We start from the raw sequence: 63772 nt of genomic DNA on the forward strand, positions 1-63772 counted from the left end.
TTGAGGGAAAATGTGCTTCACATATCAGTGGTCCAGTTTACAAAAAGCACAGATTTGAATTTCCCATCCATACTGCCAACATGGTTGACTCTTAACTGCCCTCTGAAATGGCTTAGGGATGAGCAATTAAATGTGGACTTACCAGCGACACACACATCCTGAGGATGAATTTTAAAAAGTGCAAATCCATTGCAGTGCATTGACAAGTGTGCATCTAAGGTTTTGGTAATGTAATGGGGGAGAAAAAAGGTTGAACTTCTTGTAGTTTAACGGTTTAAGAACATAAGAGCATAAGAATTAGGAGCAGCAGTAGGCCGTAAGGCCCTTTGAGTCTGCTCCTCCATTTAATAAGACCGTGGCTGATCTTCGACCTCAACTATACTTTCCCGCCCGATCTCCATATGCCTTGATTCCCTATGTTGCTGAACCTATGTTGCTGTTGGTCTAATGAAGAGCAGGAAATATATCAAAATTGTTGAAGGAAGTAAGCAGCCTACTGATTGGTACAGTACAGAAAGCAACTCTGTGAAGCAGCACACAGCCACAATCTTCCATCTCCTCCTCTGTCTCCTTAATCCCAAAGGGATTCTGCTCATCCTTATTATATTGTGCCCTCCTTTTCCGCAGATCCATCACACCAATGAGGGCCGGATGATAAGGATGAGGAGGGAGATGATGATAGTCAAGAAGAGAAAGAGCAGGAGGAGGTGGAACAAGAGAGAAGGGAAATCATCCTCATTGACCATGATGATGAAGAAGATGCCAAAGAGAATGATGATGAGCGAGACAATGAGAAGGTCAAACTTAACCCTGAGTCCTTTGTGATAAATCCAGAAAGTGGAACAAGGAACTCAAAGAGGCTAGATGTTAGAATTAACACGAGTACTTTATTAACAACTGGGAAACATGTTTACAGACAGCCTGCATCAGCATCCTGGCATTCCACCTTGTGCTGACCTATACAGGAAGCAAACCTCTGACCTTAGCAGGAAGCAAACCTCTGACCTTAGTAGCAGCATTGGCTACAGCACCACCTGGTGGATAACCTTAATCATAACATCCCAGATTACTATATCCCTCCCCCCTTAAGATTTCAGTATGAATTTCTTAACAAACAACCATTCCTGAGGGTCACATAAGGAGTCTCCATTCATCATGTTCCATACTTGATGAATCTAACAGTTCAGTATCAATCTCTCTGGTGGCTGGCGAGTCCTTTGTGAATGTCTAACAGTAAAGTCCCTGCTTGTTTGTGGTGAAGCCACCAGCTGCTCCTGAGCAGTGCTCAGAGTATCTGACTCTGCAACGATGGTTTCCTCTTGACGGACAGGTTCCTGTGGAATTATCTCTGTCCCTGGTGGTGGCACCACAGATGCACTTGGATAACTGGGGGCAACCCTGTCTTCAGTCATTGCATCTGGAACCTTCATTTCAATTTCCCCTTGTCTGGGAAGTATCTGATCTACATGTACAAAACGCTGGTGAGGCCACAGCTGGAGTACTGTGTGCAGTTCTGGTCGCCTCACTATAGGAAGGATGTGATTGCTTTGGAGAGGGTGCAGAGGAGATTCACCAGGATGTTACCTGGGATGGAGCGCCTCAGCTATGAAGAGAGGCTGGACAGGCTGGGGTTGTTTTCCTTGGAGCAGAGAAGGCTGAGGGGGGACCTGATTGAGGTGTACAAAATGATGAGGGGCATAGATAGGGTAGATAAAGAGGAACTTTTCCCCTTAGTGGGGGGGTCAATAACAAGGGGGCATAGATTCAGGGTAAGGGGCAGGAGATTTAGAGGGGATTTGAGGAGGAACTTCTTCACCCAGAGGGTGGTTGGAATGTGGAATTCAATGCCTGAAAGGGTGGTAGAGGCAGGAACCCTCACAACATTCAAGAAGCATTTGGATGAGCACTTGAAATGCCATTGCATACAAGGCTATGGACCAAATGCTGGAAAATGGGATTAGACTGGACAGGGATGGATGGGCAGCGCAGACACGATGGGCCGAAGGGCCTCTTCCTGTGCTGTAAAACTCTATGACTCTATGACTCTATGTCTGCGTACTACCCTACCATCTCCCAACATGACCTTGTATGATACTGGACCTGTCATTGAGTCTATGAAGCCAGGAATCCACTTTGGTCCATAACTGAAATTCCTGGTAAGGATCACATCTCCTTCTCCAAAACTTCGGCTCTTTGTTCTTTTGTCATGGTTCTCTTTTTGTTTGTTTTGTCTGTTTTCCATTTTCCTTTTTAGGTCTGGGTGGACAAGGTCAAGAGTGGAGTGTAGGCTATGACCTAATAACATCTCAGCAGGAGAGAGTCCTGTGGTGGATTGAGGTGTTATTCTGTAGCTGAACAGAACCCATGACACTTTGGCTGCTAAACTCCCTTCTGCACTTTTTTTCATCATCTCCTTAAATGATTGTACGGCTCTCTCCGCAAGTCCATTCGAGGATGGATGATATGGAGCAGAGATCACCTGCACTATGCCATTTTTTCTCAAGAACTCTTTTGTCTCTGTACTCACAAAACAAGTGGCATTGTCACTCACCATGATCTCCGGTAGCCCTTGATTACTGAAGCTCCGACGCAGGCAGTCTATAGTAGTAGTGGCGGAAGCAGAATTTACAGGATAAACATCCATCCATTTGGAATGTGCATCAATGATTATGAGGAACATCTTCCCCATGAATGGACCCGCATAATCTAAGTGCAATCTTCTCCATGGTTTATCCGGCCACTCCCAGGGGTGGAGAGGAGCCACTGCTGGTGCCGTGCGGTGTTCCTGACAAGTGCTGCATGTCTTGACTAGATTTTCTATCTCCTCATCTAGCTTTGGCCACCACAAGTAACTCCTAGCCAAGGCTTTCATACGCGAGACCCCAAGATGACACTGATGTAGTTGCTCTAGGATAGACTGTCGTGCTGGCTGTGGAATAATCACTCGTGCTCCCCACAACACGCAACCATCCTGCACACTCAGCTCTGTTTTCCTGACACTGTAGGGTGTGAAGTCAGCCCCTTCCGGATGCTGTGGCCATCCCCTCACCACATATTCTCGAACTCTAGACAGTACTGGATCTTTACCTGTCCATGTTCTTACTTGCTCTGCAGTCACAAGTGCCATGTCAGTGTCCTCCAACATCAAAACTCTGTCCTCTGGAGCTGCACGGATAGGTGTGCCTGGCAGTGGAAGATGGCTCAAGGCATCTGCGTTCCCATGGTACTTGCCCGCCTTGTAGACGATGACATACTCATATGCCCTCAACATCACTGCCCACCTCTGGATCCGGGGTGACACCATCTGTGGAACTGCTTTCATTTCATTGAAAAGAGAGAGAAGAGGTTTATGATCGGTGCATATGGTGAACTTCCTGCCATATATGTACTTGTGGAACCTCTGTAACCCAAACATTACTGTTAACCCCTCTTTGTCTAACTGGGAATAGTTTTTTTCCACTGCTGTTAGAGTTCGGGACATAAACCGTATTGGTCTTTCAGTTCCATCTTCCATGCAGTCTGAAGCGTCACAAGAGAGAATGATGTCTTTCTCTGCATTGTAGTGAACCAGCACATCCGACGACAGCATCAGTTTCTTGGACTGTTCAAATGAAACCCCCTGCTCCTCTCCCCACTGCCACTGTGTCTCCTTGTGCAGTAGTTTGTGAAGAGGTGCTAACACAGTTGACAAGTTTGGTAAAAACCTGTTATAATAGTTCAGCAGTCCTAGGTAAGCTTTTAACTCAGCCACATTTGTAGGAGCAGGGGCTTCCTGCAGTGCTTGTACCTTCTCCTTGAGTGGATGGAGCCCGGTGGCATCCACTCTGTGTCCCAGAAACACTGCCTCATTCTCCAGGAAAGTGCACTTACTCCTCTTGAGCCGGAACCCTGCCCTCTCCAATCTCTGTAGTACCTCTCTGAGTGCTCAGATGCTCCTGGTCGGTTCTTCCCGTCACCAGAATGTCATCCAGATAGATGGAAACATGTGGAATCCCTTGCAGTACACCTTCGATTGTCCTCTGGAAGATAGCTGGACTAGATGAGACACCAAACGGTAAGCGGTTATATGTAAACAAGCCCTTGTGTGTATTTATGGTGACATACTTCTTTGATTCGTCATCCAGTGCAATCTGCAAGTAGGCATGACTCATATCCAACTTTGTGAATTTCTTTCCTCCAGCCAGGTTTGCAAAGAGATCCTCTGTTTTGGGAATAGGATACTGCTCTAGTTTGGACACCCAATTGACAGTCAATTTATAGTCTCCACAGAGTCTTACCGAATTGTCTGGTTTTAAAACAGGTACTATGGGAGCTGCCCATTCCGAACATTTCACCGACTCCAGTATGTTCTCTCTCAATAGACGGTCAAGCTCAGCCTCTAGCTTTGGCTTCATGGCATAAGGCACAGGTCGTTGTTTAAAAAACCTTGGCGGTGCCTCCTTGTGTACATAAATCTTAGCTGGGGGGCCATTAAATGTGCCAAGTTCCTCCTTGAGCACACTCTCATGTTCACTCAACACTTCTTGCAAAGTCAACTGTTTGCCCGCATCTATTTGATGTACTGCTCCCCAGTCTAATTTAAGTTCTTTTATCCAGCCCCGACCTAACAGGTTTGGTCCGGTACCCGATACTATAACTACAGGTAGCTGTTCCACTGTGTCCCTGTGTTGCACAGTTACCTTAGCTGTACCTAATGTCACTACTCGTTCACCTGTATATGTTTTAAGATGCAGGGAGCAAGGCTTTAACTCTGGAACTTTTGCACGGTTCCACAATTTTGAGTACTCTGCCTTGTTCATTATGGCCATGCTGCACCCTGTATCCACTTCAAAGTTTACCTTAGAGTCATTTACTGTCAGTTGCAATGTGATAGGAGCCACTTTTGGAATGTTCTCTAACATGCTATACATTATGAACATGTCCTATTCTTCCTCAGCTTCCCCGCTGATGTGGTGTGCTCCATGTTTTTTCACTTCTCTCCCTTGGCTTTGCTGTCCTCCTCCTTTTGGTTTGGATTCCTCCACAGGTGATTTCGCCCTGCAAGCTCGTTTTATGTGTCCATGTTTCCCACACTTGTAGCACTTTTCCTCCAGAAACTGGCATTCACTCGCCAGGTGATCGCCCTTGCATCTATAACATGCCTTCACATGCTCACGTTGTGGTTTCTGATGCATGTTCAACTTGTGCACAACAACCTGACCTACAACTTGCGTAGCATTAGCCCTGTCTGAACCCTGTATTTCTTTTACATCTCGGTTCACTGTCTCTATGGCTTGAGCAAGTTCCAATGCTTTTTCATAAGTAAGCCCAGTCTCGGATAATAATCTACGCTGCATTCGGTTGTCCATAATTCCGCAAACTAGCCTATCTCGCAGCATTTCCTTCAGGTTGTCCCCATAATTGCAATCTTGTGCTAATTTACACAACACTGCTACATAGTCCATTACGCTCTCTTCCTCTTTCCTGTTCCTTGAATTAAACTTGAACTGCTGTACAATCTCACTAGGCTTAGGGTTGAAATGTTCTTTTAGCAAAGCCACTAATACAACAAATAATTTGTCTCCAGGCTTTTCAGGACTAAGGAGATTTTTCATCAAACTGTAGGTTTGGCTTCCCACTGAACTAAGCGGAATGGCTTTCCTTTTTCTGGCATGATTTATTTCATTTGCTTCGAAAAAATAACCCAACACTTCACAGTATTCTTCCCAGGTTTGTGCTTGAATATCAAAAGCGGAAACCGTTCCTACTGTGGCAGCCATGCTCTCTTCCAGCTTGTAGCTAACTTTAGCTCATGATTTTGTTGTTTAAACGTCCCGGCAGACTTTTCTCTTTATGCAGGGTCCTTTAGTTGCCTCGTCGCCAAATGTGATAATTCCAGAAAGTGGGACAAGGAACTCAAAGAGGCTAGATGTTAGAATTAACACGAGTACTTTATTAACAACTGGGAAACACGTTTACAGACAGCCTGCATCAGCATCCTGGCATTCCACCTTGTGCTGACCTATACAGGAAGCAAACCTCTGACCTTAACAGGAAGCAAACTTCTGACCTTAGTAGCAGCATTGGTTACAGCACCACCTGGTGGATAACCTTAATCATAACATCCCAGATTACTATATCTTGGTCCAAGATTCTGCCCTGTGTTAATCTGTCACAACCTCCTTTGCCTCACCCCTCTTGCATCACTTGCCTTTTCACTCACGCACACCAGTTCAGATACTTCCACCCACCGGAAATTGGATAGGGGGAAATTTAAACTTAACCTGCCCGATGGGAAACTGATGGGATTGGATCAGCCACCCATTTTTACACCCTATAATTGACAGCAAAATCCACTACAATGGATTTGCACAGGGTCCCCGCAAGGCAAACACCGTTGCTGCTTCTTAGGAACACAGGAACAGGAGTAGGCCATTTAGCCCCTCGATCCTGTTCCGCCATTCAACAATATCCTGGCTGATTTGTGACCTAACTCCATATACCCGCCTCTGCCCCATATCCTTTAATACCTTTGTTAACAAAAATCTATCAATCCCCAATTTAAAATTAAGAATTGATCTAGCACCAATTGCCATTTGTGGAAGAGAGTTCCAAACTTCTTCTACCCGTTGTGTAGAAGTGTGTTCTAATTTCACTCCTGAAAGGTCTGGCTCTAATTTTTAGTCTATGCTCCCTAGTCCTAGACACCTCAACTAGCGGAAATAGTTTCTCTCTATTTACTCTATCTGTTTCCCTTAATATCTTGAAAATTTCAATCAAATCACCCCTTAACCTTCTAAATTCCAGGGAATACAACCCTAATTTGTTTAATCTCTTCTCATAATTTAACCCTTGGAGTCTGGTTAACATTCTGGTAAATCTACGCTGCACTACCTCCAAGGCCAATATATCCTTCCTAAGGTGTGGTGCCCAGAACTGCGCGCAGTACTCCAGGTGTGGTCTTTGTATAGCTGTAGCATAACTTTTACCCCCTTGTATTCTAGTCCTCTAGATATAAAGGCCAGCATTCGATTAGCCTTTTTGGTTATTTTCTGTATCTATTCATGACATTTTAATAATCTATGTACCTGGACCCCCAAGTCTCTTTGGACTTTGTGGCTTTCTATCCTATCATCTAATTATTAATAAATACAGTGTTGTTACTAGTTACTGTTTACATGTTATATTTCTTAATATTGATAGCAAGTTAAAACAGCTAGGATCATAAACCAACTTCCATGTTCTGTTAAGGAAACTTATACATTCAGTTAAGGGCTATCTCTGCAGGGCCACTTGACTGGTTTCATAGTGGACCTATCTGTTACTTCTAGGCTGGTTAACGGGGCAGTTTCATAACACCAGTGGTGCCAGCTATCTGTTGGTCTGTCTAAGAGGCTGTGGCTTTGCTGTTTCAGGATTCAGTGTTAGCCCTTTGCGATTCCCAGAATTCCGTAACGTGGTTCAAATATGTGGCTGAAGTTCAAGTTTGCGACAGCCTCCTAGAATTTATTACTATGAGTTGGGCAGCACACTCAGGACGAAATTTTCAATGGCGGCGGGGGGATAAAGTGGCTGGTGGCAGATCGGCCGCCTGTGATGCAGCCCACCTGATTTTCCTTTTCATTAACTTTTGCCTGATGCTACAGCTTCTTGTAAAACTAATTAGAATCGGACAATTCTAATTTCTGACAGGTCTATTTATTTGAATGACTCCTTGGAAAGTGATCCAAGTAACTGAATTGTTAGTTATTGGTGAAGTCACTAAAGATGGATTTAAAGTTATATTTTACATCGGACTTTGACAAATTAAATATTTCTCTGAAGGTTCAGGAGGTCTTAAAATGTTTTCGAAAGTTTTCTGAGTTTTGTAGGCTCCAGCTGACCTTCAAAAGTTGAGTGTTTGGGAGATTATAAAGTTACATTGGTTTAAGAAAGACTGCGTTTTTAGATCTAAACTGAAGTACAGACTAGGAAGTACATTATAATGATTAACTTGATAGCTATAATCGGCAACGGTGAAATATTACGCATACAAAATTGGATGTTAGCCTTGGCTCAGTCGGTAGCACTCTCGTCTCCGCATCAGAAGATTAGGGTTTCAACCCCACTCCTGAGCCTGGAGCACATAATCCAGGATGACACTTTAGTGCAGTATTGAGGAAGTGCCGCAATCTCTGAGGTGCCATCTTTCGGATGAGTCGTTAAACCCCATTACATTACCAAAACCGTCTGCCCTCTCAGATGACTGACAAGATTCCTTCTCTTACAATATTACAGACCAGGTCCAATTGCCCCATTACCCATTATATCTACAGTGATTGCCCCTACCTTGCAGGGTCCCGGGTTTACTGGAGTTCAGTCTGGTTGGATTGATGGAAGGCATTTAACTTCAACACCCAACTATATAAACATACCATTAAAAAAGAAAACGCAAGTACTTACGGTTTTAACGGCTCTCTCATACTTTGCACCGATTGGCTGAACAGCGAGTGCTGGAAACAGACATGTAAGAAGAGCTGGGGAGTCCCTCCCAGTGTCCTGGCCAATAGTTATCCCTCAACTAACATCACTAAAACAGATTTACTAGTCATTTTTTTAAATTCATTGATGGGATGTGGGTGTTGCTGGCTGGCTAGGCCTGCATTTAGTGCCCATCCCTAATTGCCCTTGAGAAGATGGTGGTGAGCCGCCTTCTTGAACCGCTGCAGTCCATATGGTATATGGTGTAGGTACACCCACAATGCTGTTAGGAAGGGAGTTCCAGGATTTTGGCCCAGCGACAGTGAAGGAACGGCGATACAGGTCCAAGTCAGGGTGGTGTGTGGCTTGGAGGGGAACTTGTAGGTGGTGATGTTCCCATGCGTCTGCTGCCCTTGTCCTTCTAAGTGGTAGAGGTCGCGGGTTTGGAAGGTGCTGTTGAAGGAGCTTTGGTGAGTTGCTGCAGTGCATCTTGTAGATGGTACACACTGCAGCCACGGTACGCCGGTGGTGGAGGGAGTGAATGTTGAAGGTGGTGGATGGAGTGCCAATCAAGCGGGCTGCTTTATCCTGAATGGTGTCGAGCTTCTTGAGTGTTGTTGGAGCTGCACTCATCCAGGCAAGTGGAGAGTATTCCATCACACTCCTGACTTGTGCCTTGTAGATGGTGGAAAGGCTTTGGGGAGTCAGGAGGTGAGACACTCGCCGCAGAATTCCCAGCCTCTGGCCTGCTCTTGTAGCCACAGTATTTATATGGCTGGTCCAGTTCAGTTTCTGATCAATGGTAACCCCCAGGATGTTGATAGTGGGGGATTCAGCGATGGTAATGCCATTGAATGTCAAGGGGAGATGGTTAGAGTCTCACATTGCTGTTTGTGGGACCTTGCTGTGTGGAAATTATCTGTCACATTTCATACATTCTAACAGTAACTACACTTCAAAAGTACCTTATTGGCTGTAAAGCTCATTGGGACATCCTGAGGTCCTGAAAGGAGATATATAAATGCGAGTCTTTATTTTCTTTTTAGTCCAGTTAACCATTACCACTAGTCACCTGTTGTAGGTATGGGACACATAAATAATCCACGGCATTATTTGTAAAGGACTGTACTCTTGTGAATATGGTGGTGGCTAGATCAGAATCTTTGGGTTTCAGATTGGCTTGCTGTGGTGGGTGTGTCCTTGACATTCGCCTTGTCAATCTAATTCAATTAGCAATCGTTGCCTTTGTGTGATTTGCTGGATATTGGCGTTCGGACCCCGCCTCCCCGGACAGAGGCATAAGAAGACCTGGGCAGCGCCGTTCTAGCTCAATCAGTGGGTTGAGGATGGGGCTTTTTGTGATGTTGACGGTTTTTGCTGCAGGTATCGCTCTGGTGGTATCGGGCGTGTTTAAATGGACACTGTACGAGTGGGAGCTGTAACTGAGGGATAGAAATCTATTTCGGCTCTGCGATGCATATGCAAATATTTTTTATTGTGAGAGGTAGGGGCAATCACTGTAGATATAATGGGTAATGGAGCAATTGGACCTGGTCTGTAATATTGTAAGAGAAGGAATCTTGTCAGTCAGTTCGGGCACATTAGTCATTGGGTTGAGAATGGTGATCTGGGAGATGCAGTCGGTTAGTTTAATGTAGCTCTCACTAAATGGGGTAATGCGCCTTCTAGATTTGGATGGGAGTCTTGCTGACTATATCAGAGGGTCCAATATACATGGAGGGCCTAACTAACGCCTTTGTCTGTTTCCAGCACTCGCTGTTCAGCCAATCGGTGCAACGTATGAGAGAACCGTTAAAACCGTAAGTACTTGCTTTTTCTTTTTTAATGGAATGTTTATATAGTTGGGTGTTGAAGTTAAATGCCTATCATCAATCCAACCAGACTGAACTCTAGTAAGCCCGGGACCCTGCAGTAGGATTAGTGTGACTTCATGCCGAGAAGCGAGTGAGATGGGCTATGGAAGGTATTGCTCATAGAGCTTAAGCTAATGATCTAAATGGTTTTAAAGCTATAAGTTTGGGCCTCTCCCAGTAAAGTAGGAGTAAAGAATGATTAAGGATCTTATACCCACAAGGTTTTTTTGTATGAAGTTAAGGGGGTGAAAGAACAATATAATTTTTAATTAGGCAGTTTAAAAATAAAATCTGGGCTGTTGGAGGATATGTGAAACACAATAGGTGGATTCACATTTGAATGGAACCTTTGCAAACTACCAGTTTTCAATGTGGGGAGTTATCAGACATAGCAATCATAGGTTAGTGGAATGGACCATCTCAAAAAGCAAATACTTGTATTTCCTTTCTATATATGATCACAATCTGGCTCCGCGAATAAGACCCTTCATCCCCTTGATGTCATCCGAGTCCAGTGTTCCTGCCATTCATTCCTAGATGTTAATCACACTCATGTGTAAATAAATACTTGCCCTTCACAACTCTGGCTGTTTTGCTGTGAATCTCTGAGTTTACTTTATGCTGTTCAGCATCTTGTATAGGAACAGGTGTAGGCCATTCAGCACCTCAAGCCTGTTTCACCATTAAGTTAGATTGTGGCTAATCTGTACCTCAACTCCATTTACCCACCTTTGCTCCATATCCCTTGATACCTTTACCTAATAAAAATCTATCAATCTCCATGTGCTTCTTTAGCTTTCCTTGAAGGTGTCTCTTTTTGTGGCTTGAGCTTCTGGTTGTGCCTCCAGCTCCTCCCTCGAATGCTTGGGATCAGCCTCACTAGTGTTGGCTGTGGTTCAGTGGCGGCACTCTCTCCTCTGAGTAAGAAAGTTGTGCGTTTGACTCCATTCCAGAGACTTGCGCACAAAATCCAAGCTGATACTTCAGTGCAGTACTGAAACCCCGTCAACTCTCGGATGGATGTAAAAGATCCCATGATGCTATTTCGCTAAACAGTTCTCTCCCCTGTTCTTCTTTGAAATAGCTGCTGATTAATTTCTGGGTGTTTATTGGCCTATTTTCTGACTTTGGAAAGTTTGGCTGCTGAGAAGATATTGCTGGTGTTGTAATTTTTTTGGCTACCATATAAACCATTTGACTGCAGTCCTGGGTGGTCCTTTAGGGGTAGAAGAGGAGGAGCAGCAAGGAAGACAGGAGAGAGGAGGAGTAGCTGGGTGAAGAGGGAGGAGATAAAGGCACAGGAGACCAAACCTGCAACAGGTCTTTAGGGCGCACATCTCCCACATGACCTTAACATAGAAACATAGAAGATAGGAGCAGGAGTAGGCCATTCAGCCCCTCGAGCCTGCTCCACCATTCAATGAGATCATGGCTGATCATCCAAATTCAGTACCCTGTCCCTGCCTTCTCCCCATATCCCTTGATCCCTTTAGCCTTAAGAAATATATCCAACTCCTTCTTGAATATATTTAATGAATTGGCCTCAACTGCCTTCTGTGGTAGAGAATTCCACAGGTTCACCAATCTCTGGGCGAATAAATTCCTCCTCATCTCTGTCCTAAATGGCTTACCCCTTATCTTTAGACTGTGACCCTTGGTTCTGGACTCCCCCGCCATCAGGAACATCCTTCCTGCATCTAGTCCTGTTAGAATTTTATAAGTTTCAATGAGATCCCCTCTCATACTTCTAAACTCCAGCGAGTATAAGCCCAATCGACCCAATCTCACCTCATATGTCATTCCTGCCATCCCAGGTATCAGTCTGGTGAATCTTCGCTGCACTCCCTCCATGGCAAGAACGTCCTTCCTCAGGTAAGGTGACCAAAACTGCACACAATACTCAAGGTGTGGTCTCGCCCTGTACAACTGCAGCAAGACATCCTTGTTCCTGTACTTGAATCCTCTCACTACGAAGGCCAACATACCATTTGCCTTCTTAACCGCCTGCTGCACCTGCATGCTTACCTTCAGCAACTGGTGCACAAGGACACCCAGGTCTCGTTGCACTTCCCCTTCTCCCAATCTATTGCCATTCAGATAATAATCTGCCTTCCTGTTTTTGCCACCAAAGTGGATAACCTTGCATTTATCCACATTATACTGCATCTGCCATACATCTGCCCAATCACCCAACCTGTCCAAATCATACTGGAGTTTCTCGGCATCCTCCTCACAGCACACACGCCCACCCAGCTTTGTGTCATCTGCAAACTTGGCGATATTACATCTACTTCCCTTGTCTAGATCATTAATATATATTGTGAATAGCTGGGGTCCCAGCACCGATCCCTGTGGTACCCCACTAGTCATTGCCTGCCATTCGGAAAAAGAGCCATTTATTCCAACTCTTTGCTTCCTGACTGCCAGCCAGTTCTCTATCCAAGTCAATACCTTGCCCCCAAACCTATGTGCTTTAACTTTACATGTTAATCTCTTATGCGGGACCTTATCGAAAGCCTTCTGAAAGTCCAAATACACCATATCCACTGGTTCTCCCTTACCTATTCTACCAGTTACATCCTCAAAAATTTCCAGTAGATTAGTCAAGCATGATTTACTTTTTGTAAATCCATGTCGACTTTGTCTGATCCTGTCACTGTTTTCCAAGTGCTCTGCTATTACATCTTTTATAATGGACTCTAGCATTTTCCCCAATACCGATGTCAGGTTTACCGGTCTATAATTCCCTGTTTTCTCTCTACCACCCTTTTTGAATAGTGGGGTTACATTAGCTACCCTCCAATCCATGGGAACTGTTCCAGAATCTATAGAATTTTGGCAGATGACCAGCAATGCATCTACTATTTCTAGGGCCACCTCTTTAAGTACCCTAGGATGTAGTTTATCAGGCCCTGGGGATTTATCGGCCTTCAATCCCATCAATTTCCTTAACACCATTTCCCTACCAATACTGATTTCATTCAGTTCCTCCCTCTCATTATACCCTATGTTCCCTGACATCTCTGGGAGGTTATTTGTGTCCTCCTTTGTGAAGACACAACCAAAGTATGTATTTAATTGGTCTGAGGTGCCTTTGCAAGACCTGGACAAAATTGAGGCTTGGGCTGATGTGTGACGCAAATGTTACTTGCCACTTAAGTGCCAGGCAATGACTATCTCCAACAAGAGAGAGAGTCTAACCACCACCCCTTGACATTTAAAGGTATTACCATTGTCGAATCCACCACCATCAACATCCTGGGGGTCGCCATTAACCAGAAACTTAACTGGACCAGTCACATAAATACTGTGGCAACAGGAGCAGGTCAGAGGCTGAGTATTCTGCACAAGTGTCTCACCTCCTGACTCGCCAAAGCCTTTCCACCATCTACAAGGCACAAGTCAGGAGTGTGATGGAATACCCTCCACTTGCCTGGTTGAGTGCAGCTCCAACAACACAAGAAGCTCAACGCCATCCAGGACAAAGCAGCCCATTTGATTGGCACCCCATTCACCACCTTAAACATTCACTCCCTCCACCACCGGTGCACTGTGGCTGCAGTGTGTACCATCTACAAGATTCACTGCAGCAATTCACCAAGGCTTCTTCGACAGCTCCTCCGAAACCCGTGACCTCTACCACCTAGAAGGACAAAGGCAGCAGGCACATGGGAACACCACCACCTCCAAGTTCCCCTCCAAGTCACACACCACTTGGAAATATATTGCCATTCCTTTATCGTCGCTGGGTCAAAATTCTGGAACTCCCTCAAAGCACCGTGGGAGTACCTTCACCACACGGACTGCAGCGGTTGAAGAAGGCGGCTCACCACCACCTTCTCAAGGGAAGTTAGGGATGGGCAATAAATGCTGGCCTTGCCAGTGACTCCCACATTCCAAGAAGGAATACAATTTTTTTTTTTAATCCATCGCAGTATCAGGGAGGTAAGTGAGGCTTTCTACAGCAGGAGGAACACTTGCACCTCATCCCCCATGGACAGCGTGAAACAGGACAACAGAGCACTAAAAGAAAGACTTGCATTTATATAGTGCCTGTCACGACCTCGGGCCGTCAAAAAGTGCTTTACAGCCAATTTAATTACTTTTGAAGTGTAGCCACAGTTGTAATGTAAGAAACACGGCTGCCAATTTGTCACAGCAAGGTCCCACAAACATCAATGAGATAATGACCAGATAATCTGTTTTTAATGATGCTGATTGAGGGATAAATATTGGCCAGGACGCCACTGCTCTCCTTCGAAATAGTGCCATGGGATCTTTTACATCCACCTGAGAGCAGACGGTGTCTCAATTTAATGTCATTTTCCAAAAGACGGCACCTCCGACACTGCAGCACCTCCTCAGTACTGAGTGTCAGCCTAGATTTTTGTACTCAAGTCTCTGGAGTGGGGCTCGAACACACAACCTACTGACTCCGAGGCAGGAGTGCTACCAACTGAGCTACAGCTGACACTAGGCTTCACTTACATTGTTGGCTTCCTCAGGATTCAAGGCACCATAGACTGCACCCACACTGCTTTGCACCCACACTGCTCTCCCTCACCGGTCTGGTATATTTATCTATCTAAAGGGATTCCACTCCCTCAATGTATAGCTGGTTTGCATCCACAGGCAGCGCAGCATGCAGGTCTCTGCCTGTTTTCCTGGCAGCAGTCATGACTCATTCAACCTTCGCCAATCCTCTGTGCCACCTTTGTTCCAACCAGTTTGTTGGGTTACAGGCTAGCTACTGGGTGACGAGGGCTGTCCCTTTCAGACTTGGCTCATGACTGTGTCAGGTACCTGGGCACGGCTGTAGAGCTGTATTACAATGAGAGTCATGCTGCCACCAGAAACACAATTGGCGTGCTCAAATACCGCGTCCTCTGCCTGAACCATTCGGGAGGAGCTTTGCAGGGCACTCCTGAGCAGGTATCCAGGTTTGTTGCCATCTGTTGCATGCTCCACAACTTAACCATCGTGAGAGACCAACCTTTATCACCACCTGGGCAGCAACAAGTGAAGCAGGAGGAGCATGACTAGCAGGTGCAGCATCAACCACCAGTACCCCTAGCTGTTAGAGTTCTGAGAATAGCTGGTCTAAGAGTGCTTCATGTGAACCATTCCTCCCATCCCCAATACACCAATATTTTGTATCTCTCTTCACAGTAGAAGATACAAAGCTTACCAAAAATGGTGGGGAACAAAGGGTCTAATGAGGATGAGGAACTTAACATCATTAATATAAGCAGAGAAACTAATGGGACTAAAAGCTGACAAATTTCCTGGACCTGACGACCTACATCCTAGGGTTCTAAGAGGTGGCTGAAGAGATAGTGGATGCATTGGTTTTGATCTTCCAAAACTCCCTAGATTCTGGAATGGTCCCAGTGGATTGGAAGGTCGCAAATGTAACACCGCTATTCAAGAAAGGAGAGAGAGGAAGAGAGAGAGAGAGAGAGAGAGAGAGAGAGAGAGCGCGAAACAGGGAACTACAGGCCAGTTAGCCTGACATCAGTCATTGGGAAAATGCTGGAATCCATTGTAAAGGAAGTGGTATCAAGTCATTTAGAAAATCATAACATGATTAGGCAGAGTCAACATGGTTTTATGAAATAGAAATTGTTTTTGACAAATTTATTAATGTTTTGAGGATGTAACAACAGGGTAGATAAAGGGGAACTAGTGGGTGTAGTATATTTGGATTTCCAAAAGGTATTCGATAAGGTGCCACATAAGGTTATTACACAAGATTAGGGCTCATGGGGTTGGGGGTAATAAAGTAGCATGGATAGAGGATTGATTAACAGACAGAAAACAAAGTAGGGATAAACAGATATTTTTCACATTGGCAGGCTGTAACTAGTGGGATGCCGCAAGGATCAGTGTTGGGGCCTCGGCTATTTACAATCTATATTAATGACCTAGATGAAGGGACCGAGTGTAATGTATCCAAGTTTGCTGACTATACAGAGCTAGGTGGGACAGTAAGCTGTGAGGAGGACACGGAGTCTGCAAAGGGTTATAGACAGACTAGGTGAGTGGGCAGTAAGGTGGCAGATGGAGTATAATGTAGGGAAATGTGAGGTTATTCACTTTGGGAGGAAGAATAGAAAAACAGAATGGGGGGAAAAATTCAGTTGATTTGCGCCTCCCGTTCACACCCTAAGATGACATAATCGCCGTGTGCAGCACCCTGGCCATGATCTTTGGTAGCACCCCTGACTTACCGCCAGATGCTATGTCTGACCTGGTCAAGGGGGCCTACCTGCGGCCTGGGCGGCGCAAATTAAAAGGCCCCCTGTTGCTGTCCCTGGCCTCCTGTGAAGCCCCCCCGCGGGGTGCCAGCTGCGCTCCAGGAGCCCGGCACTCCTCTTGAGTGCTGGGCTCTTTTGTCGGCACTCCGATCCCTGGTGGCCCAGCTGGGCCCCGGGTCACACTGTGCTAGGCCCCTCCCCTTTAAGGGGAGGAAGGCCTGCAGTACCGCAGAGCGTGGCGCCGCCATATTCACATATAGCACCCCAAGAGGGAGTCGGGGTGCTTCCAGGAGCACCCCGCCTCCCTCTTGGGGCGCTACCAGTGACTTTCAGGGGCGCTAATTTTTTCAGGGCGCTAAAAGTAATGTCCCGACAAAGTTAGTGCCCCAAAGGGGATGCGACCCAATTTTGCCCCAAATATTTTTTAAATGATGAGAAACTTTCAAATGTTGGTGTTCAGAGAGATTTGGGTGTCTTCGTGCAAGAAACACAGAAAGCTAGCATGCAGGTACAGCAAGCAATAAGGAAGGCAAATGGCATGTTGGCCTTTATTGCAAGGGGGTTGGAGTATAAGAGTAAGGAAGTCTTGCTACAATTGTACAGGGTGTTGGTGAGACCACACCTGGAGTACTGTGCACAGTTTTGGTCTCCTTATCTAAGGAAGGATTATACTTGCCTTGGAGGCGGTGCAATGAAGGTTCACTAGATTGATTCCTGGGATGAGAGGGCTGTCCTATGATGAGAGATTGTGTAGAATGGGCCTATAGTCTCAAGTTTAGAAGAATGAGAGGTGATCTCATTGAAACATACAAGATTCTGAAGGGGATTGACAGGTAAATGCTGAGAGGTTGTTTCCCCTGGCTGGAGTGTCTAGAACTAGGGGGCATAGTCTCAGGATAAGGGGTAAGTCATTGAAGAAATTCCTCCTCATCTCAGTCTTAATTCAGAGGGTTGTGAATCTTTGGAATTCTCTGCTCCAGAGGTCTGTGAATGTTGAGTCTTTGGGCACGATCTTGCCAGTCCAGGGGAGGTGGGTTTGGAGGCGGGACTGCTGGAAAAATGGCAGAATTTGGGGGCGGGTACACAATCCGCCTCCATGCCATCTTGCCAGGAGGCAGGTAGCCGTCCTGCACCGGGTAGTTAACAGGCAGAAAATAGGATTATCCCCTTTTTGCCCACTTGCGGGCTTCCTAAAGGCTCCGAACCCCGCCAGTTCACCGAGGCGAATAGGGGGATTGCGGGGGTCGGAGGTGTCCAAAGGTGTGCTGTGGAGGTGAGTGATGGGTGTAAGTGTGGAGAGGTGAGTATCTGAGGTAAGTGCAAAGTGTTAGAAAAAGTGTACTTCCCTTTGTTTCTTCCTGCAGGCTTCAGTCGGTGTGTATGCAGAGAGTCTCACACCTGCGTGGTAGAGATGACAGATGGCTGTTGCATTCTCCAATGCAACAACCATCTCTATTCTGCAAAAGAAAGCGGTTTGATGAGGTCTTGAATTCAAGACCTCATCAAACTACAGCTTCACAGAGCTGTCAAACGATGACAATTCACCTGTCAAATTTTTGACAGATGAAACATCATATGTTGACATTCTCTGCAACTGGCTTTCCCTTAATTGGCCTGCTAAGCCTGCTGGGCGGGCTTAACCAGGTCAATCAAGGGAAAATAGCGTGGGTTGGCCAGAAGTTAATGGAGGCGGGACTGAAACACGACAAGTGGGAGTCCCGCCTCAAAGCCCCCCATTGAGAAAATCACCCCCTTTGAGTATATTCAAGGCTGAGATAGATGAATTTTTGGACTCCTGGGGAATCGAGGGAGATTGTGCGGGAAAGTGGAGTTGAGGTGGATGATCAGCCATGATCTTATTGAATGGCAGAGCAGACTCGAGGGGCCGTATGGCCCACTCCTACTCCTATTTCTTAGGTGGTCATTGGCACAATGCTGTTTGTGGGATCTTGATGTGTGCAAATTGGCTGCTGCGTTTCCTTTATTACAACAGTGACTATATTTCAAAAGTATTTTTGTTGGCTGTAAAGTGCTTTGGGTCATCCTGAGGTTGTGAAAGGTGCTATATAAATTAAAGTTCTTTTTTGTACCCCAGGAACAGGAAGTGTCTCAACCTATACCTGTGGAGCAATGCACTTGAGACTCTTCTACTCCTACCCAACCCCCACCTGGGCCACTCATAGTGACCTGGGCCACTCATAGTGACCTGGCTTCTCCTGTGATTTATAATCAACCCCTCCTATAATATTGCCAATGCACTCTTTGCTGGTTTTGTAACTATTCTCTCTGCCTCTTTCACTTCAGATGGTCACTAATACATGTCTCACGCTTAATGTACACTAACCTTCCTTTGTAAAGGAGCCCCTCAAATGTTACTTTTTAAAAGGCCTTTTGGAAGTCAAGGTATATTATCCAGTATAGGGCCTGTTAACAAAAACTTTAAACATTTTTTTTTAAAGTTTACTTTGTCCAATAGCTGTGTGAGCAAGTCCATTGATGAGGTGCTTGCTGTATTCCTCATGAAGAGAAGTGGCTTTCACTTTTGCTAAGTTGAAAAACACAGTCTGCACTATATTTTCATGTGACCTCACATATTAAGATTGGTTTAGCTTCCTGAAAAGGCTTTGAGCTTTAAGTAAATTGTGTAGATTTTATTTTAACACCATTTTAGACTTAAGTATTTTTAAAAAAATGATTGTAATGAAAGAAGCTTCCCTTCAGGAATGCAGTGAATGACTGTGAACAAGCCATCTCCAGGCTTGGGTTACTTGCTCACCACCTATGACCATTTATCCTAGTGGAAGCCAAGGAAAATGGTTGGATTGCCACTTGCATGGCCAGAGAATGGTGTATGGTGAGAGCGAGCACCTCAAGAATCTTGTACTTTAGTATAGCCTTTTTCTGAATCATTCACCCTGATTGTTCCTCCGTTGTTTTTGTGCATTCCTATTGCGTGAAACTGCACCGGGGCACTAAATCATGCAGTTTACACTATAGTGCTGTAATGCAACAGGAAGTTAAATCAGAACAATTCAGTAGAAGAATCGGAGTAGCGATAAGAAATGAAGTAAAATGTAATGAAAGCTGCGATAATTAAGAAAAAATGAAGATTAAAGAATGTAATGTGACCAATGTTTAGTACGGTTGCTCTTTGCTAAATAGTGAATAGCCTAAAATGTTTAATATTTGAGTTGTACATCCCTGCTTTTGGTGTAGGATACACCTATGAAAACTATTGGTAAATACACATGGTTCTACCCATACCACCCACTTTTGCCAGTGGCTGCTATGGATTGCAGCAATCTTCAACCTTGCTCAAAAACTTGCTACTTCAGCAAGGAGATGTATCCTGCTATTACAGTGCATGTTTTTTAAATTATGAACGGTATAATTAGGTTCAATTGTAGAAGCAAACTTTGAGACTCTTCTCTTGGCCGAGATTGATACGATGAGGACCGGCCTGATTTTACTCTGTTCTTCTTCCCTTCCCCCTCCTCCAGTCATTATGACCAGAAAATTGGAGCAGGATACACTGACTGCAATGTCCAGTTCTCTGTACGCTTGTTGAATGAGACTTCTTGTTGAATGAAACTTTACTGAAAGCAGAGTCTCTTAAAATGTACAAAATGCAAAATAATAGCAAAAGCTGGAAATACTCAGCGGCATATAGGAACAGTAGTAGGCCAATTAGCCCCTCGAGCCTGCTCCGCCATTCAATGAGATCATGGCTGATCTGCAACCTAACTCGCAGAATGTAAACCTACGCTGCACTCCCTCCAAGGCCAATATATCCTTCCTAAGGTGTGGTGCACAGAACTGCTCACAGTCCTCCAGGTGTGGTCTAACCAGGGCTTTTTATAGCTGCAGCATAGCTTCTACCCCTTGTATTCTAGTCCTCTAGATATAAAGTCTAGCATTCAATTAACCTTTTTGATTATTTTCTACACCTGCTCATGACATTTTAATGATCTATGTACCTGGACCCCCAAGTCTCTTTGTACATCCACTGCTTTTAGCTTTTCACCATTTAGAAAGTACCCTGTTCTATCCTTTTTGGGTCCAAAGTGGATGACCTCACATTTGCCTACATTGAAATCCATTTGCCACAGTTTTGCTCATTCACTTAATCTATCGATATCCCTTTGTAATTTTATGCTTTCATCTACAATGCCGCCTATCTTTGTCATCGGCAAATTTGGAAATATGGCTTTCTGTGCCATCATTTAAGTCATTAATAATCTAAGTCTGAGCGAGCGGACCTGCGGGAGGAATGGCGTCGGAGACCGGGGATACAGGCAGCGCGGTGCAGAGGCCTGGGAGTTTGAGCGAGCGGACTACCTGAGAGGGAGACAGTCGGCAAGCGACACAACGAAGGAGTGACGTCAGAATTCAAAAGTGTCGCGGGAGCTGAGAGGTGAGTATTTGTGGTAAGTTTTTGTTCTGTTTTCAGTATATTTCTGCTAAGTAGTTCATAGCTTATCTAATAGAGGGAAGTGCTGATTGGTGGGTAGCTGTTGAGTGTTTCTTGTTAAGTTTATTTCTGCTAAATTACCTCCATAGTCAGGTAAATAGAGGCAATCTCCGACTGCTCTCATTCAGTATCAGATTGAGGCAATGCAAGCACTGACTGCTGCCATCGTCACTGGTCCGGCCACATTGCCCCAGGGCACTCACGGCGCCGCAGCAGGCCAGCAATCTGTGCTCCAGCAGATTGCTCCGGATGCTGATGTGCTGCCCCGTGAGAGTGCCAGTGTCAGTCGAGCAGGAAGGTACTGTCCTCTCTCAGGATGACAGCATTCCTGCTCCCACCATTGTCACTTCCCCATTGCGCTTGCCACCGCCTGTAACCCAGCCAGCCCAGACTGCTGCCACCCATGCAGAGTTGGTGCAGTCTGCAGCCGGGGCCTCCAGGCCCAGAGCTGGTTGACTGTGTCCTTCAAGGGCATCTGTAGTCTCAGGATCTGATATTCAGCAGCCTTGCTGCAGCCACTGGGGCCCCATTACGGAGGAGCAGTAAGGGGGGGGAAGTGCGCAAGGGATGGAGATCACCCTCGAAGGTCTCAAGAAATGTTGGGAATGTTTTTATTAAAGGCCGAGGTCCGTCTGATAACTTTTGTTTCGTGTTTTGGCCATTATCTCCAGGTTGTGAGAACCAGTTATGTTAATTAATGATTTGTTCTGTTTGTTTCTATTAGTTTGTCATGAATAAATGACACACAGAGTTTGTAAAATAAAAAAGTTGTTGTATTCAAAATGTACATGTTTAGCCTTTGGAATCATTGCTGCCTTGGCTGGCTATAGGAGTTGCGGGTTGCTTTCCATCATGTTATTCTCCATGCCAGAAGCCATGTTCTGAGTAGGGGCCTAGAAGCAGCTTGTTATCAGCCGTTGACGGATGGCCCTTGCAGTTTCAACATTGTGGGCCTCCCTCCCACCTTGGTGCTGCTGCTGATCATCCTCTTCTCCTCCTCCTCCTCCTCCTCCTCCTCCTCCTCTGGTGGTGCACCAAACCCTGGTGGCATTGGCTGGGTCCTGAGGATTGCAAGGTGATGAAGAATGCAGCACACAACTATGAAGAGAGAGACTCGCTCAGAAGAGTACTGCAGGGCTCCTCCTGAGTGGTCCAGACAGCGGAACTGTTGCTTGAGCACGCTGATCGTCTGCTCAATTATGTTCCTGGTAGCGATATGGCTCTCATTGTACCACAGCTCAGCAGGGGTGTTGGGGTTACGGAGCGGTGTCATCAGCCAGGTGCAGAGTGAATAACCCTTGCCCCCGAGGAGCCAACCACTTGGCTGATGCAGTGCCTGCAAAGGTCTGGCACACCAGTCTGGCACAGGATGAAAGCATCGTGGCTGCTGCCAGGACAGCGGGCATTGACGGCGAGTATCAGATACCTGTGGTCACAGACCAACTGGACACTTTAAGGAGTGGAAAACCTCTGCATTCTCATGCGGTGCCTGCAATGCCACATGCGTGCAGTCAATGGCGCCCTGCACTATGGGGAAGCCTGCTATCCTAGCAAAACCAAATGCGCATTCATGCTGTTTGGTCCGGGACATTGGGAAAGAGATGTACTGGCATCTCCTTTTTATAGAGGGTATTTGTCACCTTCCAGATACAGCAATGGACTGCGAACTGGGAGATAGTCGCGATGTCCCCAGTAGCTGCTTGAAAGGAGCCTGTGGCATAAAAATTCAGAACCACTGTGACCTTCACTGCACCGACAGACATCCTGGTCCTCAGTTGAGGCTGCAGATCCGGTTGCAGCAGGTGGCAGAGCTCAGTGACCACCTCCTTGCTGAAGCACAGCCTGCGCAAACACTGCTCCTCTGACAAATGAATGTAGGAGAATTGTTCCCGGAATACCCTGGGAGGATAAGGTCTCCCGTGCAGAGGCCTGTTGGCCCTCCTCCCTCTGGCCATGATTGTCACTCTCTCTCTCTCTGCGATGGGAGGGAAAGTAGTGAGTGAGGTGGACATAAAAAACCTGCAAGGGGACATAGACAGGCTAAGTAAGTGGGCAGAGATTTGGCAGATGGAATACAATACTGGAAAGTGTGAAGTTATGCACTTTGGCAGGAAAAATCGTAGAGCAAGTTATTATCTTAATGGCAAGAAACTGGAAAGTACTGAAGTACAAAGGGATCTGGGGGTCCTGGTGCACGAAACTCAAAAGTTTAGTATGCAGGTGCAGCAAGTGATTAAGAAGGTCAATGGAATGTTGGCTTTCATTGCTAGGGGGATAGAATATAAAAATAGGGAGGTATTGCTTCAGTTGTACAAGGTATTGGTGAGACCGCACCTGGAATACTGCGTACAGTTTTGGTGTCCATACTTAAGAAAGGACATACTTGCTCTCGAGTCAGTACAAAGAAGGTTCACTCGGTTAATCCCGGGGATGAGGGGATGGACATATGAGGAGAGGTTGAGTAGATTGGGACTCTACTCATTGGAGTTCAGAAGAATGAGAGGCGATCTTATTGAAACATATAAGATTGTGAAGGGGTTGGATCGGGTGGATGCGGGGAGGATGTTCCCGATGATGGGTGAAACTAGAACTAGGGGGCATAGTCTTAGAATAAGCGGCTGCTCTTTCAAAACTGAGATGAGGAGGAACTACTTCACTCAGAGGGTGGTAGGTCCATGGAATATGCTGCCCCAAAAAGCTGCAGAAGCTACATCATTACATAAATTTAAAACAGAAATAGACAGTTTCCTAGAAGTAAAGGGTTACGGGGAGCGGGCAGGAATTTGGACATGAGTCTAGGTTTGGATCGGTCATGTCCCTGTGGGTAGCGGAGCGGGCCCAGGGGCCGTGTAGCCTGATCCTGCTCCTATTTCGTGTGTCTAATTCTGTTAGATTCAGGAGATGGTTCTGTGATAGTAGATTGGCGGTTAGGATCAGATCAGCCATGATCTTATTGAATGGCGGAGCAGGCTCGAGGGGCCGATTGGCCTACTCCTGCTCCTATTTCTTATGTTCTTATGACTCTGATGCCTCTGATTCTGCAGGCGCAGGACGACGCCCCGAATCAGTGCAGCCCCCATATAGTCTCTTGTAAATTGATGCAAGCAAGGTCAAATCAAAAAGAACCTGCAAAGTGCTGCACAGTATCTCTCTCCCTCTCTCTCTCTCTCTCTCTCTCTCTCTCTCTCTCAGAATGAGCGGTGCAAAAATGTCTCCTACAAAAAAAGGGCAGGAAGAGGGTGCCTTTAAATAGCGCTCCCCCAGCCCCTTCCCGACTGCAAAACTTTCCACTCTCCGTCGTTGCTTGCAGCAGGCAGAAAGGAAGGGGGCACCACTCAGTATCCGGACCGGGGCATTGCACACTCGACTGACGTCACGATCTGTGGGCGCAGGAGATCGTGGCGGTAGAGTTTAGCGCCGCTGCAAAACCTCTAGTCAATTTTGCGAGCGGCGCAAACATTGCCGCGCCTGGGCACTAGTTGCTTTGCGCCCCATTAGCGCCTTCTTAGGGCACTAACTGGAGGCGCAAAGCAACTGAATTTTTCCCCCATAATATTCAAGGGTACAAGGTGTTCAGAAAAGAATGGGAAGGAAAAAGGGAGGTGGGTTGGCAGTGCTGATTTAAGGAAGACGTTGTAGTGTTAGAAAGGGAGGATGTTCTTGAGGGGACAGGGACAGAATCCATTTGGTTATTGTTGAGGAGCAAAAAGGGTATGATCACGCTACTGGGGGTATTCAAGGCCTCCAATTGGTGAGAGGGAGGTAGAGGAGCAAATCTGCTGGGAAATCTCATAGATATGCAAGAGCTATAGAGTGGTGATATTGGGGGACTTTTAATTACCCAAATATCGATTGGGATAATGCTAGGGTAAAGTGAAAGGAGTGGGAGTAATTTCTGAAATGTGTTCAGGAGCATTTCCTTGACCAATATGTTCTTGGCCCAACTAGGAAGGAGGCATTGCTGGATCTGGTGCTGGGGAATGAGGTGGGTCAGGTCAACCAAGTGTCTGTGGGAGAACACTTTGGTACGAGTGATCATCGTATCATAAGATTCAGATTAGCAATGGAGAGGAGCAAGGAACAATCTAGAGTGTGTAGTGTATGTGCCTTTAAGAGCCCCATGTGTACTGTAATGCCGGTAATGGCCACTCGGGCTATATAAGCCTGTATATTGTGTTGTATCCGTTAGTTCCCCTCCAGACTTTGTTTAGTAAACACCTATGAACCAAACTCCTGTCTTCAGTGTCTCTATCAACACACAGACACAACAGTGGCGACGAAGTGGAAACGGACTTAACTGCAATTCGGCAGCACCTCAAGGACATCGATTCCTCTGGCGTCCAGAAGAATCAAGAAAGTGAAAGAAGCTATGGTTTCACCAGCTGGCCAAGCTGGTGGCAGGTACTGCGCTAATCCTTCCTGGGCGTCAGGCTGGGGCTCCAGCGGCTGGCTCTACAGCTGGGACAAGCAGCGAAATCGGAGGCAAGCAGTAACAGACGGGGAGGGAGCACTCGGGAGACGGCCAGCGCTGCAAGCAGGTCGGCGTTCAGACCTAGAGAGAAAGTCCGGCGGGAACGAGTCTCCAACTGTAAATAAATAAATAAAAAAAGAACTGAAACCGCGGGAAACAGCGTTGTCATCGGCAGCAGCGGCGGGAAAGCACGGGAAGCGCCATATCTTTTCTGCAGAAAAGAAAGAAAAGTGCGGGAAGCGCCATATCTTTTCTAAGATGCCTAAGTCTGGCAATATTGATGCTTTTGATAACAAGATAGAGGATTGGACCACATATGTGGAAAGAGTGGAGGTATATTGCACTGCAAATGGAATAGAAGATGAAAAAAAAGCTTCAGTACTGCTAAATCTAATGGGCGCAAAGACATACGGGCTGTTACGAAATTTAATCACTCCAGCCAAACCAAAGGACAAGAATTTTAAAGAAATTGTTGATACCCTACAGGAGCACTTAAACCCAACACCGCTGCTGATAGCGGAACGATTCAAATTCTTCAAGAGAAATCAACGCAAGAATGAAAGTAACGCTGATTACCTCACCGAATTAAGAACGCTATCAAAACACTGTCAATTCGGGGCAGGACTAGCAGATTATCTTTGAGACAAATTCGTCTGCAGTCTCTTAAGTGAAGGAACATAGAAAAGGCTGCTTTCTGAAAAAGATTTAACACTGGACAAGGCTTTCAGTATGGCTGTATCATACGAAGCAGCAGCAAGAGGAGCTGCAGAGATACAACAAAAGACACAGGACTTCGGCACCCATGAAATGACACAGGGTTTCGAGAGATGTTATCGCTGCGGCAGATCCACCCATAACCAGAGGGACTGCTGGTTCAAGGACAAAGCATGCAGGAAATGCAGAAAGATTGGACACATTGCACGGGTATGCTGATCTGGACAAAATAAATCCACAGACAGGAAAAAAAAATCAATAAAGAGAAGTACAGAAAGGTACAAATGATGACGGACAGTAGCTCCGAAGACCAGAAGAGCGATAGCGACTCTTAAAAACAAGAGACTAAGCTGTCTCAAATTACATAATGTACTTGCCAAAGATGATTACCAGACCGTTTGGGTTACCCTCACGATAGCAGGGTCCCCAGTTAAAATGGAGCTAGATACAGGATCAGCTCTGACCGTCATAAATCGACGGGATTACGAGCGGCTATTTCCGCATATACCTTTAAAAGACACATCCATTATCTTGAAAACATATATGGGGCAGAAAGTATACCCCAAAGGAAAAATAAGGGTGCCTGTTGTATACAACGGCAAGGAAATACAGAAGCTGTATTTATACGTTCTGCAAGATGGTGGCCCACCGCTGTTGGGACGTGAATGGATCAGGAAAATATGTTTAGACTGGCACTCCATTCAGGCACTGACGGTGACCAGTAAGAAAAAAAACGATGATGACATCATACCTGAACGATTAAAAGACATCTTGGCCAACGCCAAAGAAGTGTTTCAAGAGAAACTAGGAACCTTGAACGGCATCACCGCCTCAATAAAAGTGGAAGATGCAGCAATTCCCAAGTTTTTTAAAGCAAGACCGGTGCCATACGCAATTCGTCCAGCAGTCGAGGCAGAGCTGGAGAATTTGGAAAATGCAGGCGTATTATCCAAAATAGATTGGAGCGAGTGGGCAACACCCATCGTTCCAGTCATGAAGAAAGCATTGAATAATGATAAATCCTGAAGAACAGAGAAAAATTCGCATCTGTGGAGACTTCAAGGTGACGGTAAACCCGTTCCTTCACACGGTACAGTATCCTCTTCCGAGGATAGAAGATATTTTCGCCTCACTATCCGGAGGGAAACATTTCACCAAAATTGACTTGGCACAGGCATATCTACAGATGGAGGTTGAAGAGGCCTCTTTTTTTTTTAAAAAGTCACGATAAATACAAAGGTCTGTACCAGTACAATCGACTGGTTTTCGGAGTAGCATCTGCTCCAGCTATCTGGCAAAGAGCTATGGAGCAAGTCCTCCAAGGGATTCCAGGGACTCAATGCTACCTAGACAACATCCTTGTAACAGGAGAAAACGACAACGAGCACCTTGCCAATTTGGAGCAGGTGCTCACTAGGCTGAGAGAACGGGGCCTACAAGCAAATCGCCCCAAGTGCGAATTTTTCCAAAATCAAATCATATTGTGGCCACATAATTAATAAGGAAGGGTTGCATATGTCACCTGAGAAAATTGAAGCGGTCATAAAAGCCCCAGCACCTGAAAATGTTTCACAATTAAGGTCGTTCCTGGGATTAATAAATTACTATCATAAATTTTTACCGAACTTATCAACTCTTCTACGCCCTCTTAATGAACTGCTACAAACAGGAGTAATTTGGAAATGGAGCGAAGACTGTAAACGTGCCTTCCATAAATGCAAAGACTTAATCACGTCCAAAGAAGTTTTGGCTCATTACAACCCATCACTGCCAATCAGACTGGCATGCGATGCATCCCCTTACGGCATAGGAGCAGTATTATCGCATAAATTCCCTGATGGCTCGGAACGACCGATAGCTTTTGCGTCACGCTCATTGAACTCAGCTGAGCGTAACTATGCCCAAATCGACAGGGAAGCACTCAGCCTGGTATGGGGAGTGAAGAAATTCAACCATTACCTACACGGACAAAAATTTATCTTGTTGACTGACCATCAACCCCTCATCTCCATATTCAACCCTAAAAAGGGTGTTCTCATTATGACAGCGCAAAGGCTACAGAGGTGGTCCCTTTTTCTAGGGGCACACCAATACAACATAGAATACAAAGGATCAAAACAGCATAGGAATGCTGACGGTTTATCGCGCCTACCGTTGCCAACGGTAGAAGAGTCACCTACAGTAGACCCAGTGGAGACGTTCCACTCAACCATAGTGGAATGTCTACCAGTAACAAATTCTGCCATTGAAAAGGAAACGAAAAATGACCCGACTCTCTCTCGAGTCTACGACTTAACGGTGAAGGGATGGCCAGCACATGGCGAACCACTGTTGCCAGCATTCTCGCAAAGAAGAGAACAGCTGTCAGTGTGTCGAGGAACCTTTGTGTGGATCCAGAGTGGTGATTCCACCCAAACTCCAGGATAAAGTGCTAAAGGAGCTTCACGAGGGGCATCTGGGTGGAGTGAAAATGAAGAACCTAGCCAGAGCGTTTGTATGGTGGCCAGGTATCGATGAAGACCTCGAAGAAATGACCAAGAGCTCCTTAGGATGCCAGAAGGTCCAAAACGCTCCACCCCAAGCCCCCCTACATTCATGGGAGTGGCCCTCATCTCCCTGGCAAAGAGTACACATTGACTTTGCTGGTCCATTTATGGACTCAATGTTCTTAATCGCGGTTGATGCACACTCCAAGTGGCCGGAGGTAATAAAGATGTCCTCCGCCACCACGGAAAAAACCATCACAGTATTGAGGACCATATTTGCCAGGAATGGGCTGCCGGAACAGATCTGTTCTGATAATGGACCGCAATTTGTGTCCGAAGAATTCAGGAAGTTCTTAAACAATGGGGTTAAGCACTACACGTCCGCCCCATACCATCCCGCCACCAATGGATTGGCTGAAAGGTTTGTCCAGACCTTCAAGAAGGCCATAAAGGCCATGGGTAATGAAGACATAAAACTTCAGCACAAGGTGGATAACTTCTTGTTCGCATACAGGAATGCAACGCATATGGTTACAAACCAAACTCCCGCCATGATGTTCTTCAATAGAAGCCTAAGATGCCGGCTGGATTTGATCAAGCCCAACATCAGAAGGGACATGGAGAACCGGCAATTTCAAGGCATGAATGAAAGGCCAACTAGAACCTTCCAGATAGGTCAACAAATTTTGGCCCGGGACTACCGTACCGAGAAATGGCAGCCTGGAACTATCTGCACACGACTAGGACCACTGATGTATACCGTGGACATCGGAGAAAGCATAATAAGGCGCCATGCTGACCAAATCATAGTCATCTGAAAAGGGACAACCTACACCACAACTCTATACGCCTAACGATGTAGAGATACCCATATCTACCTCTGATCCGGTGATACTGGAACCCGATGAACCCGACCCTGGCATTCAAGCTGAATCAGCCTTGCCAAAAGAACCTACTACACCACCAGAAACTACTACACCCCCGAGGCGTTATCCGGACCGAGTCAGGAAGCCTCCAGAGAGACTGACTTATAATTAATTAACTACAGCAATGTGTATATTATTTTTCTTATAACATGTAATTAATAATTACTTAAAATATTATGTACTGGTTAGCTAAAAGGGGAGGAATTGTAGTGTATGTGCCTTTAAGAGCCCCATGTGTACTGTAATGCCGGTAATGGCCACTCGGGCTATATAAGCCTGTATATTGTGTTGTATCCGTTAGTTCCCCTCCAGACTTTGTTTAGTAAACACCTATGAACCAAACTCCTGTCTTCAGTGTCTCTATCAACACACAGACACAACAGAGGGGAACTTCTAAACTGGAATAGGGCTAACATCAATGGGATGCGAAAGGACCTAGCCAGGGTAAAACTGGAACCAAAGACTGACAGGAGAAATTGTAATGGAACGATGGGTGATCTTTAAGGAGGAGATGTTCCAAGTACACGCTAGGTGCATTCCAACAAGAGGGAAGGGTAAGGGAACCAAGGCAAGGGCTCCTTGGATGACGAAGGTGATTGAGAAAATGATGAAACCAAAAGAGGGTGTATGAAGAATGTCAGGTGAATTCTTCAAGGGAGAACCAGACCAAATACAATAAGTTGAGAGGGGATGTGAAGATGAAAATAAGGTTGGCAAGGAGAGAATGAGAGTAGAATGGCGGTTAACATAAAAGGGAACCCAAAAATCATCTACCAGCATGTAAGCGGGTAGTCAGAGGTGGGGTGGGGCCTCTTAGGGATAAAGAAGGTGTTATATGCTTAGAGGCGCAGGGCAAGGCTAGAATACTTTGTATCGGTGTTTACTAAGGAGGTGGATGCTGACAAAATATCGGTAGAAGCAATGGAAGGGGTGAAAATTGATAGACGGGATGTACTAGAAAGACTGGGTATGCTTAGAGTGAATAAGTCACCTGGTCGATGTGGCTTGCATCCCAGGTTGCTAAGGGAGTTGGGGGAGGAGATAGCAGAAGGACTTGCCATAATTTTTCAGCACTTGGAGAGGCTTAAGCTAATTAAGGAGAGCCAACACTGATTTGTAAATGGCAGATCGTGTTTGACTAATCTAATTGAATTTTTTGATGAAGTAACAGGGAGGATTGATGAAGGGATGTTGTCTACATGGATTTTTGGAAGGTGTTTGACAAAGTACCACATAGAAGACTAGTTAACAAAATTGAGGCTTATGGAATAGGTGGGTCAGTGGCAGCTTGGATAAGGAATTGGCTTAAGGATGAAAATAGTGAGTTGTGGTAAATGGCTGTTTTTCAGACTGGAGGATGGTAAACAGTGGTGTTCCCCAAGGGTCAGTGCTGGGGCCACTGCTTTTTGATATATATAAATGACCTGGATATTGGAATCCAGAGTAGAATTTCTAAATTTGCCGATGACACCAAACTTGGGGGCATGGCAAACAGTGAGGATGATACCAATTGACTGCAACAGGATAGAGAAAGTCTAGCAGAATGGGCAGACAAGTGGCAGATGGAATTTAATAGAGAAGTGTGAGGTGATGCATTTTGGCAGAAGGAACAGGGAGGTGCAATATACGCTTAATGGCACAGTTTTAAAGTGTGTGCAGGGACAAAGGGACCTGGGAGTTAATGTGCATAGGTCCCTGAAGGTGGTGGGACATATTGAGAGAGTGGTTAGCAAAGCATATGGGATCTTGGGCTTCATAAATAGAGGTATTGAGTACAAAAGTAGAGAACTTATGCTGAACCTTTATAAAGCGCTGGTTAGGCCGCAACTGGAGTATTGCGTCCAGTTCTGGTCACCACACTTTAGGAAGGATGTGAAGGCACTTCAGAGGGTGCAGAGGAGATTTACCAGAATGGTTCCGGGGGTGGGGGATCTTAGCTACAAGGACAGGTTGGAGAAGCTGAATTTGTTTTCATTAGAGCAAAGGAGGTTGAGGGGTGATTTCAGAGGTGTCCAAGATTATGACCGGTTTGGATAGGCTAGATGGGGTAAGGCTGTTCCCACTAGTTGTGGTACAAGCACTAGGGGACACAGATATAAGGTTTTGGGCAAGAGCTACAGGGAGGATGTGAGGGAAAAAAAATTTACGCAGCAAGTGGCGAGGACTTTGAACTCTCTGCCGACAGAAGTGGTGGATGCGGAAACACTCAATGTTTTCAAGGGGAGACTGGATAGGCACCTGAGGGAAATAAACTTGCAGGGCTACAGGAATAGAGTGGGGGAATGGGATTGACTGGATTGCTCTACAGAGAGCTGGCACGGACTCTGGGTTGAATGGCTGCCTTCTGTGCCATTATGAATATGACTAAATACTGTAAATAGTTGAGGCCCCAACACCGACCACTGCAGGACACCACTAGTCACATTTTGCCAATTTAAGTACCTACCCATTTATCCTTACTCTCTGTCTCCTGCCACTCAGCCAATTTCCTAACCAGGTTAATAATTTGCCTTCAATTCCATGGGCTTCTACCTTAGTAAACAGTCTCTTAATCATAGAAAGCTACAGCATGGAAGGAAGCCATTTCGGCCCATCGTATCCGCGCCGGCCAACAAAGAGCTATCCAGCCTAATCCCACTTCCCAGCTCTTGGTCCATAGCCCTGCAGGTTACAGCATCGCAAGTGCACATCCAAGTGCTTTTTAAATGTGTTTAGGGTTTCTGCCTCTACCACCCTTTCAGGCAGTGAGTTCCAGACCCCCACAAGCCTCTGGGTGAAGAAATTCCCCCTCAAATCCCCTCTAAACTTTCCACCAATTACTTTAAATTTATGCCCCCTGGTTTTTGACCCCTTGCTAAGGGAAATAGGCCCTTCCTATCCACTTTAGCTAGGCCCCTCATAATTTTATACACTTCAATAAGGTCTCCCCTCAGCCTCCTCTGTTCCAACGAAAACAAACCCAGTCTATCCAGTCTTTCCTCATAGCTAAGATTCTCTACTTCCGGCAACATCCTTGTAAATCTCCTCTGTACCCTCTCACATCTTTCTTGTAATGTGACCAGAACTGCACGCAGTACTCTAGCTGAGGCCTAACTAGTGTTTTATACAGTTGAAGCATAACCCCCCTGCTCTTGTATTCTATGCCACGCCTAATAAAGGCAAGCATTTCTTATGCCTTCTTAACCACCTTATCTATCTGTCCTGCTACCTTCAGGGATCTGTGGACATGCACTCCAAGGTCCCTTTGTTCCTCTACGCTACTCAGTGTCCTACCATTTAATGTGTATTCCCTTTCCTTGTTAGCCCTCCCCAAATGCATCACCTCACACTTCTCCAGATTGAATTCCATTTGCCACTGTTCTGCCCACCTGACCAATTTATTGATATCTTCCTGCAGTCTACAGCTTCCTTCTTCAGTATCAACCACACAGCCGATTTTAGTATCATCTGCAAACTTCTTAATCATACCCCCTATATTCAAGTCTAGATCATTGATATATACCACAAAAAGCAAGGGACCTAGTACTGAGCCCTGCGGAACCCCACTGGAAACAGCCTTCCAGTCACAAAAACACCCATCAACCATTACACTCTGCTTCCTGTCTCCGAGCCAGTTTTGAATCCAACTTGACACTTTGCCCTGGATCCCATGGGCTTTTAACTTTGTGACCAGTCTGCCATGTGGAACCTTATCAAAAGCCTTGCTAAAGTCCATATACACTACATCAAATGCACTACCCTCATCTACCCTCCTTGTTACCTCTTCAAAAAATTCAATCAAGTTTGTCAGACCAGCGGGAGCAGCGAGGAGGAGCTCGGGAGAAAACCCGGTGACCAGCGAGGCCCGAGACCAGTCGGGAGCAGTGTGGTGAGACCGGTATAAAAACCGGAGAGAGGCGAGGCCCGAGACCAGTCGGGACCAGCGGGAGCAGCGAGGAGGAGCTCGGGAGAAAACCCAGCGACCAGCGAGGCCCGAGACCAGTCGGGAGCAGTGTGGTGAGACCGGTATAAAAACCGGAGAGAGGCGAGGCCCGAGACCAGTCGGGACCAGCGGGAGCAGCGAGGAGGAGCTCGGGAGAAAACCCGGCGACCAGCGAGGCCCGAGACCAGTCGGGAGCAGTGTGGTGAGACCGGTATAAAAACCGGAGAGAGGCGAGGCCCGAGACCAGTCGGGACCAGCGGGAGCAGCGAGGAGGAGCTCGGGAGAAAACCCGGCGACCAGCGAGGCCCGAGACCAGTCGGGAGTAGTGTGGTGAGACCGGTATAAAAACCGGAGAGAGGCGAGGCCCGAGACCAGTCGGGACCAGCGGGAGCAGCGAGGAGGAGCTCGGGAGAAAACCCGGCGACCAGCGAGGCCCGAGACCAGTCGGGAGCAGTGTGGTGAGACCGGTATAAAAACCGGAGAGAGGCGAGGCCCGAGACCAGTCGGGACCAGCGGGAGCAGCGAGGAGGAGCTCGGGAGAAAACCCGGCGACCAGCGAGGCCCGAGACCAGTCGGGAGCAGTGTGGTGAGACCGGTATAAAAACCGGAGAGAGGCGAGGCCCGAGACCAGTCGGGACCAGCGGGAGCAGCGAGGAGGAGCTCGGGAGAAAACCCGACGACCAGCGAGGCCCGAGACCAGTCGGGAGCAGTGTGGTGAGACCGGTATAAAAACCGGAGAGAGGCGAGGCCCGAGACCAGTCGGGACCAGCGGGAGCAGCGAGGAGGAGCTCGGGAGAAAACCCGGCGACCAGCGAGGCCCGAGACCAGTCGGGAGCAGTGTGGTGAGACCGGTATAAAAACCGGAGAGAGGCGAGGCACACCAACTCAGCAGCGGGGAGAGAGGTAAAAAGTAATCAGTGTGTGACGTCACCAGGGAGCAGGTAGGTGATTGGTTGGTGAGTATTTCTCTTTTTTCAATACAAGCTTGAATTCTGTGGTGTTAAATTTCTGTGGTGTAGTGGGGATAGTTGGTAAATAAAGCGCCCTAGAGCATACCTGTAACTGGGGTATTGAATAAATTTTTTAAGTAATTAAAGGGGTAAGTCATGGCAGGAGAGTTCAGACCCGTGCTCTGCTCCTCCTGCTCTATGTGGGAAGTCAGGGATGCTGCCAGTGTCCCTGATGACCATGTGTGCAGGAAATGCATCCAGCTGCAGCTACTTGTAGACCGCATTGCGGCGCTCGAGCTGCGGGTGGATGAATTTTGGAGCATGCGCGATGCTGAAAGGCTCGTGGATAACACGTTTAGCGAGTTGTGCACGCCTCAGGGTAGGGCAGCACAGGGGGTGACCATCAGGCGGAGCAACAAAGGCAGGCAGGTAGTGCAGGGAACCCCTGCGGACATCCCCCTTTCAAACAAGTATACCGCTTTGGATACTGTTGAGGGGGATGACTCACCAGGGGAAGGCAGCAGCGGCCAACTTCCTGGCACTGGGGGTGCTCCTGCTGCCCAGGAAGGGGGGAAAAAGAGTGGGAGAGCAATAGTGGTAGGGGATTCTATAGTAAGGGGAACAGATAGGCGTTTCTGTGGCCGTAGACGTGAATCCAGGATGGTTTGTTGCCTCCCTGGTGCCAGGGTCAAGGATGTCACTGAGCGGCTGCAGGGCATTCTGGAGGGGGAGGGAGAACAGCCAGTGGTCGTGGTCCACATTGGTACCAACGACATAGGTAAAAAGAGGGATGAGGTCCTGCAGCAAGAATTTAGGGAGCTAGGTGAAGGATTAAGGAGCAGGACCTCAAAGGTTGTAATCTCTGGATTACTCCCGGTGCCACGTGCTAGTAAGTATAGGAATAGGAAGATAGAACAGATGAATGCGTGGCTAAAGGGATGGTGCAAGGGGGAGGGCTTTAGTTTCCTGGATCACTGGGTCTGCTTCTGGGAAAGGTGGGACTTGTACAAGTCGGACGGTTTACACCTGAACCAGGGGGGAACCAATATCCTTGCGGGGAGGTTTGCTAGCACTGCTGGGGAGGGTTTAAACTAACTTGGCAGGGGGTTGGGGTACAGAGTGGAGCTACAGTAGGGGGTGATTTACGGCCAAATACAGAGGGAAAAACAAGTCAGCTGGGAAGGCAGAGCAAATATGTGAAGGCAAAAGAGAATATGGCAGGGCTGGAAGGCATTTATTTTAATGCAAGGAGTCTTGCAAATAAGGTGGATGAACTGAAGTTGTTGTTGAACACATGGGAGTACGATATTGTTGCTATCACGGAGACATGGTTGAGGGAGGGTCAGGACTGGCAGCTCAATATTCTGGGGTATAGAATCTTCAGGCGAGACAGAGGGGGGTGTAAAAGGGGAGGGGGTGTTGCAATATTAATTAAGGAGTCAATTACTGCTGTAAGGAGGGATGATATATTAGCGGGTTCCTCTAATGAGGCCATATGGGTAGAACTTAAAAACAAAAAGGGGGCAAGCACTTTGCTGGGAGTGTACTATAGGCCCCCAAACAGTCAGGGGGAGATAGAGGAACAGATATGTAGGCAAATCTCCGAGAAGTGCGAAAATAATAGGGTAATAATAGTGGGGGATTTCAACTTCCCCAATATAAATTGGGACAGTCAGAGTGTGAAAGGCTTAGAGGGTGCAGAATTCTTAAAGTGCATCCAGGAGAGCTTTTTGAGCCAACATGTAGAAAGTCCTACAAGAGAGGGGGCGGTACTGGACCTAATTCTGGGGAATGTAGCCGGGCAAGTGGTGGAAGTGTCAGTAGGAGAGCATTTTGGCGACAGTGACCATAATTCGGTGAGATTTAAGGTGGTCATGGAAAAAGACAAAGACGGCCCGGAAATAAGGGTTCTAAATTGGGGGAAGGCCGATTTTAATATGATAAGGCAGGATCTGGCCAAAGTGGACTGGGAGCAGCTGCTTATAGGAAAATCCACATCAAAACAGTGGGAGACTTTCAGAAGGGAAATAGAGAGAGTACAGCGCCAACATGTTCCTGTAAAGGTCAAGGGTGGGACCAACAAGCAAAGGGAACCTTGGATGACAAGGGATATACAAAAATGCATTAGAAATAAGAGGGGGGCTTTTGGCAGTTACAAAAGACTAAAGACAGAAGAAGCCCTAGAGGAGTATAAAAAGTGCAGGGGCATACTTAAAAAAGAAATTAGGAGGGCGAGGAGGGGCCATGAAATAACACTGGCGAGCAAAATAAAGGAAAATCCTAAGATGTTTTATAAGTATATTAAGGGCAAGAGGATAACCAGGGAAAGGGTAGGGCCCATTAGGGACCAAAGTGGCAATCTGTGTGTAGAGCCAGAGGATGTAGGCGGGGTTTTAAATGAATTTTTTGCATCTGTGTTCACTATGGAGAAAGACGATGCAGACATAGAAATCGGGCAAGGGGACTGTGACATACTTGAACATATTAGCATCGAGAGGGAGGAGGTGCTAGCGGTTTTAGCGGGCCAAAAAGTGGATAAATCCCCAGGCCCGGACGAGATGTATCCCAGGCTGCTGTGGGAGGCAAGGGAGGAGATTGCAGGGGCTCTGACACTAATTTTCAGAACCTCTCTGGCCACAGGGGATGTACCAGAGGACTGGAGAACAGCTAACGTAGTACCATTATTCAAGAAGGGTAGCAGGGATAAACCAGGGAATTACAGGCCAGTGAGTCTAACATCTGTGGTGGGGAAATCATTGGAAAAAATTCTGAGGGACAAAATTAATCTCCACTTGGAGAGGCAAGGATTAATCGGGGATAGTCAGCATGGCTTTGTTAAGGGTAAATCATGTCTAACAAATCTGATCGAATTTTTCGAGGGGGTGACTAGTGGGGTGGATGAGGGAAATGCTGTGGATGTGGTGTACATGGACTTCAGTAAAGCTTTTGACAAAGTCCCGCATAGGAGACTGGTCAAGAAGGTAAGAGCCCATGGGATCCAGGGTGCCTTGGCGCGTTGGATCCTAAACTGGCTGAGTGGCAGGAGGCAGAGGGTGATGGTCGAAGGTTGCTTTTGTGACTGGAAACCTGTGTCCAGTGGGGTACCTCAGGGATCGGTGCTGGGTCCCTTATTGTTTGTGATCTACATAAATGATTTGGATGAAAATGTAAAAGGTATGATCAGTAAGTTCGCAGATGACACGAAAATTGGTGGGGTGGTAAATTGCGAGGAGGAAAGCCTCCGGCTACAGGACGATATAAACGGGTTGGTCAGATGGGCGGAAAAGTGGCAAATGGAATTTAACCCTGAAAAGTGCGAGGTGATGCATTTTGGACGGACAAATAAGGCAAGGGAATACACAATGAGTGGTAGGACCCTAGGAAGTACAGAGGGTCAGAGGGACCTTGGTGTACATGTACATAGATCCCTGAAGGCAGCGGAGCAGGTAGATAAGGTGGTTAAAAAGGCATATGGGATACTTGCCTTCATTAGCCGAGGCATAGAATATAAGAGCAGGGAGGTTATGATGGAGCTGTACAAAACGCTGGTGAGGCCACAGCTGGAGTACTGTGTGCAGTTCTGGTCGCCTCACTATAGGAAGGATGTGATTGCTTTGGAGAGGGTGCAGAGAAGATTCACCAGGATGTTACCTGGGATGGAGCGCCTCAGCTATGAAGAGAGGCTGGACAGGCTGGAGTTGTTTTCCTTGGAGCAGAGAAGGCTGAGGGGGGACCTGATTGAGGTGTACAAAATAATGAGGGGCATAGATAGGGTAGATAAAGAGGAACTTTTCCCCTTAGTGGGGGGGGTCAATAACAAGGGGGCATAGATTCAGGGTAAGGGGCAGGAGATTTAGAGGGGATTTGAGGAGGAACTTTTTCACCCAGAGGGTGGTTGGAATGTGGAACTCAATGCCTGAAAGGGTGGTGGAGGCAGGAACCCTCACAACATTCAAGAAGCATTTGGATGAGCACTTGAAATGCCATTGCATACAAGGCTATGGACCAAATGCTGGAAAATGGGATTAGACTGGACAGGGATGGATGGGCGGCGCAGACACGATGGGCCGAAGGGCCTCTTTCTTTGCTGTATAACTCTATGACTCTATGACCTTCCCTTAACAAACCCGTGCTGACTATCCTTGATTAATCCATGTCTTTCTAAATGAAAATTTATCCTGTCCTTCAGAATTCTTTCCAATAATTTTCCCACCACTGAGGTTAGGCTGACTGGCCTGTAATTACTCGGTCTATCCTTATCTCCCTTTTTAAACAAGGGTACCACATTAACAGTCCTCTGGTACCACACCTGAAGCCAGAGAGGATTGGAAAATGATGGTCAGGGCCTCTGCTATTTCCTCTTTTGCTTCGCTTATCAGCCTGGGATACATTTCATCCGGGCCTGGGGATTTATCCACTTTTAAAGCTGCTAAACCCCTTAATACTTCCTCTCTCACTATGTTTATTTCATCTAATATTTCACACTCCTCCTCCCTGATAGCAATGTCTGCTTCGCCCCCCTCCTTTGTGAAAACAGACGCAAAGTATTCATTAAGAACCCTACCGACTTCTCCCGCCTCCACACACAAATTACCCTCATGACCTCTAATAGGCCCTACCCTTTCTTTAGTTATCCTCTTACTCTTAATATATTTATAAAACATCTTTGGGTTTTCCTTGATTTTACTTAGGTGGGACTTTATCAAATGCCTTCTGGAAGTCCATCTAAATAACATCCATAGACATTCCCCTGTCCACTACTTTAGTCACACATGACCTACCTTTCATAGATCCATGCTGGCTCTCTCTGATCAACTGAAAATTTTCGAGGTGTTCAGTCACCCTATCCTTAATTATAGACTCTGGCAATTCCCCGGCAGCTCAAGCAGCCTCTGCGGAGAAAACAGGACTGAGGTCTCACAATGCCTCAATTTTTTAAATTTTTATCCTTGTGTTCAAATCCCTCCATGACCTCGCCCCTCCCTATTTCTGGAACCTCCTCTAGCCCTACATCCCTCCAAGATCTCTGCACTCCTCCAATTCTGGCCTCTTGTGCATCCCCGATTTCTTTCGCTCCACCATTGGTGGCTGTTCCTTTAGCTACCTAGGTGTTAGCTGTGGCTCAGTTGGTAGCGCACTCACCTGAGTCAGAAGGTTGTGGGTTCCACTCCAGGGACTTGAGCACATCGGCTGACACTCCAGTGCAGTGCTGAGGGAGTGCTGCACTTTCGGATGAGACGTTATACCGAGGCCCTGTCTGCTCTCTCAGGTGGATGTAAAAGATCCCATGGCTGCTATTTCGAAGAAGAGTAGGGGAGTTAGCCCCGGTGTCCTGGTCAATATTTATCCCTCAATCAACATTGCTCAAACAGATTATCTGGTCATTATTACATTGCAGTTTGTGGGACCTTGCTGTGCACAAATTGGCTGCTGTGTTTCCCACATTACAACAGTGACTCCACTTCAAAAGTACTTAATTGACTGTAAAAGGCTTTGAGACGCCCGGTGGTCGTGAAAGGCGCTATATAAATGCAAGTCTTTCTTTAGGCCCTAACCTTTGGGCCTATGTAAATGCAAGTTGTTGTGGTTGATGGATCTAAAGGCATGACGTTGACTGACTGGCTTCCGTTTCTCCAGATGCTGCCTTACCGGAGTTATTTTTTTAAATGGAACTGACTTTTCCTGGCTTTTTTAAATGTAATACTCTGCCTGCTTTCAAATTGTTCATGAAGGTTGATCTTTATCCCAGTTTTTTGTGTATTGCTGAACATGTTTCTATTTTTGGTTTTAGCCTAACTGTGTGGGGTACTCTGCACCAGTATGCTCACGGGTTCGGGACCCAGTCTGCGGAACAAATGGCATAATGTTCCCTAATGAGTGTATGCTGTGCTTACACAATTGGTAAGAAACCAGATTTTTTTTAATTTTTAATTCAATTTCAGGAAATGGACGTTGCTAGCAAGACCAGCACTTGTTGCCCTAAAAAGGTGACGGTGAGCCACCTTCTTGAACCACTGCAGTCCATGTGGTGAAGGTGCCCCCACAATGGTATTTGGTATGGAGTTCCAGGATTTTGATCTAGGGGGTGGGGGGGGGTCATCATTTGGCCTTGACAGGTTCCCTGCCCGGACATCAGCCTGATTGACAGGGCTGGCTTACAGTTGGACGGGGAGCAGGCCGCAGGACCAGGAAGATCTGATTCACGACCCCTGCGGGGGGGGGGGGGGAGAGGGGAGAGGGGGGTCCCATCCCTGACCCCGGGGGTCTTTGTATGGGAGAAGGGTGTCTGATTTTAGGGTGAAGGGGAGGCTCTGCTGAGCCTCCTGGCCGACAAGCAGTGCTGTGAAGACGCTTACCTTCTCCCCGAAGCTGTCCTCCCCTTGCTTCCGCTGCCGGATTTCCCGAGGCCTGGGAAACCCGGCTGCCTGCTGTAAAACCCACAAAGCAGGTTAAATCAGAGGCTGCCAACCTCATTAAACATAATTAAATTGCAACCTGCCTCCTTGGAGTGGGTTATCTGCTCGCCCCTTGTCCCAGCTCTATTTAAAAACCAGGAAGTGGGCAGATTGGAGACAGTTTGTGGTCAGGGTTCAAAATTTAAAAATTTTCACCCCAACCCACCCATTCCCAACCCACCCATTTTGTGTGCTAAAAATCCCTCTTAGATCTCTAAGTAGTGCCTCCTTTTGTTTCTCCCCCTTCCACCAAAAGGAGTTTGATTATCTTTGTGCTCACTGCCAAGGAAAGGGTCAGCTGTGGCTCAGTCCCTCTAAGTTGGCAGGTTGTGGGTTCAAGTCCCACTCCAGACATTACAACAGTGACTACACTTCAAAAAAGTACTTCATTGGCTGTGAAATGCTTTGTAATGTCCTGAGGTTATGAAACAAGCTGAATTCTTTCTTTGTCTTTAAACTTGCAATGGTTTTTTCCCTTTTTTTAACCTGTGCACTTTACTACTGTGGATGGTGAGGGTGGGGGGGAGGAGGAGGAATCGCACTAGTGCAATGGGGCTGCTTTTGGCAGTTGGAACAGTTGAAGTATCTCAACAGCACCATCCAAATTCTGAATTTTTGCTACACGGTAATTGACTTGGCAGTTCCTGATACTGACTGATGCCAAAAGGAAAATCAGTCATTTGGCTGGTCACATACTCCTACTTTTCACTCAGAGCCTGGCGTGGGCCTTTGGCTCAGTGGTAGCATTCCTGCCTCTGAGTCAGAAGCTGTAGGGTTTAAATCCTACTCCAGGCGAGTGGAGACCAGAGCTTTGAATTCTGGGTTGACATCCAGTGGGATACTCTTATTTGGTGGGTCTGGGTGCCCCCTCCCCCCATCATATGGGTTGTGGGAGATCATAAAACATTCCCACCATATAGGTCTAACTGTACTATCAGCTGGTTATAAAGATGGTTACGGCCATGGAAGGAGAGTTTACATTGCGGCCTGTCAGATTGTTAATCGGCCTGTGAATCCTGTTCTTCAAGGGTTGTTGCTCGTGAAGATCAATTTTTTCCCCCATTATTGGCATACAAAGGGAAAGACCTACCTGCTTCTGGGAACCCATCACTGGATGGGGAGGGGTTAAAATCTCCGAATGGTCTCTCATTCCTGCAGGGAGTCAGAAGGCTATCTCTGCTCAATGTAACAAAATAAAACACAATGCCCTAAAAAGGTTGTCCCCAGTTAGTCATTTCTACTCAAACTTCAATCTTCAGGCTCAAAGGCCTCAATAATTTTCTTTGATCTTGGCTGATCCTGGCTCCAACTGTGCACCTTAGAATGAGAATTACAACCCACCTAGTCCAGTGCGAGCTTGGGGATTTCAGGGCTGGAATGCCACTGGCCTTCATTTACATATATTGGGTCTCAGCGGGCAGAAGAGCAAAATCACATAAGGAAATTCAAGGGGATCAACTTTTGGGGCAGATGACGGACAGAAAACGGCTTCTGTCCGATTTTTCTGGCCTTTTTTTTAAAAAAAAAAAAAGGTTGTCCCCACTTTATGCTGGCAAACTTTCAGGTTCATTGTCTTAAACAATAGTCATTGTTTGCAATTTCATCTATGTCCTCTTCTGATCCCAGTCCGTTGGAGATGCATTCACTTAAAATGTTTTATTTTCCTCTGCCCCCAGGGAATACAATAAAGATGTTAAGATAGTGAAGAATGGAGACTGTTAAAGTGAAAACCATTGAAGCACAAGGACGCTAGGGAACCTCGAGCTGTCACGTGAAGATTGGTGGAATGTAATTAATGGGAGACAGTCTCATCTCGGCGCCTTTAGCACATTTGGCTTCTCTTCAGAACTGGGGGCTGATTCCCCGATTAGGTGCTCGCAGAGAGTGCGGATCAGGAAAGCGAAAGCTCACCGCTCCCTGATTTTATGCTTGATCGGGAAATCAGCCCTCTTGTGCCATCTGCAAAGATCACAATGAAAAGATCTTACAATAAATAAATAATTTTGAAACCGTCTGTCCGGTGTGTGTGCACGTACTTCTTCCAATCTATTGAAATCGAAGGGGTAGCAGTGACACCTACTATTCTTGGTTCCTCCACACAATACTGCTGTTTCCTCTTTTATATATAAAATAAATTAAACAGCTGTTGTTCTTGCTTGCACTAGAGGTGACGGTGTAATATACACTGGGTAGATTTTAATCTTCCACAAGGCGGTATTTTGGTGGGATGAATTGCACGTCCTTCAGATTTAGTTGACTTAGCGGGTATGCCACCCACCCACGCAGAACAGTTCCTTTGCACTAGCTAATCTGAGCGGGAGCATATAAATCAATATTAATGTGAACTGACCTTGGGTAATCATGCAAGTTCAGCTACCTGTGCTACTCTTGCCTGCTGCATTCCACTTCTGCTGACATGGTCAAATAATTCGTCCTCAAATGTCACATGTCCTTGTAGAGTTTTGACTGCATTGAAGGTTGCAAGAAGACACTGGAGCACAAAGATGGCATCTGGCTTCTTTTCTCCACTACCAGTCATCTCCTTAAACATCCCTCACCTCCAACAACAGCTGCAAGGAGCTCATGGAACCTCTTTGTCAGTAAGACTGAGACCAGCCCTTCAGTTGATTCTGCCCTATCCCCTTGCCCTTGACCATCACGTCAAACCTCTCCTAAGGCTCCCCGACCCTAGCCCTGAACTGACATCTTTCACTTAAATTCTCTCCTATCTCCTCTTGCACTCTCCAAGTTCATGAGACCCAACCCCTCCCTTAACCCCATTCCTATTACAGGAAACTTTGTGCTATCTGGCACCGACGGGACCGAACTGTTGCCGTCCCATCAAAACTGCCGGACAAACCAGCGCTAATGTTGAAATATACGGAGATTTTGAGCTCCGTATCTGGCAACAAACCCTGTTGCTTAGCTTCTAAACAGTCAGCTGTACCTTGCAAGTGTCTCTGTAGCTTAGCAACAGCTTCAGCGAGACCTTGCAGAGCTTGACTGTTGAGAAAAAAGCAACAAAGAGAAAAAAGCAACGAAAAGAAAGAAAAACTAATGAAACGGCTCCTGATTTTTGCCGGTGGCTCGAGACATTTAGCCTCCGGATAAAACAAAGTTTCCTGTAAACTGTTGACCACCCAAATTCCCTTACTGGGCTCAATGTTAGCTGATATTGTAAATGTTTCTCTCTCTTCAGCTACTGTCCCTCTCCCTGGAGTGTATACGGGATGGTTTCCTGGACCAATATGTCGAGGAACCAACTAGACATCAGGCCATCTTAGACTGGGTATTATGTAATGAGAAAGGATTAATTAGCAATCTTGTTGTGCAAGGCCCCTTGGGGAGGAGCGATCATAATATGATAGAATTCTTCATTAAGATGGAGAGTGAAGTAGTTGACTCAGAGACTAGGGTCCTGAATTTAAATAAAGGAAACTACGATGGTATGAGGCGCGAGTTGGGTAGGATTGATTGGGGAATGTCACTCAAAGGGCTGACAGTGGTTAGGCAATGGCAAACAATCAAAGATCGCATGGATGAACTACAGAATTTGTTCATCCCAGTTTGGCATAAAAATAAAACAAAAAAGGTGACTCAACCGTGGCTAACAAGGGAAATTAGGGATAGCATAAGATCCAAGGAGAGGACATATAAATTGGCCAGAAAAAGCAGTAAACCTGAGGATTGGTAGTAGTTTAGGATTCAACAAAAGAGGACAAAGGGATTAATTAAGAGGGGGAAAATAGAGTATGAGAGTAAGCTTGCAGGGAACATAAAAACTGACTGTAAAAGCTTTTAAAGATATGTGAAGAGAAAAAGATTGGTGAAGTCAAGCATAGGTCCCTTGCAGTCAGAATCAGGGGAATTTATAATGGGGAACAAAGAAATGGCTGACCAATTAAATACATACTTTGGTTCTGTCTTCACAAAGGAGGACACAAATAACCTCCCAGAGAGGTCTGGGAACATAGGGTCTAATGAAAGGGAGGAACTGATAGAAATCAGTATTTGTAGGAAAATGGTGTTAGAGAACTTGACGGGATTGAAGGCCAATAAATCCCCAGGGCCTGATAATCTACATCCTAGGGTACTTAAGGAAGTGGCCCTAGAAATAGTAGATGCATTGCTGGTCATCTTCCAAAATTCGATAGACTCTGGAACAGTGCCAATGGATTGGCAGGTAGCTAATGTTACCCCACTGTTCAAAAAGGGTGGTAGAGAGAAAACGGGGAATTACAGACCGGTAAGCCTGACATTGGTAGTGGGGAAAATGCTAGAGTCCATTATGAAAGATGTAATAGCAGAGCACTTGGAAAACAGTGACCGGATCGGACAAAGTCAACATGGATTTACAAAAGGTGAATTGTGCTTGACTAATCTACTGGAATTTTTTGAGGATGTAACTGGTAAAATCGATAAGGGAGAACCAGTGGATGTGGTGGATTTGGACTTTCAAAAGGCTTTCGATAAGGTCCCACATAAGAAATTAGCATGTAAGGTTAAGGCACATGGGATTGGGGGCAAGATATTGACTTGGATAGAGAACTGGTTGGTAGACAGAAAGCAGAGTTGGAATAAACGGCTCTTTTTCTGAGTGGCAGGCAGTGACTATTGGGGTACCGCAGGGATCGGTCCTTGAACCCCAGCTATTCACAATATATATTAATGATCTGGACGAGGGAACTAGATGTAATATCTCCAAGTTTGCAGACGACACAAAGCTGGGTGGGCGTGTGTGCTGTGAGGAGGATGCCGAGAAACTCCAGTATGATTTGGACAGGTTGGGTGATTGGGCAGAAGCATAGCAAATGCAATATAACGTGGATAAATGTGAGGTTATCCACTTTGGTGGCAAAAACAAGAAGGCAGATTATTATCTGAATGGCAATAGATTGGGAGAAGGGGAAGTGCAACGGGACCTGGGCATCCTTGTGCACCAGTCGCTGAAGGTAAGCATGCAGGTGCAGCAGGTTGTTAAGAAGGCAAATGGTATGTTGGCCTTCGTAGCGAGAGGGTTTGAGTACAGGAACAAGGATGTCTTGCTGCAGTTGTACAGGGCCTTGGTGAGACCACATTTTGAGTATTGTGTGCAGTTCTTGTCGCCTTATTTGAGGAAGGATGTTCTTGCCATGGAAGGAGTGCAGCGAAGATTCACCAGGCTGATACCTGGGATGGCAGGAATGACATATGAGGAGAGATTGGGTCGATTGGGCTTGTACTCTCTGGAGTTTAGAAGAATGAGAGGGGATCTCATTGAAATTAAAAAATTCTAACAGGACTAGACCGACTAGATGCAGGAAGAATGTTCCCGATGTTTGGGGAGTCCAGAACCAGGGGTCACCATCTACGGATAAGGGGTAAGCCATTTAGGACAGAGATGAGGAGGAATTCCTTCACCCAGAGAGTGGTGAACCTGTGGAATTCTCTTCCACAGAAGGCAGTAGAGACCATAGAGCACATATACCAGAAACGCTGTTTACGGAGGTCACGGACCATCATCAAAGACCCTACCCACCCCAGCCACAACCTGTTCGCCCTCCTGCCATCTGGGAGACGCTACAGATGCATTCGCACCCGTACGACCAGATTTAGGAACAGCTTCTTTCCCAGGGCTGTCATCCTACTGAACTCCATAAATAAACTCTAAAGCCTGCACATCTGCCAATGCACTTTATTATGGTTATGTTTATGTTAATGTATTACAAGCCAAATGTATGTTGAATGTTTAAATGTCTTAATCTAAACGTACACTCTCGGGAGCCGCAAGCCTACATTTTGTTGTACTGCACTTGTGCACTAACAATGACAATAAAATTGATGATTATTATTATTATTATTATTAATAAATATATTCAATAAGGAGTTGGATATATTTCTTACGGCTAAAGGGATATGGGGAGAAAGCAGGGACAGGATACTGAATTTGGATGATCAGCCATGATCGCATTGAATGGCGGAGCAGGCTCGAGGGGCCGCATGGCCTACTCCTGCTCCTATCTTCTATGTTTCTATGTTTCTCCCTTTCAAAACTGCCATCTTCACCCACTGATCAAAAAACCCATTCTTGATCCCTCTCTCCTTGCAAACTACCACCCCATCTCCAACCTCCATTTTCGCTTTGATGTCCATGAACATATTGTCGCCTCCCAAATCCGTGCCCATGTTTCTCTCAACTACATGTTTGAATCTCTTCAATCAAGTTTTGGTCCCTGCCACAGCACCAATACGGCTCTAATCAAAGTCACAAATGACATTATCTATGCCCAGCAACAACAGCAGCCTGATCCCTGCTCTGTAACAACAGAAGCCTGATTCCCACCCAGGAATACAAGGAGGCTGTTCCCAACCCACAAACACAACTCCAATTTTAACCTGAGGCAGGAACGCTGCGTGCGGCGGTGCATGGGAAACGCCCATGCCAGTGTGAGGCCTGGGGCCATTTTAACACCTGGGCCTCATTTATACGACAGAAATGGGACTTCTGCCTGAAGCCAGCAAGAAAGATGTGGAGGCTGGCCAAGCGGAATTGGGAATTCAGGCAGGGGTTGGGAGAAGAGGGGGGTCATGTCAGAGGAGGGGGGGCAGGGGGAATACCAGGATAGGTTTCTTTCTTGGGGACCAGGAGGAGGACTGTGGCGAGCGGTCTCGACTCTTGGAAAACCACAGGAATGCAGCAGGTAACGTCTGAATGCCATTTTAACCCCACCCTCGCCGTTCCCACCAAGTGGGCAGGGTTAAAATCGGGGTTCACTAGTTTCATTCCCAGCTCAACAAGAGCCAAAGCAAGTTCCCAGCCCAGAAGTGATACCCACAGGCTCAACCCAACAAGACAACACCAGTAAGCGAATCCCATAAGCAACAGCAGCTGACTTTCAATTGTTGAGGACTTACTGGGTACAGCAGTAGCAACATTAGACTTGCCTTGATTTAGCCCAGCACCAATACCAGCAGACTGATCCCAGCTCAAAGAATCTCACCTAATCCCAGCTCAACAACAAACACAGCAACCTCCCAACCCAACCTGCAACCTGATTAATTTGTTGGATGCCTGGATACACTCACGATGTCACAATGCTCACGTCCAGTACCACCATTAACGTGACCCAGCCCAGCAAAACCAGCAACTTTATCACAGCCCCAGTAACACCAGCAGTCCAGTAACACTGCAGACTTTTACGTCCACCTGAGAGGGCAGATGTGACCTTAGTTTAACGTCTTATCCGAAAGATGGCACCTCCGACAGTGCAGTACTACACTGGAGTGTCAGCCGAGATTATGTGCTCAAGTCTCTGGAGTGGGCGTTGAACCCATGACCTCCTGACTCAGAGGCGAGAGAGAGAATGAAGTCAGAGCCACAGCTGACACCCAGCCACCTCAGTAGGCTGCTCCCAGCTCTGCAACAACACCATTAGGCTCAGCCAAGCAACAACACCAGAAGGCTGATCCGATCCCAGCAAGGCAAGCATGCCGAGCGTGCTGCCCAGCAGCAACTCCAGCAGGTTACTTAACGTTGAGGATTGCCTGGCTGCATTATTGGTCACAAGCCTCAGGCTCACTAGCAACTTCAGGCTGATCCCCACCCAACAGCAAGAGCAGGATGAGTCATATCCAGCAAAACCTGAAATCTTCAAAACCTGCAGGCTAATTCCAGCCAAGCTAGACCAGCAGCCTTATCCCAACCCTGCCACACCAGCAGGCTGAGGCAGGCTCAAAGAAAAGAAAAAAATTTGCATTTATATAGCGCATTTCACGACCTCACGACACCCCAAAGTGCTATACAGCCAATGAAGTACTTTTGAAGTATAGTCACTGTTGTAATGTAGGAACATGGTAGGCAATTTGCGCACAGCAAACTCACACAAACAGCAATGTGATAATGACCAGATAATCTGCTTTTGGGATGTTGGTTGAGGGATAAATGTTGGCCGGGACACCGGGGATACCATCCCTGCTCTTCTTCGAAATAGTGCCATGGGATCTTTTACATCCACTTGAGAGAGTAGACGGGGCCTCAGTTTAACATCTCATCTGAAAGACGGCACCTCCGGCAGTACAGCATTGGAGGGTCAGCCTAGATTTTTGTGCTCAAGTATCTGGAGTGGGACTGTGAACCCACAATCTTTCTGACTCAGAGGCGAGAGTGCTACCCACTCAGCCACAGCTGACACATAGCCAAACTTCAAATCATATTCCAGCCCAGAGTAGGCTGACCCAGACCAGCAGGCTAAATGCAGCTCAGGAAAACCTTATCCCAGCACAGAAATATCTGCAGACTTAACCCAGCATAAGTTAGACCAGCAGGTTGCTCCCAGCACAGCAGCAACACAGGCTGATTGATGTTGAGGGTGCCTGATGTATGCATATTAGCATAATGTTCAGGTTCAGTAGCAAGTAGTTGGCAGATGCCGGCCCACAAGCAGTATCAAGAGGCCGATTCCAGTCCTTGATTCATTATTACATGCGGTTTTGGGCACCCCATTATAGAAAGGACATTAAAGCCATTGAGAGTGGGGAGTGTAGATTCACAAGGATGGGAAATAGCTATGAGGAGAGACTTAGATACTGGAACTATTTCCACAGGAACAGGAACAGTGAATGCTAACAGATTTAGTGGAGGTTCAGAATCATAGGGGTAGATTTTGCCGAACCTGTCGGGAAGAAGGCAGGACTTCCCCTTTCGGGTTTTTGACCCACCTACTTCGACATCCAGCCAATCTGCACGATTTTCCCTTGATTGACCTTGTTGAGCCTGCCCAGCGGGCTCAGCAGGCCAATTAAGGGCCACCCGGCAACAGGTGACGTCACAGACTGAAATTTCATCTGACAAGAGTCCTTGACAGATGAAATATCAGCGTTTGACAGCTGTTTGAAGCTGTGAAACACTGACAGTCTGAGTTCTGACATGAGTCATTCTGCACAGACTCAGTTAGAACTCACACTGGCACTCAAAGCTGAAGGCTGTCACTTTTGACAGATCGCAGCCGTTCAGCTTTAAGTTCCGGCTGAGTGATGCGCTCCCGACGACTACAGGAAGAAAGGCTGTGAAGGTAAGTACAGGTAAGTAAAAGTTCTTTACACACTTTAGACACACCAAACACACTTACCTTTGCACTCATGCACCCATCACTCACCTGAGCACTGACATCGCGACCCCTCCAACTCCTTCAACCCGACGGCCCGCCTGCTCTACCTGGCGTGGTTTGGAGCCGTCGGGAAACCCACACGAAACCCCTCAAAATAGGGATTAGGCTAAAAACTGCCTGTTAACTACCTGTTAACAGGCAGTTAATTGGCACTAATCCCTTCCCGCCTGGTTTCGGCGGGTCCCAGTGCGGGGCGGGTACCCGCTGCCCCTGAAACTTACGTGGGGCGGGGTTTTGGGCGGGATGGTGTCGGGACCCCCAAATTCAGGATTTTCCCCCCCCACACGCCTGAAACCCCGCCTGACGGCTCCCCGAAAATCTAGCCCATAGAATCATAGAATGGTTACAGCATGGGAGAAGGTCATTTGACCCATCGAGCCCGTGCCGGCTCTCTGCAAGAGCACTTCAGCTAATCCCACACCCCCGCCCTTTCCCCATAGCCCTGCAAATTTTTTTCCTTCAGGTACTTATCCATCTCCCTTTTGAAAGCCGTGATTGAGGCCACGATTTTGCCGGCGCACAGAGGGCGGGTTTGGAGGTGGGTCAGGAGTGAAAATCTAAATGATTGATGCTGGGTTGCAAACCTGCCGCCATCTCGCCTCCACGCAACTTTGCAAAGTATTGGGTCTGCGAGTCCCGATCAGATCTGACACCAAGCGGCGGGAGAGGCACTTAAGGCAGTTAACAGCTTGTTAACTGCCTACATTATCCCATTTTACCAGGCTCGTCCCATTTTACTACATTTTCAGCGTATTGCCCGTCGTGCGACAAACACGCCAGCTGATTGTGGCGGGTTCAGCAACTCGCTGAATTCTTGACAACTGCAACTGCACGGTGGCATAGTGGTTAGCACTGTTGCCTCACAGCGCCAGGGACCCGGGTTCAAATCCGGCCTCAGGTGACTGTCTGTGTGGAGTTTGCACATTCTCCCTGTGTTTGCGTGGGTTTCCTCCGGGTGCTCCGGTTTCCTCCCACAGTCCAAAGATGTGCGGGTTAGGATGATTGGCTATGATAAATTGACTCTTAGTGTTAGGGGGATTAAATACGTGGGGTTACAGGGATAGGGTGGGATATGTGTTGGTGTAGGGGTTACGGGGATCAGGTGGGATATGTGTCGGTGCAGGCTTGATGGGCCGAAATGGCCTCTATCTGCATTGTGGGGTTTCTGTGATTTCTGTGAAAAGTGAACTTGTAACATGGCTGACTTTCAGATGCCAGAACTTTGTGTTTTGAGGTTTTGGAACACATTTTGCAGGTCTATTGAACTTGTAAGTGTTTAAGCTGAGATCCATATGCACTGTGACCTTCTTGGAAAACCCTCTCCCCACATTGACTGAGCGCTTATAACATCTATTCCTCAACTGAGATACATACCAACGGAATGGGAACTATTTATACCCTCTCATCCTGGTCCTCAGAATCAGAGGAAGACCAGCCGTGGCAGCAGCAGAACTGGGCACAACAGCTGCACCAACAACAGGAGCACTAACGTTCTCCTCAGCCACCTGATGCTGCACAGGGCAGACGGCATCAGCGCTGGGCTGCACCTCGCCGCAGGAGATACCCCCAACACAGAGTTTACAGGCAGAGGAGGAGCTTCCTCAACATGAGTGAGCAGCAGTGCCAAAGGAGGCTGAGACTTTTGCGAGAGGTAGCTGCTGACATCTGCACAATGCTGCAACACCCGGAGCCCAGGGGAGCGGGTGGACACTCCTTACCAGTGGCCGTCAAAGTCACCACCGCATTCAAAGTTTTTGCTTCAGGGTCTTTCCAGGGATCAGCAGCAGACATCAGCAGCATCTCCCAGTTGGCCGCACACACTTGCATCACGCAGGTTACCGATGCCCTCTTTGCAAAGTTGCACAATTACATCCACTTCTCCACGGATGAAGCAAGTGTAACTGCGCGTACGGCTGGCTTTGCAAATATGACAGGCTTCCCAAAGGTGCAGGGCGTCGTAGACTGCACACATGTGGCACCCCATCACAACCCAGCTGTATTTGTCAACCGCAAGGGCTTCCACTCCCTTAATGTCCAGCTGGTGTGTAACCACAGGAAGAACATTATGCATGTTTATACCAAGTTCCCTGGCAGTTGACATGACACGTTCATCCTGCGGCAGTCTACTGTGTCTCAGCTCTTCAATCCGCCAACCTAATATTCTGGATGGCTACTTGGAGACAAGGGCTGTCCCCTGATGGCTAATGACACCAATGAGGAGACCATCAAACAAAGCTGAGGAGCGCTACAATGTGAGCCACATTTCCAGCAGAAGCATCATAGAGCAAACCATTGGCTTGCTCAAAATGCGATTCAGGTGCCTCAACAGATCAGGGGGAGCCCTACAGTACCCACCAGCCAGGGTCTCCAGAATCATCGTGGTCTGCTGTGCACTGCACAACATCGCACAGCAACATGGCTTACCACTGCCTGAAAAGTGGCTCAGTGCACAGCCTCCTCCTCAGAGGAGGAGGAGGAGGAGGAAGGCCTTGCAGAGGCGGATGTGCCAGTTCCACCAGCATGCAAGCACATTGCTAGCTGTGAGGCAAAGGATGCACTAATCAATGCCAGATTCGCGTAAGTTTACGAAGCAAACACATGTGGCTGCCACATGGAAATGAGTGTCTGGCCGACGTTCTTAACACACCATACAGCATCTGTACAATAAACTGTGGGCTCCTATCAATCTCACCACCATCATTACAGATGAAAGACGCCCTGACCCCTCACTGTGTCACTTCCAATTCTAGACACACATAGGGCAACTCTTTCAACCTTTGCCATCACATTTCTTTATTACAATTGAAATAACGATGAGAATCTTCACTTTGTATTAGATCAAAACACCCCAGTGACTACCTTTGTGACTATTTGTGTGTTAACTTTCTCTTATGTGTGCTTCTATGTGGTGCTTCCCCTGTGGCTTCAGCAGATGTTGAGGCACCTTGCTCACTTTCATGCTGCGCCTGCTTCAACACCTTTGGTGGGCATTCTCTGGGTTTCGGAGCCTGGGAGGGATCAGCAACAGTCTGCTCCTCCTGCGGCTGTGCAGGGGCTGAGACGGCCATCTCAGTTAGGTGAGGAATCTGGGGCTCTGACTGAGGGCTCCACAGTGGCATGGGAGTGTGAGCGCTTGGAGAGGAGCCCACACTGCCTTGTTGTCGACCACCAACATCCCTCTCATGGGTTGCCCGCACTTCACTGCTAGCAAGTAGCTGGAAAGCACCTTGCTGCACATCAGTGGGGCCATGAGGACCCGTCTCTGTACTGACAGTCCTCATAATGGGGACGTCCATGTACCTCTGTTTTTTCTCCTCAATAGATGCCCATCTATCCTCCATAGCAGACTATCTATTTAGAAGAGTCACCATGTTCATTTGCATCTGGCGATTTATGACCTCCATGGAGGTCGCCATCCTTTCCATGGTGGCACCTACATTTGCCATTGCGTGCACCACGACATTGCTCATGCTAGAGATGGACTCCTCCATTCTCTGCACACTCATAGTTACAGTGGTTGCAAACCCTGTCAGAGCCTCCTGCACTTTTTCCCGAAGTTCCAGTACTGCTCTCTTTCTGGATGGCCCCAAAGGCACAGCGTCCACATGCAGCTGAGCAGAGCTAGGAATGCCCTGTGGCCTCTGACGAGGACTCTCCAATGCTGTCCCTGTCTCCACCATTTGCTGCTGCTCACATGTGAGCTATGATACACTAGGTGACATCACTAATCCATCTCGCGAATGACCCACCGAGGTGCGCGTCTCTGCGCTGGTGCTAGTGCGCTGAATTCTGCTGACACTGCACCCTTAGAGGTTGCAGCTTCCTCTGAGGAGTCTGGAAGCTCAGGCTCTTCCTCCTGGACAGTGGGGAAGGGGGCTTTCGATGGTCCTATGGTGGAGTAAAGGCATGAGATAGACATATAATATTAACGTAGCAGACACATCCAATTGTACAGATGATCAGAACTCAATCTGTATGAACATCAGATGCCATATCAGTCACTCATGCAATCTAAATGAGAGGGTTGCAAATCTATTCTGTCACCAGCTTGCTTTACTGCGCCCATCTCTCTGTCCTCCACTTCCAGCTCCTCAGCACCTCCGACGGTGTCGATAGCAGCCTCCTCGGCAGTGGTCAAGTGGGCCATGGAAGGTGGCCTCCTCCTGTCCTGCCCCACTCCCTCTTATTGTGGGCTCTCTTTTCCTGCAATGAGGGACACAAGTGGAGTTTGAGTGAGAATGTTGGAGTGAGTGTAGAGAATCCATAGCATAGATGCTTAGAGGGAGACAAAGATGGAGTGAGGTGCCAATACCAAGGGCCCTCCCTATGCGTTGTTAGTTGTTGGCATTGCATAACAGTGATAGCGAGTGTGAGGGGTGTATAGTAGAATGGTGGAGTGAGTCTATACATAGAGAGAGAGGGATGGTTAAGGGTGCAAGGGATGTAAGGGTAAATGTGCAGGAGTAGGTTGACAATGCAGAGTGCTGGTGATGAGAAGAGATGGGGAACAGATTGAAGGTAAGTGTGATGTTATACAGGGTACTCACTTTTGCTGAGCGTAGCAGATCATTGAACCTTTTGCGGCACTGAACCCAGGTGCGTGAGCACAAAGACCTGGCGCTAACCTCTTCAGCAATCTGCAGCCAGGCTGCCTTGGTTTGCTGAGGAGGCTTCCTCCGTCCATTGGAGGAAACAGAACCTCCTTGCACCCTCTCACTCCCCCTACAAGAGCATGGAGGGAGTCATCGAATCTTGCTCTTGAAGCAGTCATCTCGCTATCTGCCACACTGAGAAGCAGCAGAATATGAATGAAAAACCACAAGGCTGCATGGGCCCCTTAAATGTAGCTGAATGGAAGTCGTCAGCAGAGGCGAGCAGCAGACCCGAACCCATTGATTGAGCCGGGTAACGCGCACGAAGGGCTTAATAAGCCCAGTTAAGGGAAAATAGTTAATTCAGAGCAGCTGAAACCGGCAGCGGGGCCGGAACCCGCCGACCAGCCAACCCGACTCCAACCTGCTGCCGATGGTAAAATCGCAGCTTGAGTCTGCCTCCACCACCCTTTCAGGCTGTGCATTCCAGATCCTAACCACTTGCTGAGTAAAAAAGTTTTTCCTCATGTCGCCTTTGGTTCTTCTGCCAATCACCTTAAATCTGTGTCCTCTGGTTCTCGACCCCTCTGCCAATGGGAACAGTTTCTCTCTATCTACTCTGTCCAGACCCCTCCTCTTACTACCCGTTTACTATTTATATGCTGAAAGAAGACTTTTGGATTAACTTTTATATTTTTGAAATTCTAAAGAGTTATGATAGAGTGAATAGGGGAAGACTATTTCCTCTGTTTGGGGAGTCAGTGCTGAGGGTTCATCGATTTAATATTGTCACTAAGAGTGATGAGGGAGGTTAGAAAAAAATGTTGTTTTGCAGTATGGAATGCTTTGCTACAGGGAGTGGTTGAGGCAGAAATCATTTCATCTTTGAAATGAAAATTGGATAAATATTTGAAGCCGAGGAAGATACAGGGCTATGAACAAAGAGTGGGGCAGAGGGATTAGATTTGGATTGCTCTAGCAGTGACCTGGCACAGACACAATGGGCTTCCCGTCTTCTGTGTTGTAAACTTCCATGATTCTTTGATTTTATGGTTTAATGTTTAAATAGGGAAGTGACAGGGTATTTAAATGAGGAAAGGGCGGGGCAGGGAAAATAAAACCAACCAGGATCATTTCATGTTTCACATGTTCTTCAAGCTCACAGCAACTAGAGATGACTCCAATCCCTTGTCTGCATAATTGTCAGTTTGCCTCAGTTGGTAGCATTCTTGCCTCTGAGGCAAATAGTTTTTGGCTTCAAGCTCCACTACAGAGCTTGAGCACATAACCTAGACTGGCACTGAGGTACTGAGGGAGTGCTGTACCTTTGATGGATTAATGGATTGAAGAAGAGTAGTCTGGTGTCCTGATCAACATCAGCAATAAAAAAACACAGTCATTGGTCCCATTGGTGCTTGGGGGACCCCGTTGTGTTTTTTAAAATTCGTTTTTATGGGATGTGGGCGTCGCTGGCAAGGCCAGCATTTATTGCCCATCCCTAGTTGCCCTTGAGAAGGTGGTGGTGAGCCGCCTTCGTGAACCGCTGCAGTCCATGTGGTGAAGGTACTCCCACAGTGCTGTTAGGTAGGGAGTTCCAGGATTTTGACCCAGCGACGATGAAGGATCGGCGATATGCTTCTACATCAGGATGTTGTGTGACTTGGAGGGGAGCTTGGAGGTGGTGGTGTTCCCATGCGTCTGCTGCCTTTGTCCTTCTAGCTGGAAGAGGTCACGGGTTTGGGAGGTGCTGCCGAAGAAGCCTTGGCGAGTTGCTGCAGTGCATCTTGTAGATGGTACACACTGCAGCCATGGTGCACCGGTGGTGGAGGGAGTGAATGTTTAAGGTGGTGGATGGGGTGCCAATCAAGCGAGCTGCTTTGTCTTGGATGGTGTCGAGCTTCTTGAGTGTTGTTGGAGCTGCACTCATCCAGGCACGTGGAGAGTATTCCATCACACTCCTTACTTGTGCCTTGTAGATGGTAGAAAGGCTTTGGGGAGTCAGGAGGTGAGACACTCGCCGCAGAATACCTAGCCTCTGACCTGCTCTTGTTGCCACAGTATTTATGTGGCAATAGATTAGAAGAGCTTTACATGTTTTGGAGAGATGTGATGAGGTGTTATATAAATGTAAGTTCTTTATTAGTTGCATAAGTGCTGGCAAGACTGTTTTTATTGGATAGTTTATAGAATCATAGAATAGTACAGCACAGAAGGAGGCCATTCGGCCCATCGAGTCAGTGCGGGCTCTCTTGAAGAGCAGTCCAGTTCATCTTGTGCTGTTCGTTGTTTTTTTGTTGCTGTAATCCTGAGGATTGGGAGCAGTTTAGGATTCAACAAAGGAGGACAAAGGGATTAATTAAGAAAGGGAAAATAGAATATGAGAGCAAGCTTTCAGGGAACATAAAAACTGACTGTAAAAGCTTTTATAGATATGTAAAGAGAAAAAGATTGGTGAAGTCAAGCGTAGGTCCCTTGCAGTCAGAATCGGGGGAATTTATAATGGGGAACAAAGAAATGGCAGACCAACTAAATACATATTTTGGTACTGTCTTCACAAAGGAGGACACAAATAACCTCCCAGAGATGTCGGGGAACATCGGGTCTGATGAAAGGGAGGAACTGAAAGAAATCAGTATTTGTAGGGAAATGGTGTTAGGGAAATTGATGGGACTGAAGGCCGATAAATCCCCAGGGCCTGATAATCTACATCCTAGGATACTTAAGGAAGTGGCCCTAGAAATAGTAGATGCATTGCTGGTCACCTTCCAGATCTCAATAGACTCTGGAAGAGTACCCATGGATTGGAGGGTAGCTAATGTTACCCCACTATTCAAAAAAGGTGGCAGAGAAAAAGCGGGGAATTATAGACCGGTAAGCCTGACATCGGTAGTGGGGAAAATGCTAGAGTCCATTATAACAGATGTAATAGCAGAGCACTTGGAAAGCAGTGACAGGATCGGACAAAGTCAACATGGATTTACAAAAGGTAAATCATGCTTGACTAATCTACTGGAATTTTTTGAGGATGTAACTGGTAAAATAGATAAGGGAGAACCAGTGGATGTGGTGTATTTGGACTTTCAGAAGGCTTTCGATAAGGTCCCGCATAAGAGGTTAGCGTGCAAAATTAAGGCACATGGGATTGGGGGCAAGGTATTGACTTGGATAGAGAACTGGTTGGCGGACAGAAAGCAAAGAGTTGGAATAAACGGGTCATTTTCCGAGTGGCAGGCAGTGACTAGTGGGGTACCGCAAGGATCGATCCTAGGACCCCAGCTGTTCACAATATATATTAATGATCTGGACGAGGGAATTGGATGTAATATCTCCAAATTTGCAGACAACACAAAGCTGGGTGGGAGGATATGCTGTGAGGAGGATGTCATGAAACTCCAATACGATTTGGACAGGTTGGGTGACTGGGCAGAAACATGGCAAATGCACTATAATGTGGATAAATGTGAGGTTATCCACTTTGGTGGCAAAAACAGGAAGGCAGATTATTATTTGAATGGCAATAGATTGGGAGAAGGGGAAGTGCAAAGAGACCTGGGTGTTCTTGTGCACCAGTCACTGAAGGTAAGCATGCAGGTGCAGCAGGCGGTTAAGAAGGCAAATGGTATGTTGGCCTTCGTAGCAAGAGGGTTCGAGCACAAGAACAAGGATGTCTTGCTGCAGTTGTACAGGGCCTTGGTGAGACTGCACCTTGAGTATTGTGTGCAGTTTTGGTCACCTTACCTAAGGAAGGACGTTCTTGCCATGGAGGGAGTGCAGCGAAGATTCACCGGGCTGATACCTGGGATGGCAGGAATGACGTACGAGGAGAGATTGTGTCAATTGGGCTTATACTCACTGGAGTTTAGAAGATTGAGAGGGGATCTCATCGAAACCTATAAAATTCTGTCAGGTCTGGACAGACTAGATGCAGAAAGGATGTTTCTGATGGCCAGGGAGTCCAGAACCAGGGGTCATAGTCTAAGGATAAGGGGTAAGCCATTTAGGACTGAAATGAGGAGGAATTTCTTCACCCAGAGAGTGGTGAACCTGTGGAATTCTCTGCCACAGAGGGCGGTGGAGGCCAGTTCATTAAATATATTCAAGAAAGAGTTGGATATATTTCTTGAGGCTAAAGGGATCAAGGGATATGGGGAGAAGGCAGGGGCAGGGTACTGAATTTGGATGATCAGCCATGATCTCATTGAATGGCGGAGCAGGCTCGAAGGGCTGAATGGCCTACTCCTGCTCCTATCTTCTATGTTTCTATGTTGAGCTAATTAAGTGGTTAATTAAAACACGCCTTTTAACCCATCTTAAATTCTGCTAAGAGGCTGTTCCTGTTTATACTGAATACTGATAAATTTCCTCACCAACTCCGCCTAGGAACTTGGATAACCTACGCAAGTACACCTGGCCAAACAATGACTTACATATAGGAACACATGGAATGAGATCCACTGCATGTTACTATGGGGGAAAAATTTGGTTGCTTTGCGCCTCCCATTATCGTCCGAAGAGGAGAAGGAGGCAAATCAAGAATTTGTGGTTTACAGATTAGGTTTTAAACTCCTTTCGATTGTAGAGGAAAAGCCAAGACAGAGTGATGTTTTGAGATCCTGGCAAAGAATGATTTAGAGCAGGAGACTCAAACATTGTCCCCGTTCTCCACCCCCTCATCTTTCAAGTTAATTTCTCCACCCTTGCCCAAGCCAAGCTCCTGTCCATCTACCCCAGCCCCGGATGAATCAGGAAGCTGTCCTTTTTTCTACTAAATGCTTCAACTGCTAAGCTGGCAGTCTACAGCATGAGACATCAGCAACCTAGTTGTGTAACTGTGGCATCGCACCAGAACCCGTCTAATGGCCTCCGTTTACACACTGTTTCTTCTTAGGCAGTTCCTCGGAACAGAGGATGACTTGCTTCCACATTAAAAATGAGTTCGCAGGTGACTGATGAGTCCAATGCTTAAAGGGTGGAAGATGCCTGTGCGTGAATTCTTTTAACGTGGGGTGGCCGTTGCACACCAGCTACCACACGGGCTTGACAGAGCAAGGTCTTGGTCCAATGGCAAGGGGATCCAAGACAATTGGAGACCAGGCTCTGCTACAACGGCCTTACACACTGTTTACACACCTAGTCACTACCGCTTTTTCAGTGTGTGCGCACAATATTTGGGAGGTTAGAGGCTGCCCTTTTATTTGAGGACAAGGTAAAAAATCCATTGATTGGAAAGAGGTATCTTGGTAAAGGCAGCAGTAACTGAGCCAATGGACCCGAAGGTGCCAGGTTCAGCTTGCCGATCTCACCATGGTTGGCATTCAGGGAACTACAGTTGATCTCAGTGCCCCTGGACTAACGGGTCAACAAAATTGTCAGCCAGGATCCTGGCACCTAATGGCTATCCATTGACCCAGAATGTTACCAGGGCACCAAGGGTTAGATTGTGAGAAGAGATTAAACAAACTAGACATGTATTCCCTGGAACACTGGACACAGAAGGCCAAGAGGTGGCTTAACCGAGACCTTTTAGGATCCTGAAAGGGATTGATAGGGTAGATAGAGAGAAACATTTTCTGCTGGTGGGAGAGTCTAGGAAAAGGAGGCACAACCTTAAAATCAGAGCCAGGCCATTCAGCAGAGAAGCTAGGAAATACCTCCCCACATAAAAGATGTTAGAAGTGTGGAACTCTCTCCCACAAAAAATCAGTAGATGCTAGCTCAATTAACAATTTTAAATCTGAGAGCGATCGGCCCTTGCGAGACAAGGGTATAAAGGGGTATGGAGCCAAGGCAGGTGGATGGAGCCAAGATACAGATCAGCCACGATCCAAATGAATGATGAAACAGAGTTGAGGGGCCAAATGGCCTCCTCCTGTTCCTTTGACCCCTGGTGGAAACATGTATGGCCGTGTTGAATGAAAACAGTAATGAGGTTAAGCGTTAGTGCCCACTGTGGTTCAATATCCTACTGATACTGTTCTAAGCTCACGCATGAAGAATCTGGTTGAGATACCAGAGGTGTCGCGTGTACAAGCAAACTCCAGGACTCAGTGCCTTCATGAGAAGGAAAGAAAATTGGGGGAATGGAGGAGGCGGCGGGGGGAGGGAAAAAAGACTATAGAGTAAGGGTTTGTTTATTTTTAACAGATCTTAGAAAAGTAGAGGCAACAGAAGTAACAATGTATTAATATAGTATTGGCACCTAATCACCTCCACATGGTGGCTCTTCAGTGTATATGTGTACATTCACCACCGGGGGTGGGGGAGGGGCTGCTCACTTCATGGAAAGCATTTTATTTGAGGACAAGTTAAGGAATTCACTGATTAAAAAAAAGTCTTGCAAAATTCCAGAACTTCAGGAACTCAAAGGTAAAAATAAATCCACATTCAGGTCAAGGGGTTGAAATTCGATTCAGCTCAAAAATGTAAAATTCGTGCTGCCTGCTACTTTACATGATTGCAGTACAGAGCCCAGTGCTGAACGTGCTGCTGGCAGGCTGTGCACTCAGCAGGGGGCCGAAATTTGCAATGTTCGCGCGAGGCTAACTTTATTTAAAGTTAGCCTGCGCCTCTTAAAGGCAGTCTGCACCTCTTAAAGGTGAGCTGCCTTTTGGTGATGAAAAACCCAAATGGTTCAACAGGCCAGGGAAAAGGCACCCAGGGTCACAGCACTTGAGGCTTTTATGCAGGGGGTGAACACTCAAAGAGATGTCTTCTACCCACAGGGGGCCAGGAGGCCCTCCAGAAAGAAGGTTGTGTGACCAGTTCGCTGAGGTGGTCACTGCCACCAGTGTCATAGAATCATAGAAATTTACAGCACAGAAGGAGGCCATTTCGGCCCATCTTGTCTGTGCCGACCGACAAAGAGCTATCCACCCTAATCCCATTTTTCAGCACTTGGTCCATAGCCTTGTAGGTTATGGCACTTCAAGTGCATATCCATGTACTTTTTAATGTGATGGGGGTCTCTGCCTCTCCCACTCTTTCAGGCAGTAAGTTCCAGAGCCTCACCACCCTCTGGGTGAAATTTTTTTCCCTCAAATCCCCTCTAAACCTCCGACCAATTACTTTAAATCTATGCCCCCTGGTTATTGACCCTTCTGCTAAGGGAAATAGGTCCTTCCTATCCACTCTATCTAGGCCCCTCATAACTTTATACACCTCAATTTGGTCTCCCCTCAGCCTCCTCTGTTCCAACCCCAGCCTATCCAATCTTTCCTCATAGCTAAAATTCCCCAGCCCAGGCAACATCCTCGTAAATCTCCTCTGCACCCCATCTAGTGCAATCACATCTTTCCTGTAATGTGGTGACCAGAACTACACGCAGTATTCTAGCTGCTGCCTAACTAGTGTTTTATACAGTGCAAGCATAACATCCCTGCTCTTATATTCTATGCCTGTATCCTGTATGCCTTCTTAACCACCTTATCTACCTGTCCTGCCACCTTCAGGGATCTGTGGCCATGCACTCCAAGATCCCTCTGATCTTCTGCACTTCTCAGTGTCCTACCATATATAGTGCATTCCCTTGCCTTGTTAGCCCTCCTCAAATGTAGTACCTCACACTTTTCTGGATTGCATTCCATTTGCCACTGTTCTACCCACCTGACCAGTCCATCGATATCTTCCTGCAGTCTACAGCTTTCTTCTTCATTATCAACCACACGACCAATTTTTGTATCATCTGCAAACTTCTTAATCATACTTCCTACATTCAAGTCTAAATAATTGATACCACAAAAAGCAAATGACCCAGTACTGAGCCCTGCGGAACTTCACTGTAAACAGCCTTCCTGTCACAAAAATGTCCTTTGATCATTACCCTTTGTTTCCTGCCTCTGAGCCAATTTTGGATCCAACTTGCCACTGTGCCTTGGATCCCATGGGCTTTTACGTTCGTGACCAGTCTGCCATGCGGGACCTTATCAAAAGCCTTGCTAAAATCCATATAGACTACATCAAATGCACTACCCTCATCGACCCTCCTTGTTACCTCCTTAAGAAATTCAATCAAGTTAGTCAGACATGACCTTCCCTTAACAAATCCATGCTGACTGTCCCTGATTAATCCATGTCTTTCGAAATGAAGATTTATCCTGTCCTTCAGAATTTTTCCAATAATTTTCCCACCACCGAGGTTAAGCTGACTTCAATCTGTAATTACTTGGTCTATCCCTTTCTCCCATTTTAAAGAAAGGTACCAACCCCAGGATGTGGATCCAGTGCCCAAAGAAGTTTCATGGCCCCAGACGAGTGGTCAAGGTCAGTGAATGCATCTTCAAAAGCCATCTCCTTCCAACTGCATCACTAGCCTCACACACTGCTCAATGTATGACCACCACTCACCCCCCCCACCATCACTCACCTACCAACAATCTCTACCAAACACGACTCAGACCTCATATTCCTAGCTTTACCTCACCCCCTTAGAGGAGACGGTGCTGGCCATTCTTGGCCAAGGCATGGTTCAAAGAATTCAAGATGCCGGTATCCTCATACATTTTTCTCCTTATCACATCCCACTTGCCCCTCATCCCACAAGATCTTCTAATTTAAAAGCTAGTCATGGTATAAGCATGCACCTTTTGCTCCCCCCCTCCCCTCAATTCTACCCTTGTGCCTTCCTCATTTCAGAGATGAGGAGGATGGAGGAAGATGGAGGAGGAGGAGGAGGAGGAGGAGGAGGATGGAGGAGGGTGGAGGAGGATGGAGGAGGAGGAGGAGGAGGAGGAGGAGGAGGATGGAGGAGGATGGAGGAGGAGGAGGAGGAGGAGGAGATGCTGCAGCCACTGGGGTAGCATTGCATTGGAGCATGAGGATAGCCAAAGGCACACGCAAGACAGTCACTAATCAAATGCACAAGGGTGATTCGTTGAATTTTTTAATGTAATATTGGATGGATTGATGTATAAAGTTGCATTGGACTGTTTGCTTTGTGGTGGCTTGTATTTCAGCATTGTGGCCAAGAGGATGCTGTGATGGTTAGTATCAGAGGGAAGGTAAGGTGTGGGATAAATGTTGAAAGAGGACATTGGGTTGTGTTCACTGGTACTGCAGGTGGATGATTCAATC

The 63772-nt window shown here is 46.8% G+C and overlaps 1 protein-coding gene across 2 annotated transcripts; it reads left to right on the top strand.

Annotated features, from left to right (window-relative positions):
* The first annotated feature begins 9732 nt into the window (after positions 1 to 9732).
* On the top strand, positions 9733 to 42979 carry LOC147124166 (trypsin inhibitor ClTI-1-like). 2 transcript variants are annotated; one of them, XM_085983122.1, is made up of 4 exons: positions 9733 to 9822; positions 10210 to 10259; positions 40302 to 40411; positions 42642 to 42979. In XM_085983122.1, exons 1-4 carry the CDS (start codon positions 9786 to 9788, stop codon positions 42685 to 42687), a joined length of 243 nt encoding a protein of 80 aa, XP_085839248.1. In that variant the 5' UTR covers positions 9733 to 9785; the 3' UTR covers positions 42688 to 42979. The 2 variants fall into 2 exon arrangements, with proteins under 2 accessions (XP_085839248.1, XP_085839257.1); XM_085983131.1 differs by lacking the exon at positions 9733 to 9822 and adding an exon at positions 9853 to 9943.
* Positions 42980 to 63772: the final 20793 nt, after the last annotated feature.

The sequence above is a fragment of the Somniosus microcephalus genome, chromosome 1 (assembly GCF_052327205.1).
Source record: "Somniosus microcephalus isolate GS21.2 chromosome 1, FLI_Smic_1.0, whole genome shotgun sequence".
Classification (NCBI taxonomy): Eukaryota; Metazoa; Chordata; class Chondrichthyes; order Squaliformes; family Somniosidae; genus Somniosus; species Somniosus microcephalus.

Bases quoted from the DNA above. Each gene is read 5' to 3' on its own strand.
- LOC147124166 (XM_085983122.1), top strand. From the start codon at position 9,786: ATGGGGCTTTTTGTGATGTTGACGGTTTTTGCTGCAG. The intron at 10,260-40,301 runs GTAAGTACTTGC...TTTTGGTTTTAG, and splicing joins ATGAGAGAACCGTTAAAACC to CCTAACTGTGTGGGGTACTC. The intron at 40,412-42,641 runs GTAAGAAACCAG...CTCTGCCCCCAG, and splicing joins ATGCTGTGCTTACACAATTG to GGAATACAATAAAGATGTTA.